The sequence below is a fragment of the Stegostoma tigrinum genome, chromosome 13 (genome assembly GCF_030684315.1).
Source record: "Stegostoma tigrinum isolate sSteTig4 chromosome 13, sSteTig4.hap1, whole genome shotgun sequence".
NCBI lineage: Eukaryota > Metazoa > Chordata > Chondrichthyes > Orectolobiformes > Stegostomatidae > Stegostoma > Stegostoma tigrinum.
In genome coordinates, this window is record NC_081366.1 from 14,342,091 (window position 1) to 14,402,105 (window position 60,015).

The 60,015-nt window shown below is 42.7% G+C and overlaps 1 protein-coding gene across 1 annotated transcript; it reads right to left on the reverse strand.

Annotated features, from left to right (window-relative positions):
- Positions 1-2,019: 2,019 nt before the first annotated feature.
- LOC125458483 (uncharacterized) lies at positions 2,020-31,183 on the reverse strand. The gene is made up of 9 exons (XM_048543772.2): positions 31,102-31,183; positions 27,520-27,855; positions 25,278-25,550; positions 23,613-23,939; positions 22,676-22,948; positions 12,191-12,301; positions 5,821-5,928; positions 5,690-5,733; positions 2,020-5,561 (listed from the first exon to the last, which is right to left on the reverse strand). The coding sequence occupies exons 1-9, from the start codon at positions 31,157-31,159 to the stop codon at positions 5,502-5,504; spliced, it is 1,590 nt and encodes a 529-aa protein (XP_048399729.1). The 5' UTR covers positions 31,160-31,183; the 3' UTR covers positions 2,020-5,501.
- Between the last annotated feature and the right edge of the window lie 28,832 nt (positions 31,184-60,015).

Genomic DNA, 60,015 nt, shown 5'->3' on the forward strand with positions numbered 1-60,015 from the left:
GATGATATACAATAAAAGAGCCTGTGTGAGAGGCAGGGGTAGATGAAGTCGGTATAGGTGAGTGACTCAGTGATTGGAGGATATGAGTGTGTGGGACTCAGCTAGACAGACCACAGACCAATACTCCTTTTCCGTGTCATCCTCCCGCATTGAGAAAATCTCACCACAATACAGGCTAAAAGAAGAAAGCCCGAGATGAAAGGCAACCACTCTGATGTAACTTTCTGTACGGCCAAATCAGGTTATGCCCTTCCAGAGGTGAAACAATGTTAGTTTTAGTTAAACCTAATTCCTTAGCTTGGGTCAATTCCACACTATCTGCTCTGATCAGAACATGGGGTGTAGTCTGTCTCTCTTTTCAGCCCTGCTTCTGAAATGAAAGGGGGAAAAGAAAATGTTATTAGTTAGCTCTGCTGCTGTTGGCTGTTTGTAGTAGTCATTTTTATCAGTTACTTATTTAAATGGTCTCTTTATTGCTTCAGATGTTTTTTGCCAGAGTTCACACTTACTCTTGTGCCAAGCCTTATCTTTCTGAAATTTACTCGTCCCCCTCATAAATGAGAGAAAACTGAAATGCATCCCTGCCCTATGAAAACGTTGTACAAAGATATTGCAGGAGTGACAGGGAAAAGTCCCTTTAGTTTGCCAGTAGGTGATCAGCATGTGAAGAAGGGAGTTGTCACAGTAACATCGAACCACATGGAACTGGAGACTGTGTTTGGAGGGCTGCAAGTATGTTGTTCTCTTTTCCTATAAATAGTTACATTTAACTGAACCTGCTGCTGTTCCCTCACAAGTTTGCAATTGACGTCCAATACACTGATTTGTCAAGTTACTCAAAATACATCCAGCACAGAGAGACAGAAATTTCCTCCAGCACAATATTGTCATGGCTGAAACCATTGATTTTGACTCTCTGCGATAAATCTGTCTGGCTCTGTAATTATTGACTGAGGCTGAACCAAGTCATTTGCTACATTAACAGCTAGCTTGATCTGCTGAGCCTCTGACCTGAGATCTGCTCCAACATCAAGGTTGCCTGCTTTGACCTCTAAAACGTTATTTGTCTCTGCACATACCGCAGCCCATTTGTTGCTGCAATAATCATCCATGTTGCCATTAACTGCAAGCTTGAGAATTCCAAAAACCTCTCGGTTAGCCTCCTTGAACCGAAACTCATCCAAACCTCTGCCCATATTCTTATTCAAACATAGATTAGCTTTCAGACTGACACTGCCTCAAATGTAAAATTTTATGTTGATGCCAACGTTTTTCCATGGGTCCATCCTTTCCTGTCCCCATAATCCTCTACAACAGTACATTCCTCTGAGATCTCTGTGCTCTTCAAATAATGACTTGTTGCTCACTTTGACTTTCGTCACTTGACCAATGGCAAATAAAACTTCAGTAGCCAGTCCCTAAGCTCTGGAAAGCTCTTCCTAAACCTTTCTGACTCTTTACCTCTGATAACAAAGTGTTAAGCTGGATGAACACAGCAGGCCAAGCAGCATCTCAGGAGCACAAAAGCTGACATTTTGGGCCTAGACCCTTCATAAAATGACCTCATATTCTTATTAAGATAACGAGGTGTGGAGCTGGATGAACACAGCTGGCCGGGCAGCATCGTAGGAGCAGGAAGGCTGATGTTTTGGACCTAGACCCTTCTTCAGAAATGGGGGAGGAGAAGGGTGTTCTGGGGTGGATGGGAAGAGAGGGGAAGGCAGATAGAAGATGGATAGGGGAGACGACAGGTGGAGAGGAGACAGGCCGGTCAAAGAGGCGGGGATGGAGCCAGTAAAGATGAGTGTAGGCTGGGAGGTGGGGAGGAGATGGGTCAGTCCAGGGAGAAAGGAAAGGTCGTTGGGGGTAGGTTGACGTTGGTGGGTGGGGGATGGGGGTGGGGCTTGAGGAAAAAAAGCTCTCTGATGAAGGGTCTAGGCCCGAAACGTCAGCTCTTGTGCTCCGGAGATGCTGCTTGGCCTGCTGTGCTCATCCAGCTTCACACTTTGTTATCTTGGATTCTCCAGCATCTGCAGTTCTCATTATTTCTGACTCTTTACATCTATCCGCTTTTAAGATAATTCCTAAAACCTACCTCTTTGACTAAGCTTTTAGTCAATCCTTCTAAGCACAACTTTAGCATCTGGTCATCAGGTTTCTTTTTATACCATTGCTGTGGAGTATCTTGACATCTTTTAAATGTCAAAGGTATTATTTAAATGCAAACTGCTACTTGCTCATCGTCCTCTATTAAAAATAAGCTCTCAGTCAAATGCTTGTTAAAAATTGAGAAGGAATTCCTTAATATTAAATGTAAATTTCTATTAACCAGGTAATACATTGCATTGAGCTTCTCCTCAAAGAACCTCTTTCTAAGTATTTTAACAGTAACCAGAAAAAGGCCCATAAATTCATAACAGTAAATAAAATGGACTAGATTGAAATTTCAAATATAGCACTGCATCATTTTGAAGGTGTGTTTGGGTCCCGATCGGTGAAGAGGGCAGAGCTAAATAGATGAGCGTTACACCTTATAAAATTGCATGCGAGGGTGCAACAGTGAAGGAAGGAAATGGTAGGAGTGACACAGAAAAAGGCTAGGGCATTCTGGAGGGAATACTGACAAAGGAGGACAGGCGGTGGTTTCCCACTAGAGGTGGTGAAAATGGTCAAGGATGTTACTTCAAATGTGGGGATTGGTGAGGTGGATTGAGACGACAAACCAAGCCCTATAATATCCTGGAAGGAAGAGGAGGTTGTAAGGGAGGAAGTGGAAGCAATAGGCTGGACATTTCAGAGGATCCTTTCAACTATGGTTGAGAAGGGGATACCTTGGTTGTGGAAAAAGGAGGTCATGATGGAGGAATCCCAGAAGAAGATGGCACCATGGTAGGAGATTTGATGGAGGCGGAGAAACTGGGAGAATGGAATGGGACCCTAACAGGAAAGAGGAGGTGTAGTCAAGGTAACCTTGTGACATACCACAAGGGTGTCAACGGCCTTGTGGGCATATTGGTGATCATCCTATGCCAAGAAAAGGAATAATGTAGTCAAGAAAGGGGTGAGTCAAAGATTGACCAGGTGGAGATGAGCAAAGAGTGAAAATTGACAGCAGTTTTATTGCTGACAGCAATTTTCCAATTCCTGATGGGAGCAGGGAGTAGAATTGATGATGTCATTGATGTACCAAGGAAGAGTTGTGGTTGGTAACCTGGGTAGGACCAGAAGAAGGAATGTTTCACATACCCCACAAAGGAACAGATATAGCTGGGACCCATGGGAGTATTCTTAACATCACCTTTGACTTGGAGACAATGGGGCGAATTAAAGAAGGAGTGGCTTCAAGTAAGAACAATCTCAATCAGGTGAAAGAGAATTGTAATGAATGGACAACCCTTAGAGGAAGAATCTAAATCCAAAGATCATTCTGATGTGAGATGAGTATGTCAGGAGATTGGATGCCCATGACGACAAAATTGGACGTGGATACAGAAAACTGTGAAATCCCAAGAGAAAATTGAATCAAGATAAGAAATAAGTTCAGAGGGGGCAGGAATATGTTGAAAAGATACGTCTTTAAGAGCAGTCCAGCTGGTAGATTTTGGGAAGATGATGGGAGTAGATCACTATGGGTTGGAGCACAATGCCATGGGAAGCTGTAGAGGTAAGGGCTCCAGAAGACTTGACCTCATTGACTGTCTAGTAAATAGCAGCAAGTGGTGACACATGGTACTGAGCATGGACATTTCTACAAATATTTCTGTATCAAGTATTCAACTAATTTTCTTCTGAAAGTTGCGACTCAGTATGTTTCCACCAATCTTACAGGCAGTGCATTGTAAACTAAATCAACCTTGCTGTACTCTGACATCTCTATTTTTTAGTCGCTCACTTTAAATCTGCATCCGCACATGAATGGCCCTTCTGCTGCTTGAAACAGCTTCTGTTTATTTGATCTATCAGAATCATAATATTGTCAAAATGAAGGAGACTTTCTGTCCATCTTGTCTCCAGCAACGGGGTGGCACGGTGGCTCAGTGGTTAGCACTGCAGCCTCACAGCGCCAGGGACCCGAGTTCGATTCATGCCTTGGGCGACTGCCTGTGTGGAGTTTGCACATTCCCCCCTTGTCTGCGTGGGTTTCCTCCGGGTGCTCCGGTTTCCTCCCACAGTCCAAAGATGTGCAGGTTAGGTGGATTGGCCATGCTAAATTGCCCACAGTGTTCGGGGTGTGTGGGTTATAGGGGGATGGGTCTGGGTGGGATGCTTCAAGGGGCGATGTGGACTTGTTGGGCCGAAGGGCCTGTTTCCACACTGTAGGGAATCTAATCAACTCTAAATTTTTTGAATTAGTGTCAACCTCTTGTCTTTTCCCTGTAACCCTGCACATTGCTTCTACTTAAGTAAAACCCTTCATATGAGAGCCTTAAATGAACTTGCCACCACCACACTTGCAGGTGGTGAATTACAGACCCTAGCCTTTGAAGGGGTCATTCATTTATTTGCTGAATACACATTTCCAAAGTTAAGTTGACAGCCTCCTCATTTTCTTCGGTTAAGATTATTCATCCACCACTAATTCTGTAGAGGAGATGCTCCTCTGGAATGAGCAGTGCGGTTTCAATTTCTCAACAAGCACGTAAGGGATGAGTATTGAGGTTCACTCATGGGGATTGGCTACACAGGGGCTGTGGCCTGTCCTAAATCTGTTTAACACAGACGAATTTCGCAATGGTAGATCAAAGCCAGACGCTTGACAGATGGGGTATGTCACAAGGAGCTTGATATTGTTTGCCATTCCTCAATCTAATGCATGTCTGCTGGTAGGTTTTGCAGATGATCCTTGCCCCATATTGGGCACCAGGATGAAAAGTGGGTTGATCAGGTTACTATGGCATGGGAAAGTGAAGTACAACATGAATGGTTTCCACAGGCTTATATGTTTTATTTGTGGACAGGAAATGAGGAGAGCAATACTTCAAGGCATTCCATTTATGGTCAATGTTGTTGTATTCAACTGACTGTCCATAAGATATGTGAGCAATGACCTTTGCCAGATATGTGCAGAATATGCTTTTGTCAGTATGTTCGGACAAAGTGCTGAGATTCAGACTACTGCGACAGCATTACCCTAAGTAAATCTAGCAAGTTTAGTTAAAAGATTTTTCTAGATTTTGCCTTCCCTCTGCTGTTTTCTTCATTATGCGTTATGTTGAAAGTATATATATATTATTTTGTACCACAGAGAACTTTACTGTGTAACATGATAGCACATTAGCTCAATCACTGTGACAAATTTAAAGAGCACTCCAAATACTTATTTAAAAATGACAACATTGCTGTACCTTTCATAAAGCTGTGCTTCTTTTCTATCACTCTGAAATCAAAAGATAATATCCAAACATATATAACTTATGTGATAATCAGCTACATTTTGACAAAAAAAGGTTGTCTCCTCCATCTTGTCCTCTTTCAGTTAAGCAGACATGAACTAGAATGTTCTACTTAACTATGGTGCTATAGATTACGGATGGCTCATTTCCATCTGATGCTCCTCGAACCTAAGGAAATATGATAAGTAGATATTACACTACTGTAGCTTTATGTTGTCAGTTCATTATGCCAAATAAGATCTAAGACTTTAGCCAAATGATTATAGTAAGTTTGCCATGTAAACCTATCCACTTACCTCTTCTGAAGGCTGGACATCAGATTGTTCATTGAGGGTATGACCTTTGATACAGGAACAATTAAATAGTGAAGTCAAACATGGAGAAAAATTACCAAAATGTTGTTTTCAAAATATAACTCTTTAATTACCTGGTCTCATCTTTTGAAAAATGACAGAAGCATAATGAATTTCTTCTGCAATTGACTCAGAGTTTGAAATTGCATGACCAAAGTCATGTTCACTTTGACATTCATTGGCTGTGAAGAAGAGTTTAAACAAGTTGAGAGTTGTGAAATGTTGCAAAAAAAATCATCAAAGTTTTCTGTCAATATCAGCTTTTGGAAGACTGGTGGACACCATGATTTTTAGTTGGTTGTGTCCTTCTGCATTTTTCCTGTTATCCGACCTGGAAAGGAGTAAATTTATTCTCTCATTGATTTATTATAACTTATTCAGAAGATTCATGGAAACTTCAGGAAGGCAAAATAAGTATGAGCACTTTCCCTGGCATATTTAGCTTTTAACAGATTCAACAGAATCTGACAACTACTAAAGAAACTGGAGCCTTAACAGAACAAACACAGAATCTTCAGACAGAGATTGAGATTCTAGGACACCATAACTCATGCATTATGGGTTTTGACTCTACCAGAGTATCTTTATCTGATGTTGCAATGCTTATGTTATCCTTCATAAGACAAGAAACTATGGTGTGGCTAACGTGTAATTGAAAGAACCAACAGATGTTTATTATAGCTCCCTAAAGTATACAAATACAACTTTCACAGGCACTTCTTACCACTTTTACCAATAACAGGCTAATGTTAAGTTTTCAATTACAAAGAGTAGCACACTTCCATTAATGTGTCATGGTTCTAATGTCCCGAGTTAAAATGGCATCTGAGACCTCTATATCCTCAGATCACATGACATGATCGTAATAATGATACTATGAGTATGTCTCTTGAAAGTACACTGATATACTGATTGTGAGACATAAAATAAGACCAGGAAGAGTGTTCTGTGGGCTTTTGGTTTGCTCAGTGCTGCATTGATCTGCATGATAATGCATTGGGACAACGCTGCTTTTCAGCAAGTTGAAGGTTAGGACATTTGATGTGATATTGAACAGCAAGAAAGTGTGAAGAATCCAGCAGTTTCTGACAGCCTGCTCATTCATGAGCAAACCTTCAACAGACAATCTGCAGCTTTGTGTGTCAAAGTCATGCCTAACATATGTCCCTGTCTTTCCACCCAATGATTATCTCCCCCAAAATTGACATTAATATTAACAATCCTTCCTCATGCATGAACATGTGCAGGAAACACGTTCTGCAGATTTTGTGGGTTAAAGAGAGACCTATTTCTAGCTCCATAATCTGAGTCTCTACAATGACTAATTAAAATGCTGTTTCACCTATTTTAATTCTACACCCCATCCTTTTCCTTTTAGTGGCTGCAAAACTGGGGAAGGAATCCTGTTGTGGGCTAACTGGTTCATGGCATATTTACGGTCATAGAAGCTCAGGTACAGAATATCACAACTCTGCCTTTTGCAGGACAGCTTGCTGTCTGGCTCAGATGACCTTGCAAGTATAGCTACATTATCCAGAGAGATGGTATCAAATTGTTTTCCCAAAACATAACTGTTTACGCTCAAAGTTATATTCTAGAGTTGATTCCAAGAATTCAATGATCCATATAAAACAATGATCAAAATGACATCACAGATAATAGGAACTGCAGATGTTGGAGAATCCAAGATTACAAGGTGTGGAGCTGGATGAACACAGCAGGCCAAGCAGCATCTCAGGAGCACAAAAGCTGACATTTCGGGCCTAGACCCTTCATCAGAGAGGGGGATGGGGGGAGGGTTCTGGAATAAATAGGGAGAGAGGGAGAGGCGGATCGAAGATGGAGAGAAAAGAAGATAGGTGGAGAGTAGAGTTTAGGTGTGGAGGTAGGGAGGGGATAGGTTCTTCCTCTCACCCATCCCTTCCTCCCAGCCCAAGCTGCACCTCCATTTCCTACCTACTAACCTCATCCCACCTCCTTGACCTGTCCGTCTTCCCTGGACTGACCTATCCCCTCCCTACCTCCCCACCTATACTCTCCTCTCCACCTATCTTCTTTTCTCTCCATCTTCGGTCTGCCTCCCACTCTCTCCCTATTTATTCCAGAACCCTCTCCCCATCCCCCTCTCTGATGAAGAGTCTAGGCCCGAAACGTCAGCTTTTGTGCTCCTGAGATGCTGCTGGGCCTGCTGTGTTCATCCAGCTCCACACTTTATTACCCACTTAAGGATCGTTATCCCTCTATTCCCTTCCTATTCATGCATTCATGCAGGTGCTTCTTAAATGCTGCTATTTTGTCTGCTTCCGCCACCTCCTCTGACAATGCTTGCCAGGCACTCTCTACTTTCTTTTGTGAAAAACGTGCCTTGCACATTTCTTTTAAACTACCCCCCCCCAACCCCACCAACACCTCGAACCTGAGTTCCCACAGCACCCAGAGGAAACCTGTGCCAAGGGAAGAGGGCAGCAGGGTGGCGATGCTGAGTGGCTGACATGGAGAAGATCTGCATCAGTGCAGTCACTGCTTCCAGAAGGTGTTATGTGGAGGGGCTGTTGTCAAGGGACAGTTCAACCCCAAATACTTCCTCAGTGTTTCTCTCCCTACCCCCTCCTCTCAGCAAACAAACAAGCATGCACACTCCACTGTGAGGACCAGAAGCAAAGAGAAAGCGAGAGATCCAGGGAGCGTCCTGGGAAGATGAGTGAGGGAAGACTTACCTTGGGTATTTACAGCGATTGGTAAGTGTAAGTGTTCAATAAAGTTTCTTAAACAGCTTGATTGGGAATAGAAATGTCAGTCAGTGGGGCTAAATGCTACACTTGTGAGATGTGGGAGATTCACAATGCTTCCAGTGTCTCGGGTGACTACATCTTTCGGAAGTGCACCCAATTGCAGCTCCTCACAGGCTGCATGGACAGGTTGGAGCAGCAATTGGGTGGATGTGCGAGGATGGTAGAGACCATCATAGACAGTAGTTTTAGTGATGTGCTGACACCTGAGGTGCAGCCAGATAAATGGGTGACCGCTCGAAGGGGCAGGCGGCCAATGCAGGAATCCCCTGTGATTGTCCCCCTCTCTAACAAGTATACCATTTTGGATACTGTTGGGGAGGATTACGTATCAGACGGCAACGGCAGTATCAGCCAGACTGGTGCGACTTCAGCTGGCACTGATCTTAAGAAGGAAGGAAAAAGTGCACTGGAACAACAGTTATAGGGGACTCGATTGTTAGGGGTACAGGTAAGTGCTTCTGTGGAGTTAAAAGAGGCTTCAGGATGGTGAGTTGCCTCCCTGTTGCCAGGATCAAGGATGCCTCTAAACAGGCAGAAAGCATTCTGAAGGGAGAGGGTGAACAGCCAGAGATTGTGGTACATATTGGTCCTAATGACATATGTAGGATGAGTGACAAGGTTCTGCAGCAGAAGTTCAGGGAGTTTGGGTAGAAAGTTAAACGACAGGACCTCCAAGATTGTAATCTCAAGATTACTCCCTGTGCCGCATGCCAGTGAGGCTAGAAATAGGAGGATAGTACAGCTCAACATGTGGCTAAACAGATGGTGTAGGAGGGAGGGTTTCAGATATCTGGGCCACTGAGATCTCTTCCAGGGCAGGTGGGCTCTGTACAAGAAATATGGGTTGCATCTAAACTGGAGGAGCACGAATATTCTGGCTGCGAAGTTTGCTGGTGTCACTCAGGAGGATTTAAACTAGCTTGGCAGGGGGGGTGGGTACCACAGCAAAGGTGAATTGACTGAAAGGGAGCTAGAGAACAGGACTAGTAAGACTCAGAGGAACAGCAGGCAGGATGTGGTTGCTGATCAAAGCAGGTCTGTTGGACTGAAATGCATCTGTTTCAATGTGAGAAGTGTAACAGGCAAGACAGATTAATTTAGAACTTGGATTAGTGCTATTAGAGCTATGATAATGTTGCTATTGTGGAGGCTTGGTTAAGGCAGGGACACGGCTAGCAGCGTAATGTTCCAGGATACGGATGTTTCAGGCAGGATAAAGAGTTGTATAAGGGGTGGGGGAGTTAAATAGAATATCTCAGCTGTACTGCGGGAGGACACCTCAGATAGTTCATGCAACGAGGCAACACAGGTGAAGCTTAGGAACAGGAAGGGTGTAATCACAGTGTTTGGGGTTTAATTATAGGCCTCCCAACAGCCGGCGGGAGATAGAAGAACAGATATGTAGGCAGATGTATAAGTAACAGGGTTGTAACAGGGTCATTGTTGTGGGTGATTTTAACTTCCCATATATTGACTGGGACTCACTTAGTGCTTGGGGTGTGGATGGGGCAGACTTTGTAAGGAGCATCCAGGTGGGCTTCTTGAAATAGTATGTAGATAGTCCAACTAGGAAAGGGGACGTACTGGACCTAGTATCGTGGAATGAGCCTGGCCAGGTGGTCAACATCGCAGTAGGGGAGTAGCTTGTTAACATTGATCACAATTTGGTCAGCTTTAAGGTGCTGATGGATAAAAATAAGTGTAGTTGTCAGATGAAGGTGCGAAATTGGGGGAAGGCTAATTACAACGATATTAGGCAGGAACTGAAGAATGTAGAATGGAGGCAAATGTTTGAGGGCAAATCAACATAAGGTATGTGGGAGGCTTTCAAGTGTAAGTTGCTGGGAACTTAGGACTAGCACATTCCTATAAGGATGAAGGATAAGTACTGCAAGCTTAGGGAACCTTGGATAATGAGAGATATTGTGAGCCTAATCAAGAAGAAAAAGGAAGAATTTATTAAGGCTAAGAGGTTGGGAACACATGAAACAAGAGTAGAATACAAGGAAAGTTGAAAGAAACTTAAGCAAGGAGTCATGAGGGCTAAAACGGATCATGAAAAGTCGTTGGCCAACATGATTAAGGAAAATCCCAAGGCTTTTTATACATATGTAAAGAGCAAGAGGGTAGCCAGGGGCAGGGCTGGCTCACTCAAGGACAGGGAAGGGAATTTGTGTGTGGAGCCAGGGGAAATGGATCAGGTATTAAATGAGTATTTTGCATCAGTATTCACCATAGAGAAGGACTTGGACGATAAGTCTGGGGAAGGGTGTGTAGATAGTTTAGATCATGTTGAGACCAAAAGGGAGAAGGTATTGGGGGGTCTTGAAAAACATTAAGATAGACAAGTCCCCAGGGCCTGATGGGATATACCCCAGAATACTGAGAGAGGCAAGGGAAGAAATTGCTGGGGCCTTGTGAGAAATCTTTGTATCCTTAGTGGCTGCGGCCGAGGTCCCAGAGGATTGGAGAATAGCCAATGCTGTTCCTTTGTTTAAGAAGGGTGGCAAGGATAATCCAGCTAACCTGGACCGGTGAGCCTTACATCAGTTGCAGAGAAATTATTGGAGAGGATTCTTTGAGACAGGATTTACTCCACTTGGAAATTAGTGGGAATATTAGCAAGAGGCAACTTAGACACAACCTCCCCTTCGCAAAACTAACTAATTCAGTTGAGTATTTTAAGGAAGTGACGAAGATGATCGATTAGAGCAGTGGATATTGTCTATGTGGACTTCAGTAAGGCCCTTTCACAAGGCCCCTCATGGTAGGCTGATACAGAAGGTAAAGTCGCTCGGGGTCAGAGGTGAGCTTGCAAGATGGATAAAAAACTGGCTCGGTCATAGAAAACAGAGGGTAGCAGTTGAAGGATGCATTTCTGAATGGAGGGCTGTGAATAGTGGAGCTCCTCAGGGATCAATGTTGGAACCTTTGCCGTTTGTAAAATATATAAATAACTTGGAGAAAAATCTAACTGGTCTGATTAGTAAGTTTGCCAATGACACAAAGGTTGGTGAAATTGCAGAAAATTGAGGAGAGATTGGAGAAACTTAGGTTATTCTCACCGGAATGACGGAGTTTGAGAAGTGACCTAATGGAAGTCTACAAGAATATGAAGGGCGTGAACAGAGTGGACAGTCAGAGCTTTTTCCTAGGGTGGAGGAGTCAGTTATAAGAGGACATAGGTTTAAGGTGAGAGGGGCAAGTTTTAAAGGTGATGTACGAGGCAAGATTTTTTACACAGAGTGTGGTGAGTGCCTGGAACTCGCTGCCGGGGGAGGTAGTGGAAGCAGATATGATAGTTACTTTTAAAGGGCATCTTAACAAATACATGAATAGGATGGGAATAGAGGGATATGGTCCCCGGAAAGGGAGGGGGTTTTAGTTGTGACGGGCAGCAAGTCAGTGCAGACTTGGAGGGCCAAAGGGCCTGTTCCTGTACTATGATTTTCCCTGTTCCTTGTTTATTACGTGACACCTCCACCTGCTCAGTTCTGCAATGACACATGCTTCACTGTCGTCACTTACAAATATTTGATTCATGTGCGTTCTTCAGTGAAATGGCAAGTAATGGTCCATTGTTCATACTGTTCACCATGCTTCTGCCTGGCGTTTAGTGTATGATTTATCTGTAGGCAGTTATTTCTCTTACCTGGTTCATTGATCATCCTGAGGCACCTAATCACAGCAACAATGAAGCACGGAAGCAGCACAAGGGTGGCAAGAATGAGAATATAATTCAAAAAAGCAAAGTGATATTTTTCTGAAAATAAAACACATAACAACTAGTTAGTTGAAAAGTGTTAAGAAAATGCGGATGAAATAGATATTAAGGCTGACATGGATTAATTAGTCCAAAGTGTAGAATAACAATGTAGTGTGTTAATCCGATACTATGTATATTGTAGACCCATACAGCAAGGAAACAGGCCGTTTGACCCATCTCTTCCACAGTGACAGGTCTTCTAAACTGAACTAGTCACATCTTCATGAACACGTCCAAATGTCTTGCAAATGTTGTAATTGTGCTCATATTTCTCACTTCAACTGGCAGCTTGTTCTGTAAACACACTCCCCTCTGTGTGAAAAAACTGTGTCTTGGGCCCCTTTTAAATCTTTCCTCTCTTACCTTCATCCTACGCCCTCTAGTTTGGACTTCCATATTCTGGGGGAAAGGCCTTGACTATTCACCTCAACTATGCCCCTCATGATTTTATAAACCTCTATATTGTCAACTATCAGCCTCCTATGCTCCAGGGGAAAAGAGTCTGACCCTATCCAATTTGTCCATTTAACTCAAACCTTCCAGTCTTTGCAAATTTTTTTGGCATCCTTTCCAGTTTAATAACAACTCTCCTATGACAGGGCGATGAGAATTGTACACAATACTCCAAATGTGACCTCGCCAACACCTTGTACAGCCATAACATGACATCCCAATGGATATATATTTCCCAGTCAGGATGGGCAGTGACTGGGATGGGGACTTGCAGGTAGTGGTATTCCTCTCTATCTGATGCCCTTGTCATTCCAGATGGAAATGGCATGTGTTTGGAAGGCATTGTCTAAGGATCTTTGGTGAATTGCTGTAGTGCATCCTGTAAGTAGTACACACTGCTGCTACTGAGCATCAGTGATGGAGGGAGTGGACGTTTGTGGACATGGTGCCAATCAAGCAGGCGGCTTTGCCCTGGGTAGTGTCAAGCTTATGAATATTGTTAGAGCTGCACCCATCCAGGCATATGGGCTACTTGCCTTTATTCAGCAAGACAATTAAATGCAAGATCAGGGACATTATGATGGAACTGTAAAAATGTTAGTCAGACCACAGCTGCAGTAATATGTGCAGTTCTGGTTGTCATACTATTGGAAAGATGAGATTGCACTGGAGATGGAAGAGTGGGTTGTAAATTCTATGCAGGAAAGAGTGAATTATGGAATCCTTTTCTTGTGGGACATGCTCCTAATGTCCTAACAGCACTCTCCAAAGGTCATACCCCCTCCTTCCTGCATTTTTTGAAGATAGCACAGACACCACAATGTCATGCTGGGCATGATGCTAAATTAAACTAATCTCTTCTAACTGACCTTGGTCCATATCCCTCCATTCCTTCCATATTCCTGTGCTTATCTAAACATCCTGTAAAAGCCCCTATCATTTCTGCCTCCACCACCACCCCTCGTGGTGCGTTCCAGATTCCTACCACTCGTTGTATAAAAGAAATTTACCCACCCACACCTCCTAAGAATTTCCTTCTTCTCATCTTAAGTCCTTGCCCTTGAGCATAAGATATTTCAACTCTGGGGAAAAAAAAATTCACTGTCAACACTATCTATGCATCTTTTGCAAACATGTGAAAAAAATGAGGATGTGGCTAAGGTATACAAAACTATGAGGGCATAGACTGGACAGATAGGCAAGTTCTTTTCCCCCCGAAGTAAAGGAATCAATAACCTGACCACAGATCCTGTGCACTGTAACCATATTGTGGCATGGGCAGGGTAATATTGGGGTCAATAGAGACTTAAGCAAACAATATTAATCCCTATTTATTTATTTACATGTGGAGCATAGGTTGCCATCTTCAGCACTTGCCCTCCCTCCATGTTATGGGAGTTAGCTTAGGAATTGATGAAGAAGCTGAAGCAGAGGGCTCCCTCCCTATTATACACTCTCGCACCCTGATGCAATCACACAGAGCAGAAATATATAATATCCAGCCCATTGTCACCAACTCAGAGTCAGAGTTGCTCGGTTCAGAGCAGAATAGCATCTGGTTTTCAGAGGAGAGGAACTGAAATTGTAAGATAATCAGCCTGGAAACTGCAGAGCTGACATACCATAATTGAACACAAGTCCAAAAAAGCTAGGGATAGCACATCATGTAACACAGTTTCTAGAAATGAAGACCTTGTAGCTGATTTTACCCAAAAAAAGTTCCTCACCAACCTTATCAAATGAAGGAAATTGACTCAATATTGAAATGAAGAAGGAAATTGACGTTGCTCAAGTCAGAGATTATTTCATTCAACAGAACCAAGCAGCTGAAGCTCGAAGATGGCCTGGTGCCAGATCCATCCAAATGTAGCTGGATTTTACTCTTCTGAAAAAGTAGCTGAATGGCCAACTGATTGACTTTAACAATTTACGCAGAAAGCTTTACCTGATTTCTGGCCAATTTTCTTCTTGGGAATGTTAGCATTCCATTAGCATGAGTTATTTGATCTACTTGTCCCAAATGCCCATCAGGCATGAGCCCAAAGGATGGACTTTGACAGCTCCTTGCCTGTGGAAAGCCACTGCCTTTTTTGAATTTTACCTGACACTTACAAATATACAGATGTAGAACAGATGATTCGCAGATGGGGTTGTATGCTCTAATTCACAGTGACCTTTTATTTAGGCAAAATCTAGCAATCTCATGTTTACTCCCTCAGATTGTTAGCAAATTAGCTTTGGGAACTAGAAACCAAATCTGGCGCCTTCCTTATCTACAGATTGGATAAATGCACTGAGATTTCAGTTAGCTAACTGCTACAACCCTCCAACAATGAATGATTGTTGGCTTGATATGATTGAAACCCTCCCCAGCCACTATTTTAAGTAAATATTGAATGTCACTGATAATCATACAATCATACTTTAGCATATCTATACTGTTTGTCAGCAGTGAGACAAACCACAGGACAAGATCTCTTAGATTCTACAGTGCATGTTGAAAAAATTAACAATTGCAATGGAGACCTGAAATGTAAATAAAAGATGCTGGAATAGAAACTGTTAGAAATACACGTTATCAGGAACAATACTGTTACTTCCACATTGTCTTGCTTTACGATATAATCCAAGCTCCCTCTTAATGCAGGTACCTGAATTAACAGCTCCCTTTTACTCTCAAACTCAGCATTGTTAGCAGTTCCCTCTTACTCCCAGGTTCAGTCTGGTTAACAGCTCCCTCTCGCTCTCAGGATCAGCATTGTTAACAGCTCCCTCTCGCTCTCAGGATCAGCATTGTTAACAGCTCCCTCTCGCTCTCAGGATCAGCATTGTTAACAGCTCCCTCTTACTCTCAGGCTCAACATTGTTAACAGCTCCCTCTTACTCTCAGGCTCAACATTGTTAACAGCTCCCTCTTACTCTCAGGCTCAGCATTGTTAACAGCTCCCTCTTACTCTCAGGCTCAGCATTATTAACAGCTCCCTCTTACGCTCAGGCTCAGCATTGTTAACAGCTGTTTGGACACGTTTGGACATCGAGCAGTTCTTCTGCTGCCTTCGCCTCCACGCTTAATTCTTTAACCGGGAGCCTAACCCTCACTCCACCGACCCCTTCACCCTCCTCCAACACAAGTCCTCCTCCTGGACACCACCCCGAGGCCTCCTACCCTCCCTCGACCTCTTCATCTCCAACTGCCGTCGAGACATCAACCGCCTCAACTTCTCCACCCGTCTCACACACTCCAACCTCTCCTCTGCAGAACGGACAGCCCTCCGTTCCCTCCGCTCCAACCCCAACCTCACCATCAAACCCGCAAACAAGGGTGGCACAGTGGTAGTATGGCGCATTGACCTCTACATCGCCGAGGCCAAACGCCAACTCTCCGACACCTCCTCCTACCGCCCCCCTGATCATGACCACACCCCCGAGCACCAAACCATCATCTCCAACACCATCCATGACCTCATCACCTCAGGGGACCTCCCACTCACAGCCTCCAACCTCATTGTTCTCCAACCCCACACGGCCCGTTTCTATCTCCTTCCCAAAAGCCACAAACCTGCCTGCCCTGGTCGACCCATTGTCTCAGCCTGTTCCTGCCCCACCAAACTCATCTCCACCTATCTGGACTACATTTTCTCCCCTTTGGTCCAGGAACTCCCCACCTATGTCCGTGACACCGTCCACGCCCTCCACCTCCTCCAGGACTTCCAATTCCCTGACCCCCAACACCTCATTTTCACCATGGACATCCAGTCCCTATACCCCTGTATTCCTCATGCAGATGGCCTCAAGGCTCTCCACTTCTTCCTGTCCCGCAGGCCCCACCAGACCCCTCCACCAACAGCCTCATCTGCCTAGCCGAACTCGTCCTCACCCTCAACAACATCCCTTTCGATTCCTCCCACTTCCTACAGACTAAGGGGGTGGCCATCGGCACCCGCATGGGCCCAAGCTATGCCTGCCTCTTTGTAGGTTACGTGGAACAGTCCCTCTTCCGCACCTACACAGGCCCCAAACCCCACCTCTTCCTCCGTTACATTGATGACTGTATCGGCGCCGCCTCTTGCTCCCCAGAGGAGCTCAAATAGTTCATTCACTTTACCAACACCTTCCACCCCAACCTCAAGTTCACCTGGGCCATCTCCAACACATCCCTCACCTTGCTGGACCACTCAGTCTCCATCTCAGGTAACCAGCTAGAAACTGATATCCATTTCAAGCCCACTGACTCCCACGGCTACCTAGAATACACCTCCTCCCACCCACCCTCCTGCAAAAATTCCATCCCCTATTCCCAATTCCTCCGCCTCCGCCACATCTGCTCCCAGGATGAAGCATTCCACTCCCGCACATTCCAGATGTCCACGTTCTTCCAGGACCGCAACTTTTCCCCCGCAGTGGTCGAGAACACGCTTGACAGCGTCTCCCGCATTTCCCGCAACACATCCCTCACACCCTGCCCCCGCCACAACCGCCCCCAGAGGATCCCCCTCGTTCTCACATACCACCCCACCAACCTCCGGATACAACGCATCATCCTCCGACACTTCCGCCATCTACAATCCAGCCCCACCACCCAAGCCATTTTTCCATCCCCACCCTTGTCTGCCTTCCGGAGAGACCACTCTCTCCGCGACTCCCTTGTCCGCTCCACACTCCCCTCCAAACCCACCACACCCGGCACCTTCCCCTGCAACCGCAGGAAGTGCTACACATGCCCCCACACCTCCTCCCTCACCCCCATCCCAGGCCCCAGGATGACCTTCCATATCAAACAGATGTTCATCTGCACATCTGCCAATGTGGTATGTTGTATCCATTGCACCAGGTGTGGCTTCCTCTACATTGGGGAAACCAAGCGGAGGCTTGGGGACCGCTTTGCAGAACACCTCTGCTCGGTTCGCAACAAACAACTGCACCTCCCAGTCGCGAACCATTTCAACTCCCGCTCCCATTCCTCAGACGACATGTCCATCATGGGCCTCCTGCAGTGTCACAATGATGCCACCCGAAGGTTGCAGGAACAGCAACTCATATTCCGCTTGGGAACCCTGCAGCCCAATGGTATCAATGTGGACTTCAAAAGCTTCAAAATCTCCCCTTCCCCTACTGCATCCCAAAACCAGCCCAGTTCTTCCCCTCCGCCCACTGCATCACAAAACCAGCCCAGCTTGTCCCCTCCCCCACTGCATCCCAAAACCAGCTCAGCCTGTCTCTGCTTCCCTAACCTGTTCTTCCTCTCACCCAACCCTTCCTCCCACCTCAAGCCGCACCTCCATCTCCTACCTCCCACCTCATCCCGCCTCCTTGACCTGTCCATCTTCCCTGGACTGACCTATCCCTTCCCTTCCTCCCTACCTATACTCTCCTCTCCACCTATCTTGTTTTCTCTCCGTCTTCGGTCCGCCTCCCCCTCTCTCCCTATTTATTCCAGTTCCCGCTCCCCAGCCCCCTCTCTGATGAAGGGTCTAGGCTCAAAACGTCAGCTTTTGTGCTCCTGAGATGCTGCTTGGCCTGCTGTGTTCATTCAGCTCCACACTTTGTTGTATTGTTAACAGCTCCCTCTTACTCTCAGACTAAGCATTGTATGGGGGATTCTGTGATCTATGATCTAGAACTCAAAAAGAATTGCTTGGATACACTCTGTGATCCAAGACATGAGCATACACCCATATTGGTTAATAGTGGTTCATCTAACCTGTTAGAGATTAAATACATCATGAATAAGCCACATATATATAACTGGCAATCTATATTGGCATATATTTGAGAAAAATGGCAATTCATGACTGTTATCCTGAACCGCATGATTTATCGATTTTTCTCCCAATTTGTAAGGCATTTGTGTATTGCTGAGCCTGACAACAGCATTGAACTGAGTAAACGTTACTGAAGCAATGAGCAAGAGACAGCTGAATGAATTTGTTTGAGTCTCCCGTAAAATGGAACTGAGAGAATAGACTCAGAGATAGTAAGAACAGCTGATGCTCGAGTCAGAGATATTACAGTGTGGAGCTGGAGGAATACTGCAGGCCAGGCAGTATCAGAGGAACAGGAAGATTGATATTTCGGATTGGAACTCTTCTTCAGACCCTTCTGAAGGGTCTCAACTCTAAACATCAACTTTCCTTTTCCTCTGATGCTGTCTGCCCTGCTGTGTTCCTCCAGTTCCACACTCTGTTATACCTGAAAGAGCAGACATCTGCGTGGTGATACTGAATCTGAACACAAGGGGGAGCGGAAACAATTTTCACTGATACCAGTCAGAAGAGGAAGCTTAGAAGAGGTTACTTTGGCTGACTCTAACAGAGACCAGAATGCAGCATATGGTTGCATTCCTCCCTAACAATATTGTTAGGCATGATCACTGCACAATCATTCTGGAAATAAAGTGCCATCTTCACACTGAGGATGTCTTCCAAAATATTGTGTAGCACTGTCAGAGGTTAAATGGAAGAGATTCAGAACATATCCTACAGTTCAAAACTAGGCTGGGGGCCATCAACAGCCGAAGAATTTTATTTGACCACAGCCTTTAATCAGAAGGCTGAGCATATCCCCCACTCAACTGTTATCATTTAGACAGGAGTTCAATACCATGGCCTCAAGTGTATATAGGCAAGCCAAGAGCAGCACCCGGCATACCTAAAAGTGAGATATCAACCGAGGGTACAATTACAACATTTAAAAGACATTTGGACCAGTAATAAATAGGAAAGGTTTAGAGGGATGTGGGCCAAATGCAGGCAAATGGGACTAGTTCTGTTTAGGAAACTCAGTCAGCGTGAACGAGTTGGACTGGAGGGTCTGTCTGACTCTTTGACTCTACAGGTGAAACTACAGCACAATATAGCATCCAAGCACAAAGGCAAAGCAATACCTGAAGCAATAACTCTGGTCAAAGTTCTGCAGTTCTCCCCTGTCCAGTCATGAATGATTATAGACAATTAAATAACTAACCAGATGCAAAGACTCCGAAAACCACTCCATTCTCAATGATGGGAAGTCCAGAACATTAATAGAATACATATCACCGGAGCATTTATAGAACATAGAACATTACAGCACAGTACAGGCCCTTCGGCCCTCGATGTTGTGCCGACCTGTCATACCAATCTCAAGCCCATCTAACCTACACTATTCCATGTACATCCATATGCTTATCCAATGATGACTTAAATGTACTTAAAGTTGGCAAATCTACTACTGTTGCAGGCAAAGCGTTCCATTCCCTTACTACTCTCTGAGTAAAGACACTACCTCTGACATCTGTCCTATATCTTTCACCCCTCAATTTAAAGCTATGCCCCCTCGTGCTCGCCGTCACCATCCAGGGAAAAGGCTCTCCCTATCCACCCTATCTAACCCTCTGATTATTTTATATGTCTTAATTAAGTCACCTCTCAACCTTCTTCTCTCTAACGAAAACAGCCTCAAGTCCCTCAGCATTTCCTCATAAGACCTTCCCTCCATACCAGGCAACATCCTAGTAAATCTCCTCTGCACCCTTTCCAAAGCTTGACCTCCTTAGCCAGATGATCAATTTTGCCTTCAGCCTGAGGTCTCCAATATCACACATTCCAGTATTCTCCCAATTTGATTCACTGCATGTAATGCTATCTTCACAGAATCCCTGGGTGAGTTCTATCCCACTGGAAGAGGATCAACTATCCCCACTTCTGTATTCACCCATCCCCTTAGTTGTTCACAATAAGGTTAATTTACAAAGGATTCCCTACTTTGTGGATCCCTTTTACTCAAACCTATTTAATGTAGATCTTAAAAGGAGCTAGGTTAAACAGGCTTTCGGGTTAACTTAGCTGATTAACAATGAGCTTATTACTTACTATGAGAAGAAATAATAGTACAACACATACATGCAAATTAGAAATGAGTCCAAAAGTGCAGGTTCATAGTTCCTTGCAAGTGGAGCCACAGGTAGTTAAGAGCCAATAGAAGGTATTTGATACATTTGCCTTTATTGGTCAGTGCATTGAGCGTAAGAGTTATGATGTCACAGTGCAGCTTTACAGGGCATTGGTTAAGCCCCTTTTGGAATACTACATCAAATTCGGGTTTTCCACACAGGGAAGATGTTGTGAAACGTGAAAGGGTTTGGCAAAGATTTACAAGGACATTGTCATGGTTAGAGGGTTTGAGCTTTAGAGAGAGGCAGGGTAGGCTGGGGCTTTTATTCCCTGGAACATTGGGGTTGAGGAGTGACCTTATAGCATTTTAAAAAGCCATGAGGGACATGGTTAAGGTGAATTGTCAAGGACCTTTCCTTCCAGGGTAGGCAATTCCCAAACTAAAAGGAATAGGTTTAATGTGAGATGAGAAAGGTTTAAAAGGGACTTCAGGGGCAACTTTTTTCGCACAGGGAGTGTTGTGTGTATGGAATGAGTTGCCAGAGGAGATGGTAGAGGCTGTTATAAATACAACATTTAAAAGGCATCTGGGTGAATACATGAATAGGAAGGATTTTGAGGGATATGAGCTAAAAGCTGGCAAATGGGACTAGTTTAATTTAGGATATCGGGTCGGCATGGATGAATTTGACCAAAGGGTCCATTTCCATGCTATACAACTTGATAACTCTAAGTTCATAAATGAATAGCTCAATCCCAATGGGTCACTTGGAAGAGAAGATGATGAAATGTTGTTGACTAAGTAGTTGATTTGGCGATTCCTGATTTTGCAAGCTAATTTAAATTCTTTTGTCCTGGTTCTTTTGACTGGCTTGCTGGCTCGCTGGCTTCTAACACTCTGACCAGGAGATGCTTACCTTGCTACGCAACCAGTGAATGGTTCCCCAATCATGCATGTCAGACCTCATGAGCGCCTCAGCTCAACTTTATTTTCTCCTAGCACACACAGGGACTTTTAAAATGTACTTTTGAAAGTTGAAAATACAAAACTTGTCTTTTTCCCAAGAGTTTTCTTTTCTCTCATCATGATCACAGTCTGAGATGACTCGCAGGAGGTTACAGCTAGGTAGTGTGCTTCTCCCTTTCAACTCCATCCTTCTGAAGCTTCCTTGACACCTCATGTTGTGGACATTCCAGGACCTCTCCCTTCAGATAGCCACTAAAATTACATTCATCGTCATCTTTTTGACTGCACGTCCTCTTCAAAATTTCAGTAAAAACATGTTGCAATTGAAGGCTTGATATATCAGCGGGTGATCTGGGGTTGTGGTCTTTGGTCAAGAAAACATAGACCTGATAAAGTCTCATAGCATCAAGCCAAGCAAGTGCCAACCGTTCTTCTGCAAATTTCCAGCTACTACCTTCCATCAGCTGATTAATTAGTGCTTCTACACTGGACTAATTAATTCAGACACCCAGAAAATTGGTCAGTTGTCTCAGAGACTATTCAACCAACAGCCTGAGAAAGTCACACTCAAGGAATCATACCCTATAGACAATATCCCAAACACCACCATTATCATCCCTGGACATGTCTTGTCCCACTAGTGGAGGTGGTGGCACAGTGTTATACAGTTGTGATGGAGTTGCTCTGGGAGTCCTCAATATTGACTCCAAACCCCATGAAGACGCCTGACTTCAGGTTAAAAATGGGCAAGGAAATCTCCTGCTGATTACCATATACCATCCTCCCTCAGCTGATGAATTGGTACCCCTCCATGTTGAACAACGTTTAGAGGAAGCACTGAGTTTGGCAAGGGCACAAAATATGCTCTGGGTCAGGGATGTGAATGTCCGCAAACAAGAATGGCTTGGTGTACTGGATCCAATTCATATAATTAAAAATAAGTAGGGCTGCAGTTACTCCTTAAGTGAAGTGTGAGACATATTGCTGAATGGCATGAAATGCATGAAGTTAAATGAATCATGCATTGTTAATTTTAAGAGCAAAACTGTTGTGCTTTTTCAAATAAACCAAAACTCTTACCATTAACTGCAAGTTTGTGGGTGATATGAAATTTTAGCATGGTCCCATTAAATACAAGGCAGGTCCAGCTTCTGTTATGTTGTCCAATCTTTGGAATAAGCAGTGACAGGCTGCTGTTTGCTTCACCCGAGAGATTGAAATGTTTTTCTTTAACAAGAACTTTCCTGTCATTATCCATCCAAGCAAGCCTTGTTGCATTACAGACATGAGAAACAGAGCACTTAAGTTCAACATTGTCTCCAACAGTCAGAGGGCAAGAGGGAACAGCTTTCACTGGAACAAAAAGAAATTGTAGTTTCAGTAAGAAGAATTTCACAACGGTTCAGCCTTACAATCACGATTTTTTTGTACTAAACTAATTCAAAGAATTTTCCATAATTTTAAAGCTTTAGGCCTTTCATCCATTCACAGCATTGCATCCTTCAGCGGTTGTTTACAATTAGTTTAGAGACTAATTTCATATATTGGGCACATTGCTGATGAAGAAGGCAGCAGCTATCAATGCTGACATTTGACAAAGTTTAAGAATTTCAACTCAGTTCATGGTGACATGACCAGGTGAAAGGAATTGGCTCCCTCTTTATAACCTATTTTCAGTCAACTGCAACAATTATTTTTATTTCTTTTGAACGTGCAGCTACCACAAGTCAATTAAACTTTAGTACTAGCCAGCATTGCGATCAGACTTCAAAATGAACTGCATTTGCTGTAAAGCAGAGAGATATTTGAAGGTTATGGGAAATTATCACTTATAAATGCAAGATTTCTTTCCCTGCTATAACCACACAGGATGCCTGGAGTGTCCCTCCAGAAACAACAGAAATGTACACCTAATGTCACAGGGTTTATTCTGTCATGTCCCACCAGAGGGACCATAGGAAATTGATAGAGTTTACAATTTACTTTAACCGTGCCGCAGTGAAATTCTTGGACATACCTTGGCTGGTGATCAGTTTAATTTTCACTGCTTCCATTGTGTCCATGGTACATGTGTAAGTTCCCGCATCTTCAAACTGTAAGGGAAAAATCTGTAGAGGAAAGCTCATCCCATCAAAATGTCTCAGGATGACTCGATTCTGAATCTTTGAGGTGCTTGCATTCCCCTTGTCCTTATTATCAGTAGAGATGATTTTGATTCTTATCTGATTGTATATTTCCAAAATCCACATGGACACATTGTACTTCAACTTACATCTGCAGTTTAGGTTCAGTGAATTATTTTCAAAGATTGGCCAATAACTTGTATACTGCCTACCAAAATCAGCTGAAACAGAGGGATGGAAAAAGAATGATAGAAACATCATTAAAGAGGGTGGTAACCATCAATTGTCATTACCAGTATAAAAGAAAGTTGCTTTAAAATATTCCAGATGTTCACTTAGATGGAACCATCTGATGAAGCACTTAGTGCATCAGAGAAGTGATAAGTGCAGTTGACAAGGGAGGGGAGAGGAGCAAATAAGAGCGAGAAAGAGAGAGGGAGCATCCTTTCTACAATAGATTTGAGTTTTGATCTCTGTCCACATTAAATAATAGCATTAATTTCAGGTCTATTGCATCGCTTAACACAACAAAGTACATGAAATTTAGAATTCCATAAGATTCCTAATGGTGAACAACAAATTAAACAAACCAAACTCAGAACAAGCACAAGGATGTGTAGAAGCAGACACTCAAAGTGCCCTGTCAGTAATGGTAGTTTTGTGAAAACAATGTTTTCAGTTACATTGCATCTCATTTACTGTTTTGTTCCAATTGACCTGCTGTTCTCCCTCTTTCAAAGCAGGACCTAATCCAAAATTACTATCACCACCAGCGCCAAGTCCAATACTGACAACAAAACTAATACCATAAAACTGCGCATAAACAACATGATCGAAATACTATCAGCAACATCATGGGAACCAGCAATTTCATCAGCATTTGTAACAAAGTCACCAACAGAGCCAGCACAGGAATCAAAACCAATACCAGAGCCAGAACAAGCACAAAAGAATAAACGTGAGAGCCAGTACCAACATCAAAGAGAACACGCAAACCAATACAGGCGCCGGCTCCAGAAACAGCACCAATACCTAAACCAGCATCATTTCACAGCAAATGACAGTAGGAACACCAAAACCTGAATTAACATAAACATCAGAACAAACGCCAATACCAACATCAACACCCGACCACGCGTCAACTCCAGAAACATAGCTAGCACCTGATTTACGATCACCATCACAGCAGTAGCAGTAACCTCCTCCTGATAGTTCTATTCTCCTACACATGGTAAGATGGAACATTTTTCAGCTCATTCAAACTTCACACGCATGATAGCTGATTTAAGATTGGTGCATAAGTATGGTTCATTTACTGATCTAAACATACCAATCAGGAAACAAGATTTTCCAGTCTTCCAGGAATAGGGAGTTTGTGGTGCTCGGATAGGTCTTCACATTACATAGACACAAGGATGGAGATGCAGGGAGGCCTAAACATGTTTGTCTGTGGGATTTGGTATGTAGATTACATTGTGGCACAGCTCGTCAAAGATACTCTTCAGAAACAATGATATTTTAGTGATTAACACTTACTGCAAAGTAGGCCTTGTACTTACAGGTGCTGAAGGTCAATTCAATTGGAACAGAAAGAACAATTCTTCCATTATCTTGTATTTCACATGCATATTGTTCAGCATCATCTACTTGACTATCTTTTAATATAAGATAGACGGTGTTATTCAGTTGGATCTGATTGGTGTTGTTCATCCTGTTCTGCTGAGAAGGGGCTCTGGATTTCAATTGAAGAGTGACTGTATCAGCAAGTCTGGAAATGGTACAGCTGAGTGAGACATCACTGCCAAGAAATGGATAGTGAGGATCTCGGTCAACTGCGTTAAAAGAAGAATGAGAAAGGGAATAATGTAACAAAAAACAACTGGTGCGAATCACAGTTGAATTACAGTGACAAGTGAGGTTAAAATTCAGGTTCTTCCTTGTTATGCTAATCTCATCTCTTCGGATGAAATAATGAATACCTATCAATGATAAAGAAAAATAAGGCTCCAGAAGGACTCCAAATTTGGCCAGTCCCACATGCTACTCAAACAATCTGTCAACTATCTTTCTATCTCTTCCTTGAACTTGGTTATGCAGGTCAGTAAAACCAAAGGATTTTTGAATCATTATTGATGGAAACTTATTAACCATCACATAGGACATCCTCATATGAATTCCTGCCATATGAACCTGCCCCAAATAGCATGGATCCATAAAATCAGCCTAAGAAGGTCTCTTCATACATAGACAGGGAACGTTTGAGAAACCCAGCAGGCCTGGCAGCAACTGCAGAGAGAGAAACAGAATTCATGTTTTGAGTCCAGTATGGCTCTGCTTGGGAAATGAAGCATTCTGAGGAATTATTTCATCTCCAGATTATTATTCTGGAGTGCCAAGTTGCCAATGAATTGAAATTATTGTTTGCTATCACCCTCTTTCTCACTGAATTTTACAGTTGTGCCACAGAACAGGTGGAAACTAGAGTCATAGAGTTACACTAGGCACTTGAAATTCCTGAAGGAAAAGTCAAGGCCTCTTCCGCCTTTGGCTTCCTCTTCTGAATGCCATTTTGGACTCTTGACGCCAACATTTCAGCGCAAGCTCCAGCAGCAGATGCATATACCCCACATTCATTCATCCAACATGGACCAGTCTCTCCATGCCATCCTGGCACACAATGATGCATTTGTGCTCACCCAAAACATCAACTTTCTTGCTCCTCTGATGCTGCCTGGCCAGTTGTATTCCTCCTGCTGTGTTGTCTCTGGCTCCAGTATCTGCAGTTCTTGCTATCTCTGTACATTTCTGTGCCATAATACTGGACCTTGGGGTGCTTTACCTCATTTATAGGCTGCTGCAAGAACACTTTGGGCATGGATACTGGCTCCCAGTGCACAGATTGGACCAGGTTGCATTAAAGTGGAGGGAGCCTGCCCAACAGTAGAACCTGTAGGACTTGGCGCTATGATGGGGCCATATTTGCAGGTGGCATTAGCATCCAAAAGGTGCACGCATACTCAGTGTGTCCTCACCAGGGGTAAGTGCACCAGGCTCAGCTTGAAGGGTCACAGGGTTAAGAGCAGCTATGTAAGGCCTAGACACCCTGGAGCACATGGAGAGACTTCTGTGGGGCCAAGAATACGGCACCTCCTCCAACTGAGTGCCCACTGGCACTGCCTTGTCTCCTTGTGAGGAACAGGCAGCTCAAGTGAGGTCAAGGTCCGTCACACTCTTCCCCCTGCACTGCCGCTCCCCCCTCAACCAACAGCACCCCCAACCCCCCACCAGTCACTTTGTGTAAAAGCCACTATTATTTGGCCTCTTTCAGTTTTGAAGCACATTTGTATCAGACTTAAAACATTAACTCTGTTCTTCTCTCCGCAGATGTAGACAGACCTGCTGAATTTCACCAGTACTTTGTTTTTTTTTCAGATTTCCAGCATCCATAGTATTTTGCTTTTGTTTAAGGGAGAATTAGGCAAAGGGAGTTGGTCCAGTGTTTCCAGATGCATTGCAAACCAGCTTCTAGCCAACTGAGCTAACTGAGCCCTGACAGTCAGATTGGTGATATTCCTGTTACTGTGTATCTGCAAGAAACAGCTTTCAGCCATAGAATGATAAAAGGATCCTGATAGAAATGCTTAGCTTTCCTTATCATCACAAAATAGATTTTAGGGCAGTATTTCATATAAGTGTTTACAGTTACAGTGGGTTTCTTCTCCACAAGATATGAAAAATGTATAACTGTTTGGTTAAGAATGGCGTCTATCTTGTCCAATTCTTAAACCTTTTCTTACTCACCTTTGATTGCAAATATTTCATACTGTTTCAGTATTCTCTCCTCAGGTTCCATCTGTCGACAGGTAAATAATCCAGCTGCTTCAAGCACATTTTCAATAGTAAGATCAAGAGAGTTATTTCTCAGGTGGAATTTGGGTTTACTATTTTGCATAACTCGATAATCCTGCTCAGTTTCCCATTCTAGGCCTTTGACCTGCATTCTGACCAATGTCTTTGTGGTCAATTGTTGAAGGTGAGGAGTCCATTCCCATAAAATGGTGCCCCAGGCAGGAATATCTGATCCATTAAGAACAATTCCTTTTGTTCCCCCTGAAAAGTATATCCTAATGGGGCCATCTGCAAGAAACAGAAACATTTCAGGGCAACACAATTAACTCACAAAACAGAATGATAAAAACAGAAATGAAAACTGAAAAGTGAAAATACTTTCTGTCCAAACAACAAAATTGATTGAAAGATTTCAACTGGCTTCCTCAGCAATTTTTAATAAGAATGGAATTGATTTTCGGTCTCCTTGAGTTGTAATTAAGCAGTAAGATGATTCACTGGTGTGGTGCAGTCTTTACTTTGAAACGGAGAGCCTGATTCAGAATGGGTACAGCACAGGAGGAGGGCATTTATCCATCATAATTGTGTCAGATCACCAAATCAATGATTCAACCAGTGCCATTCTCCTCCTGTCCCCGTCTTCTCCCAATGGAACGTCACTTGCTCTTTTGTTAAAAATCCTACCTCCGCTTGAAAACCTCGATTGTGCATGCTTCCATCACACTCCCAGGCAATGCATTTCAGATCTTAATCACATGAAGAAATTCCTCCTCATGTCACCAGCCTTTCCTTTATGCCAATTACTCAAACCTACATTCTCTCCATTGTTCCAGTCCGTTATGATTTTGAGTAACCATAACATTTTCTCTCAACTTTTACTTCATCAAAGAAAGCCATTTCAACTTTCCCATCCTGTCAATTTGAATTTCAGTAACTTAGAGACAGTAAGGACTGCAGGTGCTGGAAGACAGGGTCAATAAATGTGGAGCTGGAAAAGCACAGCACATCAGAGAATATCGGAAGAGTAGAAAAGTCAATGTTTCGGGCTGAAGCCCTTTGTCAGGACTCCTGATCTGCATCCTGACAAAGGGTTTCCACCCGAAACATTGAATTTCCTGCTCCTCGAATGCTGTCTGACCTGCAGTGCCTTTTCCAGCTCCACATTTATTGACTCTGTCTATATGAATAAAGTTCCTTACCCCAGGGCAATTCTCATGAACATTTACAGCACTTAGTCTATCTTTCCCAACACACAACTGCACACAATATTCTAGTTGAGGACTAACAAGCTTTTTATCAAAGTTTAATATGAGCCTGAGCCCAAGCCCTCATTAATAACGCCAAAGATACTGCATGCTTTATTAGCTGCTCTCAGACTGTCCTGTCACCCTCAATTATTTCTGCCCATGATATACTTTCGGAATTGTATGTTTCATTTCCAAATATATGAATTAGGGACAGAAGTAGGGCATTTTGCCCTTCAAGTCTGCTCCACTGTTCAAAAAGATTGTGGCTGATGTGCTTGTCATCAACATTGTCATCTATCCTTGATAACTTTTGATTTCCTGGCCTAACAAGAACCAATGTACAAAAAGAAATAGAATTGGTGGAAAACATCAGCAAGTCTGGCAGCATTCGTGGAGAGAAAACAAAGCTAAAGTTTCCAGTCCAGTGACCCTTCCTCAGAAGACGGGGTTCTGATTCAAAACATTAACCATTTTAAATTTACAGATATTGCCAGACTTCCTGATATTCTCCAGTTACTTCTGTTTTTGCTTCTTCCAGACCTCCAGCATCCGCAGTTCTTTGTTCTGTTATACGCAAGTCTATGCACTTCTGCCTTAAATATATTAAATTACCCACCTTTGTTTCTTCTCTATTTCTAAAGCAGAGTTCCAAAGTCATTTAATCCAACTTTTAGACTGTCTCTCTTCATTGTACCTACCAAAGTAAACCACTTAGCTTCTTTGCCTTGAACTACACCCACAACTTGTTCACCTTTTCCACCAAGTTTGCCATATCCTTTTGACGTTCTATGCCCATGACAGTTCATATTGTTTCTAAGTTTTGAGTCATCCTCATTTTCTTAAATGTTGCCCTATATGCCAAGATCGATATTATTAATATACAGGAACAACAGGAGTACCAACACCTTTCTCTGGGATAATCCACAACAGATCCTCCTCCAGTCAGAAAGACATCCATTAATCACTAGCCTCTAGAACATAGAATATGGAACAGTACAGTACGGTACAGGCCCTTTGGCCCATGATGTTGTGCCAACCTATTATCCAACTCTAAGATCAAACTACCCTGCATACCCTACATTTATTATCATCCATGTGCCTATCACAACTGCTTAAATGCCCCTAATGTGTCTGACTCCACTACTACAGCCAGCAGTGCATTCCATGCACCCGTCACTCTCTGTTTAAAGAACCTACCTCTGACATCTCCCCCTATACCTTCTTCCAATCACCTTAAAACTATGTCCCCTTGTAATAGTCATTTCCGTCCTCGGAAAAAGTCTCCGCCTATCCATTCTATCTATGCCTCTCATCATCCTGTACACTTCTACCAAGTCACCTCTCATCCTTCTTCACTCCAATGAAAAAAGCCCTAGGTCCCTCGACCTTTCCTCTTAAGACCTGCCCTCCAGTCCAGGCAGCATCCTGGTAAATCTCCTTTGCACCATCTCTAAAGCTTCCATATCCTTCCTATACTGAAGCGACCAGAACTGAACACAATATTCCAAGTGTGGTCTAACCAGGGTTTTACAGAGCTGCAGCATAACCTCATGGCTCTTAAACTCAATTTCCCTGCCAATGAAAGCCCATATATCACAGCCTTCTTAACAACCCTATCAACTTGGGTAGCAACTTTGAGGGATTTATGGAAGTGGACCCCAAGATCCTTCTTCATATATCTTCTTCATAAGGGTCTAGGCCCGAAACGACAGCCTTCCTGCACCTCTGATGCTGCTTGGCCTGCTGTGTTCATCCAGCTCTACACCTTGTTATCTCAGATTCTCCAGCATCTGCAGTTCCTACTATCTCTGAGCCAAATTTCCCTGAATCCCATGCTCCTTTTTTTTCAAATGCCTTGCTAAAAACCATATACGCCACATATACTTGTCAACCTTCATCAAAGTGTTTTGTCACATCCTCGAAGAATTCAATAAGGCTTGTGTGGCATAACCTGCCCCTTACAAAGCCATGTTGACTGTTTCTAATCAAACTGTGCTTTTCCAAATAATCATAAATACTATATCTCAGAATCCTCTCCTCAATAATTTGCCCACCACAGAAGCAAGACTGACTGGTCTGTAATTCCCAGGATTATCCCAATTTCCTTTCTTGAACAAGGGAATAACATTTGCCACCCTCCAATCATCTGATAATAATCCAGAGGACAATGTTTACTGTCACTCAGTTACTTACCCTTTTATTCATCCCAGAAAATGAGCCACAGCCACTGAAGTGAACCTGCCCCAATCTAGCTGCACTATTCTAATGAATCTCAAGATATGCTTACCGTGGATGTTAACAGAGCTGTGTAGCAGAGCAACAAAATATATCAGCCCTTTCAACATTGTGGCAAGTTGACCCTTTGCTTGTTGCCGTCTTCGTATGCAACTGAAGTGTTTTGACTGGTGCAAACATTTGCAACAGTCAGTAATCTCACAGGATGCAATCTATTATCTAACTTCCTCATTTAGTTTACCAGATGTATCATTTTTAAAATTACAATGACACAAACTCTCAGGTCAAGCGTCTTGATCTCGGAGGCATAGCTATTACACAACAGAGTGAATAATGATATGAAAGTCTGCTGGGAGGATCCCAGCTTTTGTCAGGATTCACTGGTGAGAAAGGTTCTGAAGAAGGATTTGCCAGCAATTTCTACTTTTTTTGTTCACTGGTTAGAAAGTTTGCTATTTGCATTTTACAAACAGCAACAATGAAGGTGTTATATCTTGGTGCTGAATGCTCAAAATAATCACACCTTAGCCTTATAATGGTGGAGCTCCTTTGAGTGTATTTTCTTCTGCTGCCCATGCAACTGGTGAGCTAATAGAGTTACTCAGCACACGACTGCAGTGCAACATTGATAGCCGTGCTCTGGGATATATATTCATAAAACAGTTAGTTTGACAGAGAGAGCCACGCATCTTGTCACTTTATTTTGATGCTTGAACGGTGGCCACAATATTGTATCTGCAATCTGTATGTGCTCTTTGTGATATTTAATAGACATTGTGAAAAGGCTCTTAAGTTTAGTATTATTTAAAGTGTTCTTTATTTAGAATCATCTGCAGCATTTTTTTGGTCAGATGATGTGGGGGTTTCTGGCTAGGCTAGCATGTATTACCTATAGCTAAGTATCCTGCAAAAAATGGTGATGAGTTGCTTTCTTGAACCATTGCAGTCCTCGATGTGTTGTGATGCCCACTGTGCTATTAGGGAGGGAGTTTTAGGATACTGAGCCAGTAAGAGTGAAGGAATGATCAATATGGTCAGCAGCTGATTGTGATTTTCTTATGTATCTGCTGCTCCAGCTGTAAAGTTCACAGATTTGGAAGGTGCTGTTTTGTGGAGCCTTGGTGAGCTGCAGCTGTGCAGTTTGTAGATGGTACATCAGTGGTGGAAGGGCTGAACGCTGGAGGTGGTGGATTGCATGCTAATCAAGTGGTTGTGTTAGCAGGACGGTATCAAGCGTCTTAAGTTTTGTTGGAATTGTACTCATCCAGGCAAGTGGAGACTATTTCATCACACTCTTAACTTGTACATACTGGATGTGCTTTGGAGAGCCAAGAGGTGAGTTATTCACCATAAAATGTTTTTGTACTCAGAGTACTTATATGACAGGTCCAGTTGGTTCTTGTCAATAGTAGCCACTTAGATGTTGATAATAGATGATTCAGGTTTGTTAATGTCATTGAGTGTCTAGGGGAGATAAGTAGATTCTGTTCTGTTAAAGATGATTATTGACTGACACTTGTAATGGTGTGAACATATCTGGTCACTTATTCACACAATTTTGCATGTTATCCAAGTTTTGCTGCATATGTAATAAAATGTAAGGCTGGATTAACACAGCAGGCCAAGCAGCATCTCAGGAGCACAAAAGCTGACGTTTCGGGCCTAGACCCTTCATCAGAGAGGGGGATGGGGGGAGGGAACTGGAATAAATAGGGAGAGAGGGGGAGGCGGACCGAAGATGGAGAGTAAAGAAGATAGGTGGAGAGGGTGTAGGTGGAGAGGTAGGGAGGGGATAGGTCAGTCCAGGGAAGACGGACAGGTCAAGGAGGTGGGATGGGGTTAGTAGGTAGCTGGGGGTGCGGCTTGGGGTGGGAGGAAGGGATGGGTGAGAGGAAGAACCGGTTAGGGAGGCAGAGACAGGTTGGACTGGTTTTGGGATGCAGTGGGTGGGGGGGAAGAGCTGGGCTGGTTGTGTGGTGCAGTGGGGGGAGGGGATGAACTGGGCTGGTTTAGGGATGCAGTAGGGGAAGGGGAGATTTTGAAACTGGTGAAGTCCACATTGATGCCATATGGCTGCAGGGTTCCCAGGCGGAATATGAGTTGCTGTTCCTGCAACCTTCCTTTCCGGAGAGACCACTCTCTCCGTGACTCCCTTGTTCGCTCCACACTGCCCTCCAACCCCACCACACCCGGCACCTTCCCCTGCAACCGCAGGAAATGCTACACTTGTCCCCACACCTCCTCCCTCACCCCCATCCCAGGCCCCAAGATGACATTCCACATTAAGCAGAGGTTCACCTGCACATCTGCCAATGTGGTATACTGCATCCACTGTACCCGGTGCGGCTTCCTCTACATTGGGGAAACCAAGCGGAGGCTTGGGGACCGCTTTGCAGAACACCTCCGCTCAGTTCGCAACAAACAACTGCACCTCCCAGTCGCAAACCATTTCCACTCCCCCTCCCATTCTCTTGATGACATGTCCATCATGGGCCTCCTGCACTGCCACAATGATGCCACCCGAAGGTTGCAGGAACAGCAACTCATATTCCGCCTGGGAACCCTGCAGCCATATGGCATCAATGTGGACTTCACCAGTTTCAAAATCTCCCCTTCCCCTACTGCATCCCTAAACCAGCCCAGTTCATCCCCTCCCCCCACTGCACCACACAACCAGCCCAGCTCTTCCCCCCCACCCACTGCATCCCAAAACCAGTCCAACCTGTCTCTGCCTCCCTAACCGGTTCTTCCTCTCACCCATCCCTTCCTCCCACCCCAAGCCGCACCCCCAGCTACCTACTAACCTCATCCCACCTCCTTGACCTGTCCGTCTTCCCTGGACTGACCTATCCCCTCCCTACCTCTCCACCTACACCCTCTCCACCTATCTTCTTTACTCTCCATCTTCGGTCCGCCTCCCCCTCTCTCCCTATTTATTCCAGTTCCCTCCCCCCATCCCCCTCTCTGATGAAGGGTCTAGGCCCGAAACGTCAGCTTTTGTGCTCCTGAGATGCTGCTTGGCCTGCTGTGTTCATCCAGCCTCACATTTTATTATCTTGGAATCTCCAGCATCTGCAGTTCCCATTATCTCTTTGCTGCATATGTACTTGGCGAATTTCCCGAGAGAAGACAGCGGTGAGCTATTTTCTTGAATCACAGCAGTCCTTTATGACAAGGTTGCACTTGATCTGAAGAGTCAAGAATGAGGCTGAACATTTTGCAATCATCAGCTTCACACCCACTTCTGGCATTATAATGGAGGGAAAGCCATTGATGAAGCAGCTGGAAATGTTTGCTCCTAGAAAAATACATTGAGGAACACTTGCAATGATATCCTGGTGTAGAGACTGTGTGCAGAGCCTGTCAGTGACTGATGGTACTGGGACTCCCTGATCAACAGCAGGTCTCCCTTGACTGGACTGAGCATTAGCTACCTGCACCTCCAACCAACCCCACTCCTCCATAAATCGTAACATGGCCATTTGGTTGAATAAAGCTGTTATATTTTTGCTGTGCAAGCAGGTGGTACATGTCATGGGTGCTTGATTGACATTTCGGTTTTTCATACAGCATGATGGCGCCCTCCCCAAACCCTCAACAAAATATGCAAATCCCTACTGAGAGATGACAAGCAGTCAGCTGTGTATCTAGACAAAAGAGCATGTCAATATCATAGCAATGGAAGCCTTTAGATTCTGGCTGAAGTGCCAACACACTAATAGGCATGGCACAACAAGACAAGACAAAGGTGCTACAAGCATGTAAGTAGGCATTAAGCATTAAGTCCATAGTGGATAAGGGATCTTTGGCTCTTGTTAGCAGTTGGCGTAGGGTTGATGTCGGTTTGTGTGCCACTCTGATGCACAGTGACCGTAGGAGTCTTGTGGTCAGCTCAGATATGGTCTTGATGTGTGATAGCAAGACAAGTGTGTCAGGATGTACTGTACCTTCCTGTAGTTGTTTGTGTGGCAGGCATCATCGCACCCAGCCATTCGGGTATCTGTTGTCTCTAAACACTTGATAGAGGTATTCTTCTTTGTGTTGGCGTAGTTCTGGGTGGTTGTGATGTGTTGTGGCTCATTTGAATAGTGTTTTCACACAACTCCATTTGTGGGTGTTGGGGTAGTTATTGTTGAAACTTAGAACTTGATCAGTGTATGTGGCCTTTCTGTATACTTTGGTCAGAGATTCCCCATTGGCCCTGTGTTCTACCATCACATGCAGGAATGGAGCGGTTTGTTCTTTTCTTCATCTCTGATGAATTTGATGCTTCTACAAATTGAAGCAGTGATGCAGAGACTTGAAAGCATGGCCTTTCCACAGATTGAACCCAAACTGTGAATCCGATATGTAGACGACTCTTTTGTCATTATTAAGCTAAATAAACTAGAAGAAACACACCACCTTATAAACAACATTTTCACTGGCATCAAATTCACCAGAGAGGAAAAAAAAAGAACAAACAGCTCCCATTCCTTGATGTGATGGTAGAACACAGAGCCAATGGGGAATTTCTGACCAAGGCATATAGAAAGGCGACACACGTAGATCAAGTCCTGAATTTCAACAGTGATGGCCCCAACACACACAAACAAAGTTGCAGAAAAACACTGTACAAATGAGCCACAACACACTGCAGCAACTCAGAACTTCACCAAAACAAAGAAGAATACCTTCACCAAGAATTTAGAAAAGCGGATACCCAAACAGCTGGGTGTGATGATGCCTGTCACACAAACAACAGGAAGATACAGTACGTCCTGACACACTTGTCACATTACCATACATCAAGAACATATCTGAGCTGACCACAAGACTCCTATGGTCACTGGGAATCAGAGTGGCACACAAACCGACATCAACCCTATGCTAACTGCTAATAAGAACCAAAGAATGTGGCAATCAACCTCCTCAAACAATTCAAACATGGGCCCCATATCTCAGGAAAGATGTACTGGCCCTGGAGTGGGTTCAGAGGAGGTTCACAAGAATGGCCACAGGAATGGAAAGCTTAAAATATGAGGAAAGTTTGAGGACTCTGAGTCAATACTAAATGGAGTTTAGTAGGATGAGGAGGGATCTAATTGAAAATTACAGAATACTAAATGGCCTGGACAGAGTAGATGTTGGGAAGATGTTTCCATTAGTAGGAAAGACTAGGACCTGATGGCACAGCCTTAGAGTAAAGGGAAGACTTTCTGGAACTGAGCTAAGGAGAAACTTCTTCAGCCAGAGAGTTGTGAATCTATGGAATTCACTGCCACAGAAAGCTGTTGAGGCCAGATCTTTGAGTATATTTAAGATAGCTAGGTTCTTGATTATCATAAATCATCATGGCTTCTGTGACAGGCATCATAACATCCAACTGTTTAGGTATCCGTTGTCTCTCAATGCTTGATAAAGGTATTCAGCAAGGTTTATGGGGAGAAAGTGGGAGAATGGGTTGAGAAACTTATCAGCCATGATTGAATGGCGGAGCAGACTTGATGGGCTGAATGGCCTAATTTCTGGTCCTGTGTCTTATGGTCAAATGGCCTTGTTACAAATATGGCTTCTCTTGAACATTTTGATGCTGACTACATCCCTTTGAAGTTTCCTCTGCCCTCTTCACAACTAACAATTTATCTTGTGACATCCACAAATTTAGCATCCGTACCTTTACTCCCTTCATCCAATATAAGTTCTCTTATATAAATTGTAAAACATTGATTCTCCGGCACCAATCCCTCTAGTGTATCACTTTGTTTCGTTTGGAAATCAGAAAATGACCCATATGTGCTGACCCAATCTTCTATCCATGCCAATATTCTATTGCTACAGAAGAGATGAAATTGAAAATTTCAGTGCAGAAGATTTGATTTATTCCACAAGGATTATCGTTATGAAGTCTGTGGTCAGGTGATCATGACAGCACGAGATAACAAAGTGTGGAGCTAGATGAACACAGCAGGTCAAGCAGCATCTTAGGAGCAGGATCATGACAGCACTTTTGGTTGATTTTTCTTCCTTTTTAAAATAATTTTAGTCCAGGGAACTTGTCCGGTTTAATACAGTCAGATGAGAGAAGATAAAATTACTATTATCACAACCCTGCCCTTCCTTAAATTTGAAGACGAGAACCGCATAAACTATTCCAGGTGTGATCTCACTGGAACCCAGTGCAAATTTAGCAAGTTTTTTTTGTGCCTGTGCCAATTCCCTTACAGTAAAGAGGAACTACCATTTGCTATCCTAACTGCTTGCTGTAGTGGAACCTTCTATGTTCCTTGAATGAGCACATTCCAGTTCCTCTAAACATCAACATTAATACGTTCTATGCCATTTTAAAGACAATTTCACAATCCACAAGAACTTCTTCTGGAGTTCATCATTTTCTATCTTGTCACTGTTGTCCCAGTCTAAGAATAATTGTTTCAGATGACTTCTAAACCCAACTATGTTAGGGGTAGCTGCTTCCTTATTTTAACAGTAAATGCTATAAATAATGAGCTACTGAGACAGCGTCTGAGCAGGGAGAGAGTAAGAGAAAGACATTCTGTTTCATCTCACAGAGTTTCCATTTGAACTGACCACACTTAGAATTGGTGTTGTATTTAGTATACTATATCACCTTATAACAGAAGGACAATTCCGATTGCACAACTTCTCCAGAGAATGCAAATGCACCTCCAAAAGCACATGAGAACATAGAACATAGGACAGTAGAGGCCCTTTGGGCCCATGATGTTGTGCCGACCTATTTTCCTACTCAAAGATCAAACTACCCTGAATACCCTACATTTTATTATCCTCCATGTGCCTATCCAAGAGTCGCTTAAATGTCCCTTATGTATCTGACTCCACTACCACTGCCAACAGCACATTCCACGCACCCACCACTCTGTTTGTAAGGAACCAACTCTGACATCTCCCCTATACCTTCCTTCAATCACTTTAAAGTTACACCCCGTCGTAATAGTCAGTTCCATCTTGGGAAAATGTCTCTGGTTATCCACTCTATCTATGCCTCTCATCATCCTGTATACCTCTATCAAGTCACCTCTCATCCTTTTTCGCTCCAGTGAGAAAAGCCCTAGCTCCCTCAACCTTTCCTCTTAAGACCTGCCCTCCAGCCCAGGCAGCATCCTGGTAAATTTCCTCTGCACCATCTCTTCAGCCTCCACATCCTTCCTATAATGAAGCGACCAGAACTGCACAGAATATTCCAGTGTGGTCTGACCAGGGATTTATAGAGCTGCAGCGTAACCTCACGGCTCTTAAACTCAAATCCTAGGAAGGAAGAACAAACTTCAACATAATCAGTGACAAAACCAGTGAGCAACGTTCTAATTTTGATCTTATGTTGCATCCAGGAGTAAAGCTGAGCCATTTCAGATACTTGTGAAATGATTAAGCAAAATGCATGACATGATGATTATGTTACAGGCTAATGGTGGGGGAATGCAGGTTAATATCTCACCATCGCAGCTGGTGGAAATTAAATTCAATTAATAAATCTGGGATGGAAAGCTGTTTAATGGGATGCATAAATCATTGTCAATTGTTAATAAAAATCCATCTGATTCACAGATGCCCTTTAAGGATGGATATCTCTCATCTTTACCCAGTATAACCTACTAGTGACCACAGCTGATAAAGTGATTGATTCTTAACTGCCCTCTGGAATGACCTATGAACCTGTTCGGCTGTACAAACTATAAAATCCAAATGAAATAGTCAGACCACCCAGCTTTGCGCTAGACACTGTAAAGGACAACAGCCCAATCTACAAAATCCTCCTTACTAATATAAAATAATGAACAACAGGTGCTGAAGATCTAAAGCGAAAACAGAAATTGTTGGAGAAATTCAACATGTTTGGCAGCATCTGTGGAAAGAAAACAGAGTTAATTCCTTCACAGTCACTGGAGTTGAAATGTTAACTTTGCTTTCTCTGTACAGATGCTGCCAGAACTGCTGAGTTTCTCCAGCAATTTCTATTTCTTTTTCTCCTTACTGATGTTTGGGTGCTTGTGTCAAAAATGGGAAAGCTCTCCCAGAGACTAGTCAAGCAAGTCTGACACAGTCAGATTCACAGAATCATGAGTTCCAGACAACATTCCAAATGCCACCAACACTATCCTTCAGTGTGTCATACTGGCAAGTAGACTCAGCAGACATGGCACCACAAAGATATATTTATATATATACAGTCTGGATTATATTGCCTTGGACCAACTCAACATTGACTCTGGGCTGCATTAAGCCTCATTACCTTTGCCAGAAATATCAGTGAGGTGCAATTAAAATTAGTAACATGGGAATGCTGTCAACGAAGTTATTAGAAATGTAATTATTCTATACAATATAGAATAATTTCGTGTCTGGTTGATGGATCTGTTATTATAGCCAAATCTTCTATGCCACTGAGGATTGCATGTCGCATTCCCTTGTAACAGCAGGTTAAGTTTCACTAGATTGATTCCGGAGATGAGGTGTTTGTCTTTTGATGAGAGACTGAGCAGTCTAGATCTGTACTCTCTGGAACATGGAAGAATTTTCAGTATGTTGATAGTCAGAGAGCAACAGGGAAGAGTCAAACCTCTATTTTGTGGTCTTTCAGGCATAGACCTTCTAAGCTAAACAGACTTCAAAAACTAGTTCAAACCCTAATTTGTTGCCTCCTTATGAGAGCCTGGATTCAAACATCTACCATTTGTTTAAGTATAATGTCACTCCAGAGTTGAAGAATTCATAGAGCACTTTTAACAAGAATTAACTTGTAATTACCTTCCAGGCTTGGCCTCATAAAAAAAAATGGTTTGTTTGTTCCCTTTCAAACAAAAACAACCCGCTGGTCATAGTCCAATGGTTACGTGGAGCTCTCAGCTCATAGTTCACATCTCCAAACCCAGAATGTCCTGCTTTGGAATTTCTGATTATTGCATGAGCTTCTGCCCACTCCACTCTGTCACTTTGTTTTGGGAAGTTTTGAAAGACAGCTTTGCATGGTCTACCTAATCTGTAGATAAATATGGACAACTTCCCTAATATCAGAGATTAGTTTTTCCGACTTAACAATTTATTCTGTGATTAGTTTTAAATGTCCTCTTATTTCCTGGCTGTCAACTAATTCGAATAAGCTAAAGTTAGTTGAACTCCAGCTTGTAAAGAAGATAAAAATCCTTTTGACACTCATGACAATAGGTCATGGTTTTGAGAATATAGTGATACCTCTCCAAAGCACTTTGGGACTGCAGATGGCACACAGTTGATTTCAGTTGTTTTAATCCATAAACTACTGATGATATCCTGAAAGTGCTTTGCAACAAAGTTTGATCCTTGATCAGACTGTATTTTTGTTGGTAAACCATAATGAGTGAACAAATCTATCACTTTTTCCACTACCACCTTTGCTCTAGCTCTTAGCCTCTGGAAATCGAATAATCACATCCATAATGGTAAGGATACATTCATTTCCCACTTTCATTTTTGGTAATAGGCTCATACAGGCCACTCATTCATGACTAAATGTTTCCTCAAAAACTAATCTTGGAATTAGGGGTGCTGGTTAATTACCCACAACTTACAACTACATCTCAATGCAATCTTAGCCAGGTAAAATGTTTATTTATGGACACCTGACATTTTTTGTATCCCCAGGTGCCTTGCCATGGGAAATTCATATGCTATTCACAATATCACCCTGTAATAACTGGGTGGTACCACTACATGATGTTCAACCATCTATTCTTCATCTGCAAGTCTATGAGGAGATCGCCACTTCCACATCAGCAATGTTCTTTAGATAATCGTACTCTGGAGCTCCTTGACCACTACCACAGCACAAGCTGACTTATTATTTATTTACTTGTGGGATGCGGGCATTGCTGGCTGACTAGCATTTCTTGCCCATCCATAGTTGCCCCTTGAGAAGGTGTTGGTGAGCTGCCTTCTTGAATGCTACAGTGTATGCACTGTAGGTAGATCCACAATGCCCTGAGGGAAAGAATTCCAGGATCTTGACCCAGCAACAGTGAGAATAACAATATCTTTCCAAGTCAGGATGATGAGTGGCTTGGAAGGGAACTTGCAGTTGGGGATGTTCCCAGGTATCTGCTCCTGTTGCCCCTTTGGGGGTTTGTGGACTTGGAAGGTGTTGTCTAAATTTATTTGGTGAATTTCTCTAGTAAATTTGTAGACAGTATACACTGCTACTACAGAGCATCAGTAGCGGGATCTTTGCTTGTGGATGTGGTACTAATCAAGCAGGGGCTGCTTTGACCAGGATGATGTCAGGTTACTTGAGCGTTGTTGGAGCTGCACCTATCCAGGCAAGTGGGGAATATTCCATTGTACTCCTAACTTGTGCCTTGTAGACGGTGGACAGGATTTCTGGAGCCAGGAGGTAAGTTACTCAACGCGGTTTTTCTAGCCTCTGACCTGCTCTTGTAGCCATTGTGTTTATGTGGTGAGTCCAGGTGAGTTTGTGTGGCACGGTGGCGCAGTTTTAGCACCGCCGCCACACAGTACCAGTGACCTGGGTTGACTGTCGGTGTGGAGTTAATGCACATTCTCCCCGAGTGTGCGTGGGTTTCCTCCAGATGCTCCGGTTTCTTACCACAGTCCATAGATTTGCAGGGTAGGTGGATTGGGCATGCTAAATTGTCTGTAGCGTTCAGGGATGTGTAGATTAGATGGATTTTAGGGAGATGGGTCTGGGTGGGATGCTCGGTGGGTTGGTGTGGATTTGTCGGGCCGAAGGGCCTACTTTCACTCTGTAGGTATTCTATGAAAGGTAACCCAACAATGTTGATACTGAGGGATTCAGTGAATGTCAAAGTTGGAAATGATCATTGCCTGGCATTTGTGTGGTGCAAATGTTACTTGCCACTTGTCAGCCCAAGCCTGGATATGGTTTACATCTTGTTGCATTTGAACATGGATTGTTTCAGTATCTGCAGAGTTACGAATGGTGCTGAACATTATACAATCATTGGTAAGCATCATCACTTCTCACCTTATCATGGAGGGAATGTCTAGACAAGGCAGTTAAAAATGGTTGGGCCTCGGACATTACCTTGAGAAACTCTTGGAGAGATTTCCTGAAGCTGAGATGAGTAACCTCTAACAAACACAATCATCTTTTTGTGTGCCACATTTAATTCCACCAGCGGGGAGTTTGTCCCCAATTCCCATTGATTCCAGTTTTGCTCAGGTTCCTTGATGCTACTCTCAATCAAATGTAGCGTTGATGTTAAGGGCTGTCACTCTCACCTCACTTCTGGAATTGAGCTAATTTGTCTACATTTGAACCAAGGCTCTAATGACGTCAGGACTTTAATGGCTCTGGCAGAACCCAGTGTATCACAGTGGGCAGATGTGACTTGATAGTACTGTTGATGACTCCTCCCATTTGTTTACTGATGAGTGAGAATAGAATGATAGGATGGTTTTCCCGCCTTTAATGTACTTTTGGCCAAGTTTTCACATCATCAGGTAGATGCCAGTGTTTGTAACAGGACTGGAACTGTTTGGCTATGGGAACGGCATCTGGAGCATTGGTCTTCAGTATTATTGTCGGAGTGGTGTCTGGCCCATTGTCTTTGCAATATTCAGTGCCTCCAACTGTCTCTTTATGTCACTTGGAGTGAATTGAAGTAGCTGAAGACTAGTATCTGTAATGCTGGGGACCACTGAAGGAGGCTGAGACAGATCATCCACTCGGCACTTCTGCCTGAAGATTGCTGTAAATGTTTAAGCCTTATTTTTTTGCACTAATGTGATCTTCCATCATTGGGTAAATGGAGATATTAGTGGAGCCTCCTCCTCCAGTGAGTTGTTTAATTGTCACAACTGAACGTAACAGCACTGCAGACGATCTGATCAGTTGATTATGGGGTCACTTAGATCAGTCTATCACTTGCAGTTTCTGCTGTCAGAATGCAAGTAGTCCTGCTTGGTTGCTCCACCAGGTTGACACCTCATTTTTAGTTCTGCCGGGTGCTACTCCTGGCATGTCCTCCTGCACTCTCCATTGAACCAGAGATGATCCCCTGGCTTGATGCCAATGGTTGAGTAGGGCATATGAGATTACTGATTGCAGCAGAGTGCAATTTTGCTGCTGTTGATGACCCACAGTGCCACATGGATGCCCAGTCTTATGTTGCTTGACCTTTCATAGTCTGTCCCATTTTTCACGGTGATAGTGCCACACAACACGGTGGAGGTTATTCTCAATGTGAAGGTGGGATTTTGACTTCACAAGGACAGTGCAATAGTCACGCTTCGCGATACTGTCATGGGCAGATGCATTTGTAGCTGACACATTGTCAAGGACAAGGTCAAGTATGTTTTCTTTCTCGTTGGTTCCCTCACCACCTGCTGCAGACCTTAGGACTCAAACAGCTTGATCAGTAGTACTGCTATCTTTTGGTCTGATATGTAAGCTCTGATTATAGAGGATAAGAAAGTTTGAGTTTCTCTGAAAACATTCTGAAAGCCTTAACAATTCTTATTCAACTATCAAAATTGTGTTGTTTTGCTCACAAACCCAATATAAGCTTGTCCAGGTTTCTACAATAAGTTTCGAAACCTCTCCCTTTACGCTTCAGGGACTAATTCAAATGTGTTTGGAATACCCTTTTTCACGTTGTCATAATCCCTAAAACATTCTTCTGATAGGGATGCATAAAACTCTGAGTTTCATCAGTTAATTTACTTTGCAACGACAATGTCCAATCTGTTTTTGCTCACTTCATGGGGTTGTTGTCTCAAATTATATTAAAAATGCTTCCATATCCTTCTCTTCAAATTTTGGCAAAGCCTACAATCCTTGCACATCTCCTAACTGAACCTTGAATTGTGATCCAAAATTTCCTCTTCCAAGTCTCCCCAAACTATTAGTTTAACTTGTTGAAGCTGTATCATTTTTATTTAAATTCCTGCTCTCCTTTTTCCTCCCATTCTCTGCATTTACCACTCTTCTTTCCACCCTTTTCTTCTTTCCCCCTTTGGAATTCCAGTTTTTTTTTTACATTTTGATTCTGTTTAGAATGCCATTCCAATTTACTCATTTCCTTTTGCCTGAATTACAACTCAAGGTTCAGTGTTGCAGATCTATGAGAACCCCCATCATTCTTCTAAATTCCAGAGAGTAGAAGCCCAGTTGATCCAGCCTTTCTTCATCTGTCAGTCCGACCATCTCAGGAAGTACCCTGGTGAATGATCACTGGACTCCCTCAATGTCTTTCCTCAGATAGTCCAAAGATCACCTTCAGCTCTTAGACTGTAGTTTACAGCTCCAATCTAAACAATGACAAATAACACAAAATAATAAAAAAAAAGTGAGGGTTCTAACAACCTCCTGTGAAAAGCATACAAGGTGGAACGAGACAATCTCAACATTGAGATCAAACTCACCAAACATCTCATTTAATTCTGCCACACATCTCACCGTAGCCTACATTACTCAGACGTCTATAACATTTTGACTTTTGGATCGCAGCAGTGAAGTAACCAAAGACTGAAAATAAGCTTGGTATTCACAGCTACCAGTTGTTGTAATCTGTTGCATCCAACCAGTGACAGAAAGGTTTCACAATTAGTATGACAACTACCCAATGTTCTCTGAAAAGAACTGAAAGAATCTTGAAGAAGAGAGATCAGAGAACAAAAGGTCTTGGGAAGGTCTTGGAAGCAAAAAAGGCACTAGTGCTATCGAACTGTGTTTCCCCAGCATTTTTCTCCACCCATAACATCCATGTTTATTTTTGCCTTTCTGTCTGTGTCTGTAGTGGTTTAATATGGTGTTTAGAGTTTTAATTTAGTAGCGTTATGTGTTGACAATTCATATTTTTGTTTTACTGTGGTTAAAATTGACATATAGAGTCATAGAATCATAGAGATCTATACCCTCCAGCTCATCTACACTCCATGCCAGTCAAAAGCAATTAATCTTATTCCATTTTTAATAATCTTACCTTTCTCTAATAAGTAGTTTTTTTGCAAGTATAGAGAAATGGTCAGTGATTTCTGTTAAGAGGGGAACTTTACATAATTTGATTCAAGCTTTAGCTTTGTTGGTGGTCCTGAAGCATCAGCACACATTTCCAGGTAGGTTGTGACATTGATTGAAATTACACAATGATCCTTGGGCCCATTCTCAAGGGATTTCTGAATATTTATGCCCAGCATTTTAATATTTCTGGACAGCTAAGTCAAAGTCTCTTTTTTTTTAATATACTTTCTGCCCATTGTTGGTGACCATGTAATGTTGAATAAAACAAGCCAAGTCATTGTCAGATACAGTTTTTTCCATAAATGGTGTAGATCTTAATAAATCTCAAAGGTGCCACTACACACCACCCTGTCCCTGACCACATCAGTGGTGGACTTAAGAAAAGACTCTCTAGTGGTTATAAGGCCAGCAGAACAATTGAACCATCAGAAAAGCTCTTTAAGCTGCACTTTGTATTGAATTCCTGCTGAGGGAGCCAGTCACTTAGGAATGCATGCACATTGAAGAGTTCTGCTCCGACCAATTCCTGCAATTCCAGATAAAAGATGGAGAGTTTCATATCTATTTTTACATTCCACCACATTTTAGGTAGAGACTAAGGAGACACTATCCCTCATTAATTCTCCTCTTATCTGCGTTATTTTTGGTATATGATCCAGCTGCCATCAAAGCCTGCGAGGAGTGAGAAAACGCTTTAATACTGTTCCTATTTTTTGCTTATCTACCAAAGGTAAAGCTTAGAATTCAAAGCTCTCTGTAACCTGTCCAGTCCGAAATGTTTGGGCCCAAGGCATTTTTAAAATTTAGTACTTTCTGGACTTACAGAAAGGCGCAGGAATGCCTAATCACTGATGTGAGAATTGGATGTAAATATTGTTCCTGATACATAAAAAAGAAGCATGCTATTAAATCGGAAAGGGTGCAGAAAATATTTACAAGGGATGTTACCAGGACTGAAGGATTTCATTTATAAGGAGAAGCTGAATAGGCTGGGACTCTTTTCGCTGGAGCAGAGGAGGTTGTTGACAGGTGACCTGAGAGAAGTTTGTACAACCAAGAGGAACACAGAACAGGTGAATAGCAAAGGTCTTTTCCCTAGGCAGGGGAATTTCAAAGCTAGAAGGCGTAGGTTTAAGGTCAGAGGGAAAAGATTCAAATGAGCCTGAGAGGAAAATTTCTCACGCAGAGGGTGGTACATGTGAGGAACGAGCAGCCAGATGGAGTGGTAGAGGTTGGTACAGTTACAACATTAAAAAGACGTTTGATCAGGTACTTGGATAGGAAAGGTTTAGAGGCATAGGAAATCTCATCAGCATGAATGATTTGGACCGAAGGGTCTGTTTTTGTGGTGGATATCTCTATGACTCTTTAAACCATATGAATCCTATCTGTCAACATACTAAAATCAATCCTCTAATTTATGAAGGAGAGGATTTTTCAGTGTCCATTGCATATTCATAGTTACTTGTTTGTGATGGTTAAGCAGAAAAGAATACTGCTAAGTTTTATCAATATTGCTGATCTTTGCAAATATGCGTATAATTTTCTTTTGTATTTTTCTATATTCCAGCACTATCCTGCAGATGGCAGTAAGGAATAGCCTGCGTTTGAAAAACGATTATCTTCATGTTTTGAACTTTGAGAAGCCAAAGCCACATTTTTCTAAAGAATAACAAGCAATTAGAAATGGGGAATAAACAGAGAAATTTTTTTGAAATAGGCAGGTGAAGAAAAAACAAAAATTAGTGTTTTTAGGGCTTTGTTAGATTCTGCTTGCAGCTCCCAGAATCCTTTTTTATTTCTACGGAATATTTACAAAACCACCATGTTTTCTTAATAGTTAATGTTAATGTGTACAGATTTTATATACAATGAAGTCTATCATAGCTCAAAGTATCACTCAAAAAGCCAGCCTGTGACCAGCGGTGTGCCACAAGGATCAGTGCTGGGCCCACGACTTTTTGGCATTTATGTAAATGATTTGGACACGAATATAGGAGGTATGTTTAGTAAGTTTGCAGATGACACAAACATTGGAGGTGCAGTGGACAGTGAAGAAGGTTTCCTCAGAATTCAACACGATCTTGATCAGATGAGCCAAAGGGCCGGTGGGCCGAGGGCTGGCAGACTGAGTTTAATTTAGACAGATGTGAGGTACTGCATTTTGGAAAGGCAAATTTGAGCAGGAGTTATACACTTAATACTAAGGTCCTGGGAGTGTTGCTGAATAAAGAGACCTTGGAGTGCAGGTTCATAATTCCTCGAAAGTGGAGTCGCAGGTAGACAGGATAGTGAAGAAGGTGTTTGGTATGCTTGCCTTTATTGGTCAGTGCATTGAGTATAAGAGTTGGGAGATCATGTTGCGTCTGCACTGGACATTGCTTAGGCCACTATTGCGTGCAATTCAGGTCCTCCTCCTTTTGGAAAGATGTTATGAAACTAGAAGGGATTCTGAAAAGATTTATGAGCACGTTGCCAGGGCTGGAGGGTTTAAGCTATATGGAGAGGCTAAATAGGCTGGAACTATTTTCCTTGGTGCATCAGAAACTTAGGGGTGGCCTTATAGAGGTTTATAAAATCATGGTGGGCATGAATAGGGTAAATAGGTGGGGTCTTTTTTCCTGGGTGTGGTGGTCCACAACTAGATGGCATACATATAAGGTGAGACCAGAAAGATAGAAAAGGGACCTAAGGGGCAACTTTCTCATGCTGAGGGTGGTGTGTGTATGGAATGAGCTGCCAGATGGAGTGGTGGATGCACAACACTTAAAAGACATGTGGATGGGTATATGAATAGGAAGGGTTTACAGGGATATGGGTCAAATGCTGGCAAATGGGACTAGATTTATATAGAATATTTGGTTCAAAGGGTCTGTTTTCATGGTGTATATCTCTATGATTCTATAACTAAGGCACCACATTTGTCATACTAACGAAATGAGAATTACACCTGATCAGTCACAACGGTTTTTTTTGTATTTGATTGTGCAGATCTTCATTAACACGACTGTCCCAAGATTGGAACCTATCATTCTAAAGTAGCTCCCCCAGCAATATGAATGCACATACATTGAACTCCAGCACGTCCTGAATGTAGCTTCCTACAGGAAGTAGCCGGGCCATATACTTGAAGGAATAAAATGTACAACCTCAGACACGGGAAAATCCCTTTCTCTTTTGCTGCAAATAGGAGAAAATGCTGGAAATAATCAGCAAATTAGGCATAATCTACAGAGGGACAAGGCATTAATGGTGATGATCTTTTTTTCAGAACTGAAACAAGTTGGAGATGCAACATCAAACGAGAACAAACACACAGTAAGGATGGAGAGCGGATTAAAAAACACTAAAATGAAATGCAGAATGTTTGCAGGTGTACAAAAAACTGACCAAATCTGACCAATATGTATTGCGTAAGCCAAAAGCACAGTTTTGAACTAAAGTAAATGATTAACAGCATCATTTTTTTCTTTCATTACTGAAGAGAAAGTCTGATAAAATCTCAAGGCTATAATGTGTTTGACAAAAAGCACAAAAGTCATTCAGCGGGTCAAAGTCAATAAATCTATATACTTTAAAGCTGAGTTTAAATTATTGGAGAAGTTTCACATGTACAAAAGCACGGAACTGTAGTGTGTAGTAACATGTGAATGTGACTGACTGCGTTCAAAGTGTTTTAAGAAATGCTAATTCAACTGACCTAAGTAGACCAAAGTGCTTTGAAAACAGCAAGAGAGTATCACAAACTGATGTTTGATTGATTACACAAGAATTTTCTCTCTTTTGAAATACAGACAACCTAACTGCATAAGAAAATATTTTTCTGTGTGCTTTATTGTAAAAACTACATAATTAATTCTCAAAACGCTAGATTATAAGAAGTCAGTAATTTAAGAGACTTTGCTTATCCTATGGTTTATAAATATGTGTGATGTGACCTGGAAATCAATCTGTTATTGTATTTGCAGCATTTAGAAATAATGATACTGCTGGAAAAATTTAAACACATCTATGTTAGTAGGCCAGGCTTTGACATTGTATCATAATTTAAATAAAGAATTTAATGCTCATTGAATAATTGTAGCTTAAGGTGAATTTGACTGGACTGTACAATCTTTTCAAGGAATTTTACTCCTGCTTTGAAATAAAAAGGTGTAAAATAATTGCAAAGAATGATTCTGTGCTTAAATTGGGTGGCTTGACCATTTGCTTAAGGGTATGATCTGAGGCTGTTCATAGGGTGATCATATGTGTCATGCATTATAATGTGTTTATGACAAATTGGTGTATTGTCAATGGGTGTATTTGTAATGGGTGTATTTTATTGTTCAAACATTACTGTTTTCTTGAGTATTCGCTGAAGTCCCATTATTTTGGTCAACTTGTGTGTTGATAGCCATGCTGTCTCATATACCCATGCAGACTTTGTAGGATTTGCAATGGCATTGCACAGTAAACTAAAATTGACACTTCTGTGGAGATTCATGACATTGCCTGCATTACATCCTCAAACAGAATAGTGGGAGGTCTCACATTTGCTACTATTTAATTGTAAGAGTTAGGTCAATTACAATTAAAGAGTAACTTGATACAGAGCAGGGATGAGCAGCTCAGACTAACTACATAAAAATAGGCCTGTAACGTCAGCTTTTATGCTTCTAAGATGCTGCTTGGCCTGCTGTGTTCATCCAGCCCCATACTTTGTTATCTTGGATTCTCCAGCATCTGCAGTTCCCATTATCTCTCTCTGCATAAAAATCACTTTGGTACAAGAGTATTCTCACAAGCTTTGCAGACTTCATATAGTTTTCCAGAACAAGCGCAAAATTGTGACATTAGCAAGGGGCAGTGGTCTTCAGTCATGATTATAGAGGAACACCAGTCTTCACCCATTGCTTCACCCTTTGTCTTTTCATTTGAAGTCGATATACTTTCTTCTCTTCTCCTTGAAGATAATGCCTGTTTGGTATGCCACAAATCTCTATTTTATGCACTACACTGTCCCTCTGACTGGTCATTCATTAATAGTGGGCCTTCCACGATGGTATATTGATTTTGATATAGGTCACTGATATTGTCATTCAGAGGGCTCTATGTTACAACTTCCATGCTGTTTATTCATGTGCAAATAAAACCAAACAAGTTGAATATGTACTTATCTAATTTCATAGCGATTTTATCAAACATGCTTACAGAACTTCCGGGTCAAAAGGCTGGCAAGCTCTCTGGGATTTTCTGCATTCTACCTATTTTTAAACAAAAGATCTGTATAGTGGTTGAATCTTTTTTTTTTGTCACTTTTTTGACATGTGATGACTCATACAATGCCGTAGCTCATGTTCAACTGAGTTTATCCATTGTTCATTATAACAATGTTACATACAAAATACAACTTTAACTGATATACCTAAGGGTATGGCAACCAACTTCTAACAGTGTCATTACAAAATAAATTCAACCCCACAATGGAGTTATCCTCAAAAAGGATTGATGTCTCAGGGTGGGGTGATCTTCTGGTCTTTAATCTGTGCTGTCATTGAGAATTTCCCTATCGCACTAAGTGTGGAGGCTCACAAATTCAGGACAAATATTATTTGAACTGCTGAAAATGTTCTTCAATACCTATTGAGCCTGTTACTAAATATAGGAAAGCATACAAAGCATAACAAATGAAGCAAGGCACAATTCATCCTGAGTGAGGATGTCCAAAAGCATACTGCTGACATGCATAACAGAGAAGGCTTTCAAAGTATTGCCTGAAATGATGTGGGACCATGAGTAAGCCATTCAACCCCTTCAACCTGTTACGTATTCGTACCTTCTCTGTCAACAAGTGCATTCTAAAATCACCCCTGCACAATCTCACCCTAATGTTGAGGATGTTATCCATTGATCTAGAATGCCACCCAAAAGGTAATACCTTTTCTCTACCTACCTGAGTGCATCCTTTATCAGCATAAACTCTTGAAGTAGATCACCTGCAGATCTTCCATATTCAACGTGACACATGTCTGATTGCAAAACAAAACAAAAACATCAAAATTTAGCAGGTGGTACAAATGAGGAACTATTCTTTTAGCCCTTTAGCCTGAGTGGTTTTATAATAATTTTATCAGCTCTCATATCTTTTGTTAGTTTTGGCCTTCCTCTGCTGCATTTTCTCATTTCCTGCCATGTTGTGATTTCACTTTTTTGACCGTACTTCATGATTTACAAAGTTCTATTATTTCGCAGTATATAAATTGACAACATTCACAATGATTGATCACTCAGCAGTGTTATTTCCAATAAATAGTTCACGCTTTATGTTTTTTTAAATTGTGTTATCAATAAACAAAACAACATTTCCTTTGAGGCAATTGTCCACTTTTTATTTGTATGCAGGATGTGGCTATCACTGGCAAGGTTACATATAAATCACAATTCCCCAGGAAACTATTGTTAAATATAACTAAGCCATTTGGTATACCACTTCAGAGGCTGTTAACATCTGGTGTATGTTTCCCTGCCCTACTTCCTTTACCAGCACACTATTTACATGGTTTTAATAGTGATATAAAGTTTAAATCAGTTTGCTTTACCTTAAAATGGATGGTTTAATTTAGTTAGCTCCAGTGCACGCAAGTTAAACAGTGACCGACTAACACAGGGCAGTGACAAATTGTAAAATGTTGCTCTGCAATGGCTGTATTGCCCATTGTTTGATTGCTTTCTCTACAAAGCAATCCAGAACTATTGGTTGTATGACCTGAAGAATTGTACTTTATGTTCGATCCAAACAATTCCATCACTAGTGAAAAAATGAGAAAGAATGCTTTAGCCTCATGTTGTCTACAAAGCAAAACAACTGCTGCTTACTATTAATTGTTTATATCAATATTGTTGTAATTTCAGGGTGGCACAGTGGCTCAGTGGTTAGCACTGCTGCCTCACAGAGCCAGGAACCCGTGTTCAATTCCACCCTCGGGCAACTGTCTGTGTGGAGTTTGCACATTCTTCCCGTGTCTGTGTGGGTTTCCTCCAGGAGCTCTGCTTTCCTCCCACAGTCCAAAGGTGTACAGGTTAGGTAGATTGGCCATGCTAATGTACCCATAGTGGCCAGGGATGTTTGGGTTAGACGTGGGGTAGGGGAATGGATCTGAGTGGGATGCTCTTTGGAGAGTAGTGTGGACTTGTTGGGCTGAATGGCCTGTGTCAACAGTGTCAGGATTCTATGAAATTCACCAGCCTATCTTTATGTATGAGAATCTGTGGGATTCTCTTGATTGACAGCTGTAACATGGGTCGAGGTTCAGGAGAATCTCAAGAAAATTAGGATAAAATGATTAAAATTAAGACAGTAAATTAAGAGAGCTCCATGTTAAAGTTTCAGTTGACAATTATTACTTAAAAAGGTCTATGCCATCCCAAGAAAGAGCTAGATGACCTCAGGCTCATCTGAGAGAACGAGAATTTTCTGGACAGGACATTCAGCGAGGTCATTACACCAAGGATACCAGAAGAGAGAAGGGAGATGACGATGAGGAAGGAAGAGATAATTCAAGTACAAGGGACCCCGGCGGAAGTACCTCTCGTGAACAGGTTGACTCTCTTGGAAACTGTCGAGACAGACGACACTGCCAGTCCGAGAGGCAGACAGGTCTGCCAATCGAAAATTGGCATGGAGGCAGAGCCGAGGAGGCAGACCTCATGCAGAGCCGTGGTAATAGGGGACTCCATAGTGAGAGGGATTGAAAGGGGTTTCTGCAGCAACAGGCGGGATTTGAGGACGTCACTGACAGAGTGCAGAGAATCCTCAAGGGTGAAGGTGAAGAGCCAGAGGTGGTGGTGCCTGTCGGCACAAATGATTTCGGGAAGAAGAGGAGGGGCACTCTGCAGCAGGACTTCATAGAACTTGGAAGAAGGCTGAAAAGCAGGACTTCCAGGGTGGTAATCTCCGGTTTGCTTCCAGTTCCTCGGGTTGGAGAGGGTAGGAACAGGGAGATAATGGACTTGAATGTGTGGCTGAGGAACTGGTGCAGAAAACAAGAATTCAAATTCTTGGATCACTGGGGTATGTTTTGCGGTAAGGAAAAATTATACAAGAGGGATGGGTTGCACCTTAACAGGTCGGGGACCAGCATTCTGGCAGGCAGGTTTGCCACTGCAACGCAGGTGTGTTTAAACTATGTAGTGGGGGAGAGGGGACACAGTGGAAATGTAAGAAGGAAGTTAAAGGGAAAATGAAAATTAGGAAAGACAACAGAATCAATCGAGCAGAAAGCTCAAGAAGGGTTCATACAGAATGGTCAGGTGAAATAAGGATTGATAAGAAAAGTGAGGGGAGTAACAAATTAAAAATATTATATATGAATGTACGAAGCATAAGAAATAAGGTGGATGAGCTTGAGGCTCAGTTGGAAATTGGCAGGTACGATGTTGTGGGGATAACAGAGACGTGGCTTCAAGTGGACAGGGCCTGGAAAATGAATATTCAAGGCTAGAAGTGTTATCAAAAGGACAGACTGATGGGCAGAGGGGGTGGGGTGGCCCTGTTGGTGAGGAATGATATTCAGTCCCTTGCGAGGGGGGACATAGAATCAGGAGATGTAGAATCAGTATGGATGGAGCTGAGGAATTCTAAGGGTAGAAAGACCCTAATGGGAGTTATCTACAGGCCCCCAAACAGTAGTCTGGATGTAGGGTGCAAGTTGAATCAAGAGTTGAAATTGGCCTGTCACAAAGGTATTATGACAGTTGTTATGGGGGATTTCAACATGCAGGTAGACTGGGAAAATCAGGATGGCACTGGACCCCAAGAAAGGGAGTTTGTGGAGTTCCTCCTAGATGGATTCTTGGAACAGCTGGAACTGGAGCCTACCAGGGAGAAGGCAATTCTGGATCTGGTGTTGTGCAATGAACCGGATTTGATCAGGGACCTCAAAGTAAAGGAGCCATTAGGAGGTAGTGACCAGAATATGATAAATTTTAATCTGCAGTTTGAGAGGGAGAAGGGAGAATCGGAAGTGTCAGTATTGCTGTTGAACAAAGGGAACTATGGAGCTATGAGGGAGGAGCTGGCCAAAGTTCAGTGGTACAATACCCGAGCAGGGATGGCAGTGGAACAACAATGACAGGTATTTCTGGATATAATGCAGAAGGTGCAGGATCAGTTCATTCCAAAGAGGAAGAAAGACCCTAAGGGGAGGAAGGGGCAGCCGTGGCTGACGAGGGAAGTTAAGGACAGTATAAATATAAAAAAGAAGTATAACATAGCAAAGATGAGCGGGAAGCCGGAGGACTGGGAAAGTTTTAAAGAGCAACAGAGGATAACTAAAAAGGCAATACATGGAGAAAAAATGAGGTATGAAGGCACACTGGCCAAAAATATAAAGGAGGATAGTAAAAGCTTTTTTAGGTATGTGAAAAGAAAAAAATTGGTTAAGACTAAAATTGGGCCCTTGAAGACAGAAACAGGTGAATTTATTATGGGGAACAAGGAAATGGCAGAAGAGTTGAATAGGTACTTTGGATCTGTCTTCACTAGGGAAAACGCAAGCAATCTCCCAGATGTTATAGTGGCTGAAGGACCTAGGGTAATGGATGAACTGAAGGGAATTTATATTAGGCAGGAAATGGTGTTGGATAGATTGTTAGGTCTGAAGGCACATAAGTCCCTGGGACCTGATGGTCTGCATCCCAGGGTACTTAAGGAGGTGGCTCTACAAATCGTGGACACATTGGTAATTATTTTCCAATGTTCTGTCGATTCAGAATCAGTTCCTGCGGATTGGAGGGTGCTAATGTTGTCCCACTTTTTAAGAAAGGAGGGAGAGAGAAAACAGGGAATTATAGACCGGTTAGCCTGATGTCAGTGGTGGGAAAGATGCTGGAGTCAATTATAAAAGATGAAATTATGAATCATTTGGATAGCAGTAACACGATAGGTCAGAGTCAGCATGGATTTACGAAGGGGAAATCGTGCCTGACTAAACTTCTGGAATTTTTTGAGGATGTAACTATGAAGATGGATAAGGGAGAACCAGTGGATGTAGTGTACCTGGACTTTCAGAAAGCCTTTGATAAAGTCCCACATAGGAGATTAGTGAGCAAAATTGGGGCACATGGTACTGGGGGCAAAATACTGGCTTGGATTGAACATTGGCTGGCTGACAGGAAGCAAAGAGTAGTGATAAACGGGTCCCTTTCGGAATGGCAGGCAGTGACCAGTGGCGTTCCAGAAGGTTCGGTGCTGGGACCGCAGCTATTTACAATATACATTAATGATATAGATGAAGGCATTAAAAGTAATATTAGCAAATTTGCTGTTGACACAAAGCTGGGTGGCAGGGTGAAATGTGAGGAAGATGTTATGAGAATACAGGGTGACTTGGTCAGGCTAGGTGAGTGGACGGATGCATGGCAGATGCAGTTTAATGCAGATAAATGTGCGGTTATCCACTTTGGTGGCAAGAACAGGAAGGCAGATTACTATCTAAATGGAGTCAAGTTAGGTAAAGGGGAAGTTCAACGAGATCTGGGTGTTCTTGTACATCAGTCAATGAAAGCAAGCATGCAGGTACAGCAGGCAGTGAAGAAAGCTAATGGCATGCTGGCCTTCATAACAAGAGGAATTGAGTACAGGAGCAAAAAGGTCCTTCTGCAGCTGTACAGGGCACTGCTGAGACCGCACCTGGAGTATTGTGTGCAGTTTTGGTCTCTAAATTTGAGGAAGGACATTCTTGCTATTGAGGGATTGCAGCGTAGATTCACGAGGTCAATTCCCAAAATGGCGGGACTATCATATGTTGAAAGATTGGAGCAACTGGGCATGTATACTCTTGAGTTTAGAAGGATGAGAGGGGATCTGATTGAGATGTATAAGATTATTAAGGGATTGGACAATCTGGAGGCAGAAAGTATGTTTCCGTAGATGGGGGAGTCCAGAACCAGAGGACACAGTTTAAAAGTAAGGGGTAGGCCACTTAGAACAGAGTTGAGGAGAAACGTCTTCACCCAGAGAGCGGTGGATATATGGAATGCTCTGCCCCAGAAGGCAGTGGAGGACAAGTCTCTGGATAGTTTCAAGAAAGAGATAGATAGAGCTCTTAAAGATAGTGGAATCAAGGGTTATGGGGATAAGGCAGGAACAGGATACTGATTGTAGATGATCAGCCATGATCATAATGAATGGTGGTGCTGGCTCGAAGGGCAGAATGGCCTACTCCTGCACCTATTGTCTATTGTCTATAATTAAGCATCATTTTCTTTATTCTAGTCAAGAAGTGAATTGTATCCAAATGCATGAAGTGGGAAAACCACGTGATCACACATACATGAAATCAGGGTCTTGTGTATTAAGCAACAATACCAGCAGCTTCTTTTTTATTCATGGGAACTGGATGTTGCTTCCACTCAACCGTTACAGTGATGCAGTGGTGGGTGGACTGTTTGCAGATGTGGTCCAAATCAAGTGGGATGCTTTGTCCTGGAAAGGGTCAAGCTTCTTCAGTGTTGTTGGGATTGCACTCAACCAAACAAGTGGAGATTAATCCATCATAGCCCTGACCTGTGTCCTATAGGTGGTGATAAACTTTGGGGAGTGAGGACACAAGTTATCTGCTGCAAGGTTCTGAGCTGATCTTGTAGTTCTAGTAATTATGTGGCCAGTCCAGTCTAGTTTCTGGTCAATGAAAGACTTCAAAATGTTGATAGTTGGGTCTTGTGGGAGATTGTTTTTGCCAATTATTTGTGTCATGTGGATATTACGTACCTCTTATCAGCCCAAGCCTGAATATTTTTCAGATCTTGATGCATTTGGACATGGGCATTCATGGTGCAATCATCAGTAAACTTCCCCACTTCTGACTTCATGATGAAGGGAAAGCCATTGATGAAACAACTGAAGGTGGTTTCGCCCAGGACACTAACTATCCTTAGGAACTCCCGTAGAAATGTTCTGGAACTGAGAAGACTGTTGTAAAACAACAACAACCATCTTCCTTTGTACCAGATATGGCTCCAACCAACAGAATGTTTTCCTTTGATTCCAACTGAGTTTTGTCTTGCAAGTGTTTCTTGATGAAGCACTTGGTCACTTTCCTGCCTTTCCCGAAAACCCTCAAATCCCTTACTGATTATCTCTTTCAATCTTGAATATACTTAAGGACCGAGCCTTTATAGCCCTCTGCAGTAAAGCATTCCTTGAGATTCACAACCTCAGTAAGAAAACAAAATTCCTATTCTTTATCTTGAATGGATGATAAGGGCGACACAGTGGCTCAGTGGTTAGCACTGCAGCCTCACAGCACCAGGGACCCAGGTTCAATTCCAGCCTTGGGCAATTGTCTATGCAGAGTTTTCACCTTCTCCCCGTGTCTGCATGGGTTTCCTCCACAGTCCAAAGATGTGCAGGCTAGGTGGATCGGCCATGCTAAATTGCCTGTAGTGTTCAGGGGAGTGTGGGCTATAGGGGGATGGGTCTGGGCAGTGTGGACTTGTTGGGCTGAAGGGCCTGTTTCCACACTGTAGGGAATCTAATCTAATATATCTGACTGTGTCCTTAAGTCCTAAACTTTTCTGTAAGTTTTTTGGAGGGGGAACGGCCAAATAGGGGGTGGTGACTCTTGGGATGGAGGCACCATCACTACATGCAGCTAAGAATCATGTATGTTTCAATGAGATTGCCTCCCATTCTAAACTCCAGTGAGTACAGTGAGTACCCTATTCAACCTGTCATCATATGAAAACTCCTTTATAACCAGAATCAACCTAGAGAACCTTCTCTTGACTACCCCCAGCTACAGTATGTCTTTATCTAGGCAATGGGATAAAAAATGATCAATATACATAGGTACAGATTAACTTGCTGTTTGTATGCTTTTGGCAAGACTTCACTAATTACTTTTTTTAGATTCTATTCCCTTTGAAATAAAGCCTAATATTCTATTTTCTTTCTCTATTACCTACTGAACTTGAATGTTAGTTTTTGTGTGTGTTATGCATGGGAGCCCCTAAGTGTTCCACAATATTTCTCAATTTAAATAATACTGAATTCCTTTATTCTTCCCGCCTAACTGCATTAAAAATAATTGAGCTCGTGATCTGCATTTACAAATTCTAGTTTGATATACTGGCACAGAATTTCATTACATACTATTCATAATATCATATTCAATCTTCACATCCATGCTAGGCACAACACCGAATAAACTTATCTGCGATAAAATCAATCTTGCCTCAGACACGGTGGCTCAGTGGTTAGCACTGCTGCTCCACAATGCCAGTGACCTGGGTTCAATGCCACCCTTGGGTGACTGTCTGTGTGGAGTTTGCACATAACCCACATATCTGTGTGGATTTCCTCTGGGTGCTCCAGTTTCCTCCTACAGTCCAAAGATGTGCAGGTTAGGTGGGTTGGCCATGCTAAATTGCCTGTAGTGTTCAGGGATGTGTGGTTTAGATGGGTTATAGGGGGGGTGGGTTGGTGTGGACTTGTTGGGCTGAAGGGCCTGTTTCCACACTGTAGGGATTCTACGGTTTTGACCAATCCAGGTTGTTTGCTTAAATTGTGCTATGCACGACAGTAAAGTATTGGGGAATCACAAAGGCATCCCACAATTCCATCCACAGTGACACAATGATAGCTAAAAGGAATTGAGAGGAAGAACTTTCTTTGTGCTTCCATATAGTTTGGCTCCATTGTTAAATATAAGAAACTCTGGTCAAAAATGTAAGCTAAAGTTCTGTATCCAACAGAGGGAGCCAATCACCAATGTGTGTCAAACTTCTTCAGGGATAGTAAGAACTGCCAATGCTGGAGTCAGAGATAACACTGTGTGGAGCTGGAGGAGCACAGCAAGCCAGGCGGTATCGGAGGAGCAGGAAAGCTGACATTTCGATTCAAGACCCTTCTTCAGAAACTTCTTTGGGGACTACTGTTGATCCCTCTTTTGTTCTGTTGATCACAACATTGCATCATTTCCAGTTTAGTGTGTGATACCAGCAGAGTAATACAATTACCTGTCTGGTCAGGGTACTTCTCAGACTTTTAGAAATCACTTCACATATAATGATTGGAGTGAACATTGACATCGTAGGGTCAGCCATGTTTGGAAGCCTACTTACGGGTCTCATTCTCCTATTGCACGGATTAATCCAGCAGTGTGCTTTGGAATCTCCATGAAGACCATGTTTGTTTGCAGGTTCTCTGGTCATGAGGTCACTTCCTCAAAGACACTCAAGTGACTGGAAAAGTTTCATGGCTTTAGGAAGAGGGAGCACAATGAGAGCCAAATCTCTGTCCATATTGAAGAAGCGACACCCTGTGGGATGACCATCACTTATTTGTGAACTGTGTCATCTACTCCATTGGAGAGGGGTGTGTTACCGAGCCAGCTACCCAGTGATAAAAGCCGTGGAAGGGTCAGTCACCGGACCCAAAACGTTAACTCTGATTTTTCTTCTTCACAGATGCTGCCAGACCTGCTGAGCTTTACCAGCAAGTTTGTTTTTGAGCCATCCAGTGGAGGTGGCTTTCAATGCAGCTTCCAGCATCAAATTGTCCAATGGGCTTTGGCACGCTGGATTTTCACTATTAGGCTTTTCGATCCAATGGAATGTTCACCATTTTTCTGTCAAGTGCCTGAATTTCGCTTGATGCGCTGACACTACCAGAAGAGGAGACATGTGGACATTTCGGACTCTTCAGTCACAGGAGAATATTTCCCAACCTCTGTTAAATACCATCCATGTTCTTTGTTTAGTACCCAAAACACCCAAGCCTCAAGATCTGAAATTGCCTTACTAAGCCTCTCTATTTCCTTTCTTCTTTAAAGTACTGCATAAAATCTATCTCTTTGACAGACCTTTCGGTCATCTGTCCTGCGATGTTCTTCTTTGCTACAATGTCAAATTTTGTTTGCAAATGCTTTTGTGAAGTACCTTTGGATATTTTGCCATGTTACAGATGCTACATAAATGAATATT

Coding starts and splice junctions, on each gene's coding strand:
- LOC125458483 (XM_048543772.2), bottom strand. CDS start 31,159: ATGTTGAAAGGGCTGATATATTTTGTTGCTCTGCTACACAGCTCTGTT. Junction 27,856..31,101: donor CAGCTCTGTTAACATCCACG/GTAAGCATATCT, acceptor TGTTTCTTGCAG/ATGGCCCCATTAGGATATAC. Junction 5,562..5,689: donor ATGTCCAGCCTTCAGAAGAG/GTAAGTGGATAG, acceptor ATATTTCCTTAG/GTTCGAGGAGCATCAGATGG.